At 44.0% G+C, this 72,089-nt stretch overlaps 1 pseudogene; it reads right to left on the reverse strand.

Annotated features, from left to right (window-relative positions):
- Positions 1-43,774: 43,774 nt before the first annotated feature.
- On the reverse strand, positions 43,775-51,529 carry LOC141095872 (kelch-like protein 10; annotated as a pseudogene).
- Positions 51,530-72,089: the final 20,560 nt, after the last annotated feature.

Raw genomic sequence — 72,089 nt, forward strand, 5'->3', positions numbered from 1 at the left:
TGCGTCCTGCTCGCGGCCTTGCAACTTTGTTTATTATGGGTACCTTGTGCTACCCATCCGGGTTCCAGCACCGTCAGCTGGTTCTCGGCAGTGCCTTTGGCCTAGGTGCCTCCTTCTCGGTATCTGAGTTCCAGCAACGTCAGCTGGTCCTTGGTAGTGCTTTGTAGCACAGGTACCTCCTGCTTAGTAACCTTGTTCCAGCACCGTCAGCTGGTCCACGGTTGTGCCATTGGCTCTTGTTCCTTCTGCTGCCCCTCCGGGTTCCAGCACCATCAGCTGGTCCTCGCTAGTTTCATTTGCTCTTGCAGCTTCTGCTACCCATCCGGGTTCCAGCACCGTCAGCTGGTTCTCGGCAGTGCCTTTGGCCTAGGTGCCTCCTTCTCGGAATCCGAGTTCCAGCAATGTCTGCTGGTCCTTGGTAGTGCTTTGTAGCACAGGTATCTCCTGCTTATTTACCGTCTTCGAGCACCGTCAGCTGGTCCATGGTTGTGCCATTGGATCTTGTTCCTTGTGCTGCCCCTCTGGGTTCCAGCACTGTCAGCTGGTCCTCACTAGTTCCATTTGCTCTAGTTCCTTCTGCTACCCATCCGGGTTCCAGTACCGTCAGCTGGTTCTCGGCAGTTCCTCAGCTTTCTTGTACCTTCTGCTACTTTTCCAAGTTCAAGCTTGTGGAAATGGTTTTTGGTTCTCACTCTGGATCTCCCTGACGATGACCCTGAAGACGACGACCCTGAAGACCACACCGAAGAAGACCAAAAAGATGACCCTGAAGAAGATGACCAAGAGGACAAAGAACATGAAGACAACCACCAAGATGCAGAACAACAAGAGACAGAAGATGAAGAAGCAGAAGAACAAAAGGCAGAAGAACCAAAAGCAGAAGAACATTAAGCATAAGACTTAAAATCAGAGCAAAAAATATTATCTAAATTATAAGCAGAAGAAGACTAAGCAGTGTATGGGGGTGAGTCCGTTCCTCCTTGTGGTGCCCCTGGAAAATGCCTGCTGCTGCAGGCCAAACTGAACGCGGACAAATCCTGTTGTAAATCTTTTGTGACAGGCAGAACGGAATGTGTAAGCTTCAAACTTTTATAGATAACAACTACAGGAATGCTTGTCACAAATAAGAATATGATGAAGAAGAAGAATAGGAAGAAGATGAAGGAGTAGAATATGAAGAAGAATAATCATTGAATAAGAAGAATATGAATAATGTACAAAAAAAGAATAATAGGAAGAAGGTGAAGAAGAAGAAGATTAATAAGGTGAAGAAGAAGTTGATGAAAAAGATGCTGCTGCTGCTGAGGATCATGAAGGAGAAAGTGTGGGAGAAGTAAAAAAGAAGGTGAAGAGCATGGAAATAGTGAAACATACATATCTGACAAAATATAAAAGAGGTTAACATAGTCAATATCTTTATAACTCCGAACGTCTTTTAAAAAAAAAAATAATTCCTGCTATTCCATTTGATTGGGCTAAACCTCAATGGCTTTAATGTCTCCTCCACCTCCCACAATACATTCTACATTATTATTAGTTGTTTTTCTTCATGTAGAATTAACCTACAAGGAAAGAAAGGGTTTTTTTAATTCCGATATTTCTGTTCCATTGACTTGAATGGGACTTCCGGGATCAGAATCGGCGATACCCGAAACTTTTTTAAATCGGCCGATCCAATCCGATCCGATATTTTTCAATATCGGGTGGTATCGCTCAACACTATTTAGCATATATCAAAAAAATCAGATGTGATTTTTAAGAATATATGCTCATCTTACTCATGAACAGATTTATTTCTGATCATCTATTTGTGATTGAGATTTGCAATGGGACATATGTTTCATTATGCCTTCCGCTTAATCTTCACAAATGTACTTGCTAGAGTTTGCAAAGAAGGTCAAATGTGACATACGTTTGGTACTGCTGCTGCTGCTGGACTGGTTGCTGCCAGCACTACCGGTGGTGTTCGATCAGCTGTCAGCATCAACCACACACTTATTCATGATATTAGGGTTTTTTCTATTGCCCTAATACATCCTTTGCCTGTGCCATGTTTAGGATTAGCATATATTTTTAACAAAATATAACTTTTGTTTCTAAACTTTGCTTTCAAACTTAACCAATTTTTGGTTTGTCCCACCATTAATAAAAAAAAAATTAATGAGGTTGTGCCATGAGCAAAATACATTTTAAACACTAGATCTTGGAATAATAATAAGTTCCACAATTGGGTGTGTTTAAATAAATCTTCCAGCACGGTTAGATGCAACCACTACAGAGCACGGGCACATTTACAAGATTATCTCAACACAGGAACATTTTTTTTAAACACATCCAATTGTGGAAATTACTATTACTCCAAGATCTATTGATTAAGTGCAACTTTGTGCAATTCCTTTAACCCTAAATAAAGACGTCAGTTTCTAAGTACATGCATGGAAAGTAAATGCGGTAACAGCCAGCACTATTGCTGCAGTGCCTACAATGGTTAAATGTGACTAGTCAAACAGTTGCGAAACCTTAACATCTTATTGTTATTTGTTTAATTTTTAAAAAATAATAACGTTGAACCAAAATTAAAAGCAATTTAATGAAACTAGGTTGAGAAGTTGCTACACGTAGGTTCACGACAGATAAAAAACATACAGCAACAATGGCAGTATGGTTGTGGGGGGTGTATGGTATCTAAAGTAGAAAATTAAACCAGGTATTCCAAAAATAAAATAAAAAGTGACCGATATTTTAAAGGTGAAAAAGATGAAAGTCACTTGCCTTTACAAAATTGGATGGGGACAGAAAATGTAGGTCAAAACACTTCCCACAAGCAAGCGTGTTTCCACTGGGTGTTGTATTCAGGTAGCGTGTGTAGACGTCTAATTTTAGACTAATGGAGCAGTGAAGAGTGTTTGAAAAATTGCCAGGAAACAATGCCAGGCATTTTTTTTGCCGATCCTCCCAAATTGAATTGCAGGTTGTTCTAATTCAGGTGGAACCAGGGATTTCGGGAAACTCAGCTCAAATTCGATCCTCTCCGGATCGGTCCGCTCATCTCTAGTAGCTATATCAACATTAGCTGGGGAATTTTCAGCCTCTATTATACATTTTTTATTTTCAATTGAAACCAAGACACATTTACTGTACTTGTTCAGCATTCTTCTGCCTAAAAAAAGGAAGGCAGAACAGTTATCTGTTTTCTATTAAGTGAATATTCTTCTTTGTAAACTCTTTTTACATCAGCTGCCAAATTATTTAAGAGCTAAAAAAAAGAGAACACATGGTATGATTGAGAAGAAAAAGAAATCATACTGATGTTTTTAAAGGCGTTTAATTATATTCTATGCTTTTTCACATCATCTGAAAAAGGTCGGAAAGGTAATTGGATTAAAGCTTATATGCTTTCCCTTTCTATGCATATGACCAAAGCTCTAAAGTTTAAATGCTTTTTAAATGTAAATATATGTAAAGTTAGCATGACCTTTATTTCATTTAAATATTCCAATAAATGTATGAAAATATATAATTCTGTGAATGTAAATGTGTGTAATAGTAGATGTCACATATAAAACAAAGAAGCACAACAGGATCCTATATAAAATGGCATTTTAAAGATAATGCAACTAAAATCCTTTTGATATATAAATTACTTTAGCCTCCTGATTACAGATTGTCTCATGAAGATATAGCTTCAGTCATCTTTTTTTTACAGTCAGTTTTTGATGGCTTTTTGTTGCATTTTTATAGAAGACAAAATTACCAAAAACAGCAACTCTATCACTTTCATTATTTTTGTTTCAAGACATTCACAATGGGGAATAAATATTGTATAATTTTACTTCTGTAGTTCGGACTTAATGGATGTGACAATACTCTTAGACTTTTTATTTAAAAATGGAAAAGAAAAGGGGTGAATAAAACGTTTATACTTTTAAATTTGTGCATATTTTATATATATTTTTACTTTTAAAAATATATTTTGACACTTTTCAGTCTCCACTGGGGACTTGACTATGCAATAGCAGTATATTGTAAATCTTGAAATTTCCAATGAAGTCCTGTAGATGTGATCTAACTACAGCATCAATGCCAACAAAGAAAAGTGGCAATGGCAAAGAGGCTGCAAAAAGGGTAAGAAATGACTGATTTTCTTGTTTGTTAACACAGCATGCCCATGGATTAAAATACATTGGAAGTGGAATACCTCTTTAAAATAACATGGCAGTGTGTCATTATTTATTCTTTAGGAAAAAAAATAATTACCATAACCAATCATATTAATATATGATCCAGGTATAAAATCCCCAGTAAAAAAAAATATATCAAAAATATCCAAAAATTCATGAACAAAGGGTGAAAGAAGTAAATATAATAGTTAAACATATAGGTGCAATATGTGGAAAATGTCCCATCAATATGGGAGAAAGCAATTCAAAGTGTCATAGTGCAATGCAATGTGCTGATAAAGATAAACAGTGGCAAAGTACAAAAAGTGTACAAATGGGATCAGTACCCGTGGCATGTACCTTTAAGGCCCTTCGAATTCCCGGCACAGCGCACTCCCCATTTGGAGCGCTGAAATGTCATCTCCCGAGATCTTGGTGCCGAGATCTCCATCTGCGCATACGCCACCCCGGCGGCCATTTTCCCACAGTCCACTGCACAAGAAACCATGAAACCGCCGGGGCTCTGGCCTTTCACAAAATGTCGGCAGAGCCCTGGCAGCATCGGAGACACTGCAGCAGCATCGGGTAGCACTGCTCGATACCCAGGCCGCAGCATTGGACACCCCCTGTTATGATTGAGTCACCGTAGGAGGCAAAAAACAGAAATGCTAGCTAAGTCCAGAAAACCAGAGAAGTTGGCAGCTATCGGATTGCAGACCCCTGAACCTATCAACACAACTAGCAGTAGCCGTGGGGGGTTCCTACGATGCCCTAGACCCTTCGATCACAGCCGGAGAATTAAATAGGCCTAAAGAAAGAAAGGGGAAATCTAAACTGCCCCAGAGCAGACCCCAAAGCAATAGGCAGCCCCCAACATATAATGACGGTGAAGCAAGATGAAAATACTAACACAGACAGAAAGATAGACTGAGCAAAGAGGGGCCCATGCTAACTAGATAGAAAAGGACAGGAAGGCTGCTGTCTGCAATCCGTGAAAAACCCTATGAAAATAAGAGCCAACAAACTGACAGTGAAAAAGGCCCTGAAGACGCTAGGCTTCAAAAAGCTATGTCAGCACTCAGGAATATACTGAAGACAGAGCTACAGGGAAAAGGAGATTCAGCTCACCCCAGCAGGGGATGGCAAAATACTGAAAAGCAAGGAAAACAAAAAACAAAACAAAAAGGCTAACAGCCAAAACAGAAAACTTAGCTTTAGGGGAGCAGGAATCAGACTGGTGTCCTAGAAGTCCACAGAGAAATCACCCGCAGGGCAGAAGGGCGTCGGCAGCCTTATATCCAGTCTGTGACTCCACTCAGCCAGTCATCCTCATTAGACTCAGGTGCCTGATAATCAGGCTCATTACCTTCCTTTACCAGAATAGGGAGTTCACCAGACCCCAGTGACGAAGGGGAAAATGAACTCACAACAGTACCTCCCCCTTGAGGAGGGGTCACCGAACCCTCAACCACGCCACCAGGGCGATCAGGGTGAGCCCGATGAAATGCATGCACCAATCTTTTGGCATGAATATCAGAGGCAGAGACCCAGGAATTATCCTCCTGACCATAACCCTTCCACTTAACCAAATACTGGAGTCTCCGTCTAGCCAGACGGGAATCCAGTATTTTCTCTACCTCATATTCCATGTTACCTTCAACCAATACAGGGTCTGGAGGTGCCACCCCAGGAACAACTGGTTCAACAAACCTCTTCAACAAGGACTTATGGAACACATTATGGATTTTAAATGTGACAGGAAGAGCCAAACGAAAAGAGACCGGATTAATAATCTCCAAAATCTTGTAAGGTCCAATAAATCTAGGCTTAAACTTAGGAGAAGCCACCTTCATAGCAATATTTTTTGATGATAACCACACCATATCACCAATCTTAAACTGGGGACCAATGGTCCTATGTCGATTGGAAAACCGCTGGGCCTTTTCCTGGGAGAGAGATAACTTATCCACCACTTGGTCCCAGATCTGGTGCATTCTCTCCACCACAGTGTCAACACCTGGGCAGGCAGAAGGCTCCACCTGCCCTGAAGAAAATCGAGGATGAAACCCAAAGTTACAAAAAAAAGGAGACATCAAAGTGGCAGAACTAGCTCTATTATTTAAAGCAAATTTGGCCAAGGGCAAAAATGAAACCCAATCATCCTGATCAGCGGAAATAAAACATCTCAAATACGACTCCAAGGTCTGGTTTGTTCTCTCTGTCTGCCCATTGGTCTGAGGGTGAAAAGCAGAGGAGAAGGACAACTGAATTCCCAGCTTGGAACAGAAAGTCCTCCAAAATCTAGACACAAACTGAACTCCTCTGTCAGATACAATGTTCTCAGGAATCCCGTGCAAGCGAACCACCTGTTGCAAAAACAGGGGCACCAACTCAGAGGAAGATGGCAACTTAGGGAGTGGTACAAGATGAACCATCTTAGAGAACCTATCACAAATCACCCAAATAACAGTCATTCTTTGAGAGACCGGCATATCAGAGATGAAATCCATTGAAATATGGGTCCATGGCCTCCTGGGGACCGGCAAAGGCATCAACAACCCACTAGAGCAAGAACAAGATTTAGACCGGGAGCAAGTCCCACAGGACTGCACAAAATTCCTGACATCATGAGACAAGGTGGGCCACCAAAAAGAGCGACTCACCAGATCTCTAGTACCAAAAATACCTGGATGACCAGCCAATGCAGAGCAATGAACTTCAGACATCACTCTCTTCTTCCACTGGTCAGGAACATACAACTTTCCACTGGGACAACGCTCAGGTTTGTCCTCCTGGAACTCTTGCAGAGCAAGTCTCAAATCGGGCGAGATGGCAGAAAGAACTACCCCTTCGCCTAAGATGGTAGCAGGCTTGGTCACCACAGGAGAATCAGCAAAGAAACTCCTAGAGAGGGCGTCTGCCTTGACATTCTTAGTTCCAGGAAGAAAAGAGACCACAAAATCAAAACGTGTAAAAAACAAGGCCCACCTAGCCTGTCTAGGGTTCAAGCGTTTAGCCGACTCTAGGTAAATGAAATTCTTGTGGTCAGTGAGGACCACAACTAGATGTTTAGCTCCCTCCAACCAATGTCTCCACTCCTCAAATGCCCATTTCATGGCCAACAGTTCCCGATTCCCCACATCATAGTTACGTTCAGATGGAGAGAACTTTCGGGAAAAGAAAGCACAGGGATTCATTTTAGATGTTACAGGATCCTTTTGGGACAAAACAGCTCCTGCACCAATCTCAGAAGCATCCACCTCTACCTGGAACGGGAGTGAGACATCAGGTTGCCGCAAAACCGGGGCGGAGGTAAATCTTCGCTTCAGCTCCTGAAAGGAAGCAACAGCTTCAGGAGACCAATTCAACACATCAGCACCCTTCTTAGTCAGATCAGTCAATGGCTTGGCAATACTAGAAAATTTTGCTATAAATTTCCGATAAAAATTAGCAAAACCCAAAAACTTCTGGAGGGTCTTCAAAGAAGTGGGCTGAACCCAATCATAAATGGCCTGTACCTTGGCCGGGTCCATTTCAATAGTTGACGGAGACAAAATAAATCCCAAAAATGAAATCCTCTGTAATCCAAAAAGGCATTTCGATCCTTTGACATACAGGGAATTCTCCCTCAAGATCCGGAACACAGTCCGAATATGTTCCACATGAGAATCCCAATCCTTGGAGAAGATCAAAATATCATCCAGATAGATAATCAAAAATTTATCGACAAAGTCTCGGAAAATATTGTTCATGAAGCACTGGAAGACAGAAGGGGCATTAGTGAGCCCAAAAGGCATCACCAGGTACTCAAAATGTCCCTCCGGAGTATTAAACGCCGTCTTCCATTCATCCCCCTGCTTAATGCGGATAAGTTTATACGCCCCCCTGAGGTCAAGCTTGGTACACCAGCAAGCACCTCTAACTCTAGAGAATAGATCCGAAATCAGGGGTAACGGATACTGATATTTAATAGTAATTTTATTGAGGGCACGATAATCAATACAAGGCCTTAAAGAACCATCCTTTTTGGCCACAAAAAAATAAACGGCACCTAAGGGTGAAGAGGATGGTCTAATATGACCCTTCTCCAACGCCTCCTTAATATAGGACCGCATAGCCTCGTGCTCGGGTACAGATAAATTGAAGAGCCGACCCTTGGGAAATTTACACCCCGGGCTTAGTTCAATTGCACAGTCATAACTCCTATGAGGAGGCAAGGACGCAGACTCATTCTCACTAAATACATCATAAAAGTCCGCCAAATAGTCAGGAACATCATGCGACTGAGGAGAGGTGGAAAAAAACGGAGCCTCACTAAAGGCACACCGACAACCCCAACTCACCACAGACACAGATTTCCAATCCAAAACTGGATTATGAATTTGCAACCAGGGAAACCCCAGAACAACGCCATCATGCAGACCATGCAATACCAAAAATCTGCATTTTTCTTGATGGTCTGGGGCGACCCGCATGACCACCTGGGTCCAAAACTGAGGTTTGTTTTTAGCCAAAGGAGTAGCATCAATGCCCCTCAAAGGGATAGGCGTCTGCAGAGGTGTCATCGGAAATCCACAACGTTTAGCAAAATCCAAGTCCATTAGGTTTAGCGCTGCTCCCGAATCCACAAAAGCCTTGCCGGAAAATGTGGACAGGGAGCAGATCAGAGTAATTGCCAGAAGAAACTTAGGTTGAACACCACCAGCAGAAAACGTGTGTGCAAAGCGTTTCTCTCGTTTAGGACAAACAGAAATAATATGCGAGGCATCTCCACAGAAAAAACACAGCTTATTACGCCTTCTGAACTCCTGACGTTGCACCTTAGACAAAACTCTATCACATTGCATAGGTTCAGACGTCTGTTCAACCGGTGGCAACACCTCTTGTGCAATCCTGCGTTCACGTAAACGCCGATCAACCTGAATGGCTAATGACATAGAATCGTCCAGACCAGAGGGAACAGGAAATCCCACCATAGTATCTTTTACGGCTTCTGACAAACCCTTCCGAAAGAGAGCAGCCAAGGCATTATCATTCCAGGTAGTAAGGACCGCCCACTTTCGGAACTTTTGACAGTACAACTCTGCAGAATCTCGACCCTGGTTCAATGCCAACAGGGTCTTTTCAGCCTGATCAATAGCATTAGGTTCGTCATACAACAACCCCAAAGCTTGAAAGAATGCGTTCACATTAGTCAGAATAGGATCATCTGGTTTCAAAGAAAACGCCCAATCCTGGGGATTGCCACGCAGCAAAGAGATGACAATTTTAACCGGCTGTGCGGAGCTCCCTGACGAGTTAGGCTTCAAGGCAAAAAATAATTTACAATTATTTTTGAAACTCAAAAATTTAGATCGATCCCCAAAAAATACATCAGGTGTAGGCATCTTTGGTTCAACAGCATGCGAACGAGCAAGGTAGGCGGAAATTCCCTGCACTTCCGCAGCGAGCTGCTCCACATGATCAGACAATTGCTTTATCTCCATTGAGAGAAAAAAAAATTCCCCCTATGGCCTCAGAGATATAGAGGAAAGAATATACACACACTTTTTTTTTTTTTTTTTTTTTAAACACAATTCTTTCCTGCTATTGAGTACCCTAGGATCTGCGGTATGGCGGGTGATTCTGTTATGATTGAGTCACCGTAGGAGGCAAAAAACAGAAATGCTCGCTAAGTCCAGAAAACCAGAGAAGTTGGCAGCTATCGGATTGCAGACCCCTGAACCTATCAACACAACTAGCAGTAGCCGTGGGGGGTTCCTACGATGCCCTAGACCCCTCGATGACAGCCAGAGAATTAAATAGGCCTAAAGAAAGAAAGGGAAAATCTAAACTGCCCCAGAGCAGACCCCAAAGCAATAGGCAGCCCCCAACATATAATGACGGTGAAGCAAGATGAAAATACTAACACAGACAGAAAGATAGACTGAGCAAAGAGGGGCCCAAGCTAACTAGATAGAAAAGGACAGGAAGGCTGCTGTCTGCAATCCGTGAAAAACCCTATGAAAATAAGAGCCAACAAACTGACAGTGAAAAAGGCCCTGAAGACGCTAGGCTTCAAAAAGCTATGTCAGCACTCAGGAATATACTGAAGACAGAGCTACAGGCAAAAGGAGATTCAGCTCACCCCAGCAGGGGATGGCAGAATACTGAAAAGCAAGGAAAACAAAAAACAAAACAAAAAGGCTAACAGCCAAAACAGAAAACTTAGCTTTAGGGGAGCAGGAATCAGACTGGTGTCCTAGAAGTCCACAGAGAAATCACCCGCAGGGCAGAAGGGTGTCGGCAGCCTTATATCCAGTCTGTGACTCCACTCAGCCAGTCATCCTCATTAAACTCAGGTGCCTGATAATCAGGCTCATTACCTTCCTTTACCAGAATAGGGAGTTCACCAGACCCCAGTGACGAAGGGGAAAATGAACTCACAACAACCCCCGTAGCATCACCGGGCACCTGCAGCACCATCGGACACCCCCTCATCCCAGCCTGCGGCTTGCAGCTACGGTAAAGGTAAGGTATATATGCATTTTAAGATGCACCCACAAAAAGTGTGTCTTATAATCCGAAAAATACGGTATATATTTATAATGTTCCAATGGAATTAGCATGAACTGAGTGTGGGTCAATGCCACAGATCTGCAGAAACTGGGGTAGATTTACTTTGACTCAAAAAACTTAAAAACTGAATGGATGTCTCAAGCTTATCATATAGTATGCATTACTTAATTGAATAGTTGATGAATATTTGATCACTGATGCGCTATATTGCTGAGACCACAGAATTATTAGAAACAATGTCCCTAACCCTTATTTCTTCTATCTGTGGGTGGTTGGAATTGAATGGAACAACATGGTAGGATATGCTCTCTGCCACTTCATTAATTGTCTACAGAACTAATGGAGATAACTAGGTGTTTTACAAATTTTCTGCTTTCGTAAAAAGTATACAAAGATTTTGGCAGGTCTTCCATTTAGCCTGTGTGTTTTGTTTATCATATTAAATGGACTTCATTTCCTATAGCGCTGAAGAGGTTAACTCTTTGTATGCTGGTTACAGACATGCAGCTGCATATCACAGCTGCTCCTGACCAGCTCGTTTTCTCCCTGTATAAAACCTGGCCAGGCCTTCTCATCCCTGCCGGTGAAGGTTTGCTTCCTGACTTGCTGGAGTTGGTGTGCTGATGTTGGAGTTCGCAGTTGCTGCTGGAGATTGTCGCATGCTGTTTTTGGGTGCATGCTTTCTCTATTATCTTATTCCCATCTGGTTAGTACATGCGTATACTTCTCTATATTCCTCCCTATCCTTGGTGAGTGTTTTGTAGGCAAGTTGCTTTGATTATCCCAGTTTGTCTTACGTGTCATATATGCAATGTTTGCATACATCGTAGCTCTTACCTAGCGTTGTTGTATTATTTTGTTTGTAGGTATCTCTGCAGATAGTCTTCACTTCTTTACTTGCTTCTGAGGTTGTCTCTTCAGTTCTCCCAGATGGCTATCTTCTCGGCAAACTCCTGTGATCTCTACAATCTACGTCTACTTCCTGGCTTGGACTTATTCATTGACTTCATATGTGTTGTAAGCATGACAAACTCATCTCTGACTACTTCACACTGCACCACTGCTGCAACTAAGTGTATCATCTCTACAGACAAGTGTGCTTGATCATCACTGCTGTCAGAGACTATTTTTTTTTTTAAATGATTAACCCTTCATTTGCTGTAAGCATACCAAACTCTTCTTTGGACTTGTTCCCATTAGGCTGCCAGAAATCCTTGACATTCCATCAGTTCCTGGGTTTATCTTAACCATTGGTTCTATGTTTTCTGATGTGTCCTGCTACACTTGCCTGCCTGCCATGCAAGACTCGGACGTGTTTCTCACATGTGTGATCCCGGCTAAATTGGCATTTTCACACCACTGACCCATTGTATAGCAACTTGGACATGTATTATATACTATTATGACCATTAAATTATGTGGTAATCATGCCCAGAGGATGCCAAAAAATGTTTTCCTGACTCAAAATTATGGCTTTAAGTGTTTCACTATTGCTTTTCATCCATGGATAGTAATGCTCCTGTTACATACTGATGACAACCTGAAGATCTCTAATATTTATGATCTACTTTGATAAAATTGAAATTAATTTTTTTGGATAAATGAGGTTGTAGAAAAATAAAGAGCCTTGTAAAATCACATTATGTTTACATTAATAATGACATAGACAAAGAATAAAGATATTGTATAGAGAAAACACCTCTTGCTACATAAATTGCTGTGATTCATGATATTGTGTCCTCACATTTCATAGTGACATCAAGCACAATATACAAAAAGACAGGTAATCGAAATCAGCTTTTCATAAGCCGAACTGATCATGTATGAAGGTGTTACTGTTTGTAGTCATGTCATTGGAAATTAAATGGTTTCCTAAAACTGACACTTTGATGGATGACATTCATTTCAATAGGATTTAAACTAAAAGTAAACTACATTTTGCATCAGTTTCTGAATCTGTTACCATTGACTTAGTGGAGGGGAAGGATTTTACAATAGATGTTTACTTCTTTCTGATACAGAATACATTTCATTTTTAGGGGCTGGGGGTTAATTAGTAGTGTTGAGCATTCCGATACCGCAAGTATCGGGTATCGGCCGATACTTGCTGTATCGGAATTCCGATACCGACTTCCGATATTTTTTCAATATCGGAAGTCGGCATCGGAATCGGAAGTTCAAGTTGATTGACAGCCGAAATGACGTCATCATGATGCGCGGTGTGTGCGCATCATGATGCGCCGTCATTTCGGGCCTTCCGGGGGTCTCTGCCGGCCTGCCGGGGGGCTGTGTGGACTGCCCGGGGTCTGTACCGGCCTGCCGGGGGGCTGTGCCGGCCTGCCGGTGGTCTGTGCACCCTGTGGGGGTCTGTACCGGCCTGCCGGGGGGCTGTGCCGGCCTGCCGGTGGTCTGTGCACCCTGTGGGGGTCTGTACCGGCCTGCCGGGGGGCTGTGCCGGCCTGCCGGGGGGCTGTGCTGATGTCCGGGGGTCTGTGCAAGCATCGTCCGATGGGACTACAAGTCCCATCTGGCGATGCCTGCTACCATGACAGTGATTGACACATTAGCCAATGATGGGACAGTAGTAGTCCCATCATCCAGCTAATGTGTTAAATGTTAAAAAAAAAAAAAAAAAAAATACTACATACATACTACATGCATGCTACATACATACTACATGCTACATACATACTACATACATACCACATACATACTACATACATACTACATACATACCACATATATACCACATACATACTACATACATACTACATACATACTACATACATAACACATATATACTACATGCATGCTACATACATACTACATGCTACATATATACTACATACATACTACATACATACATACTACATATATACTACATGCATGCTACATACATACTACATGCTACATACATACTACATATATACTACATGCATGCTACATACATACTACATGCTACATACATACCACATACATACTACATACATACTACATACATACTACATGCATGCTACATACATACTACATATATACTACATGCATGCTACATACATACTACATGCTACATACATACCACATACATACTACATACATACTACATGCATGCTACATACATACTACATATATACTACATGCATGCTACATACATACTACATGCTACATACATACTACATATATACTACATACATACTACATACATACTACATACATACTACATATATACTACATGCATGCTACATACATACTACATACATACTAGATGCATGCTACATACATACTACATGCTACATACATACCACATACATACTACATACATACTACATACATACTACATGCATGCTACATACATACTACATATATACTACATGCATGCTACATACATACTACATGCTACATACATACCACATACATACTACATACATACTACATGCTACATACATACTACATATATACTACATGCATGCTACATACATACTGCATGCTACATGCATGCTACATACATACTACATGCTACATACATACCACATATATACTACATACATACTACATACAATACATTCATACAATACATACATAGACATACAGTACATATAACATAGAGTAACATGCTTACCAATACTTGTCACATTGTTCCCCGAAGCCATTGTCTTTTACGGAATAAATATTAACATAACAAACCACAAAAATACTCACCCACAATCCGAAGCAGTCCACGAGTGTGTCCCACGACGATCTTGGGTAGAGAACTGCAGCATCAGCTGTTGCTGCCGTTCTCTACGGGCTGCAGGAATCCAATGACGGAAGGTAGGTATCCTTCCGCACTGTATTCCTCCGCCACTTAAAAAAAAAAGTCCCTAGTCTCACTTTATGCCATTGCTGTGTGGGAATTTCCCACACAGCAATGGCATAAAGTGAGACTAGGGACTTTTTTTTTTTAAGTGGCGGAGGAATACAGTGCGGAAGGATACCTACCTTCCGTCATTGGATTCCTGCAGCCCGTAGAGAACGGCAGCAACAGCTGATGCTGCAGTTCTCTACCCAAGATCGTCGTGGGACACACTCGTGGACTGCTTCGGATCGTGGGTGAGTATTTTTGTGGTTTGTTATGTTAATATTTATTCCGTAAAAGACAATGGCTTCGGGGAACAATGTGACAAGTATTGGTAAGTATGTTACTCTATGTTATATGTACTGTATGTCTATGTATGTATTGTATGAATGTATTGTATGTAGTATGTATGTAGTATATATGTGGTATGTATGTAGCATGTAGTATGTATGTAGTATGTATGTAGCATGCATGTAGCATGCAGTATGTATGTAGCATGCATGTAGTATATATGTAGTATGTATGTAGCATGTAGTATGTATGTAGTATGTATGTGGTATGTATGTAGCATGTAGTATGTATGTAGCATGCATGTAGTATGTATGTAGTATGTATGTAGTATATATGTAGTATGTATGTAGCATGTAGTATGTATGTAGCATGCATGTAGTATATATGTAGTATGTATGTAGTATGTATGTAGCATGCATGTAGTATGTATGTAGTATGTATGTAGTATGTATGTGGTATGTATGTAGCATGTAGTATGTATGTAGCATGCATGTAGTATATATGTAGTATGTATGTAGCATGTAGTATGTATGTAGCATGCATGTAGTATATATGTAGTATGTATGTAGCATGTAGTATGTATGTAGCATGCATGTAGTATGTATGTAGTATGTATGTATGTGGTATGTATGTAGCATGCAGTATGTATGTAGCATGCATGTAGTATATATGTAGTATATATGTAGCATGTACTGTAGTATGTATGTAGTATGTATGTGGTATGTATGTAGCATGTAGTATGTATGTAGCATGCATGTAGTATGTATGTAGTATGTATGTAGTATATATGTAGTATGTATGTAGCATGTAGTATGTATGTAGTATGTATGTAGCATATATGTAGTATGTATGTAGCATGCAGTATGTATGTAGTATATATGTAGTATGTATGTAGCATGTAGTATATATGTAGTATGCATGTTGCATGCATGTAGTATATATGTAGTATGTATGTAGCATGTAGTATATATGTAGTATGTATGTTGCATGTAGTATATATGTAGTATGCATGTTGCATGCATGTAGTTTATATGTAGTATGTATGTTGCATGTAGTATATATGTAGTATGAATGTAGCATGTACTGTATGTAGTATGCATGTTGTATGTATGTAGCATGTAATTTTTTTTTTTTTTTTTTTTTTTTACATTCAACACATTAGCCGGATGATGGGACTACTACTGTCCCATCATTGGCTAATGTGTCAATCACTGTCATGGTAGCAGGCATCGCCCGATGGGACTTGTAGTCCCATCGGACGATGCCTGCACAGACCCCCGAAGCCTGCACAGCCCCCCGGCAGGCCGGCACAGCCCCCCGGCAGGCCGGCACAGCCCCCCGGAGCCTGCACAGCCCCCCGGCAGGCCGGCACAGCCCCCCCGGCAGGCCGGCACAGCCCACCGGAGCCTGCACAGACCCCCGGCAGGCCGGCACAGACCACCGGAGCCTGCACAGACCCCCTGGCAGGCCGGCACAGCCCCCCGAAAGGCCCGTACAGACCCCAGAGAGGCTGTACAAGGGAAAAACAGGATTTTTCTTATTCCGATACCGGAAGTCCCATAGACTTGAATGGGACTTCCGGTATCGGAATCGGCGATACCGATACTTTTTTTTAAGATCGGCCGATCCATTCCGATCCGATACTTTGAAGTATCGGACGGTATCGCTCAACTCTATTAACTAGTTAAAAAACAGATTGAATATGTTGTATTCAATGTTGTATACAATACAATTGTACAATATAATATGTTGTATTCAAAAGTGTACCTTCTTTTAACATACTAAAACCACCGTGATTTTTTTAACACATTTTATTTTTTTTTGGATGGGGGGGGTAATTTAAAAGCAATCTGGCACAAGTTTTTTGCTAGCTAATCTGAAAGGATCATAATGTCAGAGACCTTGATTACAGCAATGTGACACTTACTGGGCTGCTTGCTGCAGTTTTAATAAACTTTCTGTTTTATCAGCAGGAGATTATCACTAGAGATTTAGTAAGCCTGCTGCCATGTTGTACTTTATATTTACGTGCTCTGATTGCCAGCTTTATGTCTATGCACAGTGTACACATAGAGCTGCTGATCAGGAGTAGTAGCATTTTGGACTCCGCAAGAATCTCTACTACAGAAATGAACATGCTGCAACTCAGAAACCCGCCCCGCAGGTCAGTTTACGCAGCGTTAAAAAGAAGCACAGTGTACATGGGAATTCTATCAATCCCATTAGCTGTGCTTGTAATGTAGAACGCAGCGTTTTGGACTCAACGAAAGTACGCTGCGTCCAAAACGCTACAATTCCTGATCGCGGGCATGTACACTTAAAGTATTATTTACCTTGTGCGCTGTCAAAATAAGAACAGCAGATCATCCGGCAATTGTGAAAGCTCTATAGGCAATTTAAACCATTTGACCATTTGACTTTCAGGGAAAGCTACATGAAAGGATTCCAGTGTCTCATTTGTTGCTTAGGTGAGATTCTTTTATTACAGGAGATACTTATTAACATATTAATTCAGGCATTATCATATTATCAAAGCCTATTAGTTTTACATACATTGGATGTTTTTTATTAATACTTTAAATTAAGAGACAAAAAGTCAACATTTATTTCATAAACCAACCTAATTACCTATGTGATGATATGTATGTATGTACATTCATTAAAATACTTCACATTTACTGTCTTCTCCAACTTGCAGCACCACTCTGTTCTTCTTCCTGCCTATATAACCTACAACTAATATTTGCCAGAAATTCATGCAGCTCCTGTAATCCTGCTGTAAGCCTCTTGGCAGACACCCAGACCAATTTTCTTTCTGTCTCTTCATCAATTCCATTTCTAGATAATGTCACTATTGTGCCAAATTTTATCCACTTCTTAATAGTGTCATCTTCACAGTGTTCCATTGCATATTTAATGCTTTTGGAAATTATTCTACCCTTCTCCTGACTGATAATTTTCAACAACCAGTGTCACATAGTAATTTACTATGAGTGCCAACTACGTATTTGCTAGGGACTGTGGGCGCCTACCTACCAAATCCCCCATACTAGGGGCTCTTGAGTCTATCCCTGACCCTCAGATTACTCCGGAAGGTGGAGACACCGTGGTCATATGCCTAGCAATACTTTTCCTGTATACTAACCCTTACCTGTTCCCTCCCCCACCCAGGGAGTTGTGAGGCCAAAGCATATAGAATAACACTAACCAGACAAACAAGAGAAGACAGACTGGGATAAATGAAAACTACAATCATACAATATACCCTCTCCAACACAGGGAAGAGATAGGAAGGTGAAACCAAATAGGAGATGAAGAGGAAACAAACTCCAAGCAACAATCTCCTGAGCAACTCTCCGTATGCCTATTCCAAACACAAACTTCACCTCCATCTCTTAATCAGGCAGTAAGTACTATCACTGGCAATTCGCAAGTGCCAGTGGAAACCATATATAGCAGAGGGGAGTGGTCAATACTGAACAGCTGAAACAATCCATGTTGGAGAGCTCCAGGAGATCAACTGAACTGATTAACCCTTGCACTGCCAGCAAGGAAAAATACCTGCACTGTTTAATAAGATGGTGAAGCAGTTCTAATCAGTGCAGGAGTTCGTGAAACCAGACGCTGCGATTTTCTGGCCTATGTCTGTCATGACATCCTCATGACAATTAGATCTCTTTGCTTTGTTATAAGCTGTTTACGACCATGACTTTTGCTGTAAAATGCAACTAAGAAAATGTCAGGAAAATCGTACAGAAACAGCTAAACTTTATATGAGGTTAATCAGAATTGCTGTAAAAGATGGCAGCTGTGCACTGACTCATATTTAACATGAGTTTATATTTATATATCTTCTTGGTATGATTTTTTTGAATGAAAAAAACCTGACTTTTTTTTTTCCAGAATCTAAATCATTTATTCTAATAGTGTTTTCAAATAATTTTATTGTTTTTTTAGAAATAAACAGGGTAGGGAAAGGAAGGTAGGAAGGGAGGGAAGGGAGTGGGGAATAAACAACCTTGTACAGGTACGGAAAAAATGTAAAAACTAGAGAACCCACAAATAGGCATAGAATAACATATATCAAATAACAACATAAAAGAAAAAAAAACGACAATCCTTATTATGGGGTAACATTCTTGGAAGGAGATACAGCATCCCAGTACTAAAGCGCCCAAGTTAAAACTTCAAAATATAAATTTCATATCAAAACCTGACATTTTAACTGTGAGTGCAGACTTTTTATATGCACTGTACATTGAAGGAAATAACTGCGCCCTACGCAATGGTCCCTGTGTGAAGCATCAAAGAAAAGGAGCCGTTACATAGGACTCGTATGACGATGGAAATCAGAGAATACCATTAACATATGGATTTTAAAGAACTTAAACATTATTACATAGGTAATTACTGTAAGACAGATTATGAAATACAATTTTGATGGGGCTTCTTTTTTACTACAATGAGAAAGCAACAAAGTACATTAAATAATTTTAAAACCCTTTTTTAATCCTATTATACATCTAATGATTTATGTTGCTTTAATAAATACTGTAATACTTTATGTGCGCCCACTGGTAATTATGAGCCTTATTGTATTCAAAGTAATTGTCTTTTATTTTAATCAGTGACATCTTCCTTATTTCCTGCAAACAGATGGTCTAAGTAATGATGTTATGTCCAATTCTAAAATGATCCCACTGTTGCCTTTCAAAATAGTCTACAGCAAAGATCGCCATCCTTTCCAGCTAGTGAGCCATATTTAGCTAACAACATCACCCAACCTTCTCTGGTTGTCCATTTTGACTATATTTGAAAGAAAGCAGTTATTTTAAGGCTTGGTTCGCATTTATACCGTGCATTCCACTGGACATATATGCCTATATTGCAAAAATCTGCATTCTGACATGCAGAAAAAAAAGTCTACATACCCCTTTTAAAATGCCGCATTTTGTTATTTAAATGTAATCTGTCACACCCTGGGACTTTTTTACCTATTAATTTGGGCATACAGGTAATAGAATGGTTAAAATAGTCATACCTGTATGCCCATATCTGCAGTCTTGAAGTGCAGAAATCAACTTTTATTCTGTTATGGTAATGAGTTTTTCCAGGTCGCCTGCAATCGCGCGATTATACTTCGCTTTTTCCCTTGCTATGGGCATTGGCTTCTGTGCTGGCACCAGTCACTGAAATGACTCGCCGGCGTCTGTGCAGAAGAACAATGATGCCAATGCACATAGTAGGGCGAAAAAAGGTAAGTATAATTACACGATTTCAGGGTGCAAGCAGGATTCTGGGGCAGCAAATATGTCACAGGGTGCTGTGATGCTGCTGGGAGGGGGTGGTATTCAAAAGAAAACTAGAGGCCGAATTTTCTTACAGGCATCACACACCCAGAGCCCAGAAGAAATCATTACCATAACAAAATAAAAGACGATTTTTGCACATCAAGACTACAGATATGGGCATACAGGTATGACTATTTTAACCATTCTGTTAACTGTTTGCCCATTTTAATAAGGCAAAAAAGTCCCATGGGTGATAGATTCCCTTTAAAGACATGCAAAAATTATATATACAACTCAGTTAAAGGGGTTGTCCACTGTTTGAACAACCCATTCTCAATCAGATTATTTGCCCTGTAAAATAGCAACAGTTATCCTCACCTACGATGTGGTGCTGTTCCAGTGATGTCAGCATGCGCTTGCGACATTGTTATGTCACGCGAGCCATACTCCCAATCATCACTGGCTTCGCTCTCCCCGCCTTCAGATGAGCCAGATATGAAAATAATGTCAGAGCTGTGGCTGGCCGCTTACTACCTTTTGATATCTGATATGTCAGAAGGTGGGGAGAGTAAAGCCAGCGCTGATTAGAAGCAGGGCTCTGGTGACAAAACAATGTCATGAGAGCCCTAGCAGAGTGAGTGCCAAGACGACTGGAAGAGCGGCGGCACCAGAGGTGAGTATAAATGTTATTATTTTACAGGGGCAAAATTGATGACTAAGAAAGAGTTGTCTGAGTAGTAGACAACCCCTTTAAAGGAAAGCATTCTTCAGACTCAAAGGGGTAATCCAGTTATACAAGCTACTGTCTTGACTTCTCTGTAACAGGGGACACAGGACACCTGTTCTGAAAAACTGGGGTCCAGACTCCCAGCAGATGGACTTTCATCAGTCAAGCAGTTATCTACCATCATAAAGAAAGGTGATAACTTGTTATAAACAAAATACCCCTTGAACTTACCGCATCTAAGCAGTAGGGGTCAGATCTTTAGCAAAGATGTTTCTAAATGGAGGCTCTTTGAGTCCGATCTATGGCAAATTTATCGTAGTGGACTGCTGCTAGATTCCTGTTTGGAATACTGATGTTCCACATTTGAGACAGAAAATTAGTTTTATTATAAGAATATAATTAAGGAACAGGAACTGGATTCTAAAAAAATCAAACTCATTTAGATTTTCCCAAAATTTGCGGATTCTAGCAAATCCACATTTTTGGAAATCCGATTCTTGCAAATCCAGTAAAGTGGAAGTCATTTTGTTGGATTCATGTGAACTGAATAGAGTTTATTCTATTTATTTTACTCATTCATATAGCGCCATTAATTCCACAGCGCTTTACATACATTATCGGTGTAACAACCCTGCTGGCATCACTGCATGGCCTCCCATCCCCCACACACCAACTTACTCACTGCTCCAGGTCTTGCTCTGATTTCTGTCTGCTGCCAGCTCCATGTGTGCCTCTTGCTTCCTGCCTGCTCTCTGCATGTTTCCTGGCTGTGTGCATAGGGGGCGGCGCCAGAACTCTCTGATTCTTATGGAATCAGGATGCACCTGTCTAATGTGTCCCTGGCCAATTACCAATAGGCCTCTAGGATTTAGGGCAGCTCCACCAGGTGGTAGCTGCCTGAGCAAAGCTTTAACTCAGTTAGTGTCTTGCTACTGAGTAAGCCAGGTCCTGTCTGATTTTTCGCCTTCTCTGGAGGCTTTATTCCTAGTCTCTGTGTCTCTGTACCTTGCCTAGTACTTCCGTCCGCCCTCCAGAAGGCAAAATATCCTGGTCCCTGTACTATAGCTTCTTAACCTGCCTTGTACCTCTCTGTCCACCCTCCAGGAGGCAAAACATCCTGATCCCTGTGCTATCGTTCCTTGCCTGCCTTGCAGGTGTCCTCTCTGCCCACTAGGAGGCAGTGTATCCAGCTCCCTGTGTCTTTGTTCCTATACCTTGTCTTGTACCATTACCTTGTGTGAACTCAGTCCCACCTCTGTCTCTTGGTCTCCTCGTCTGTGGCTACTTTCCCTGCAGTGTCTATCCATGTGTCCTCTCTGTCTTCCTGTGATCCTTACTCTTGTGACTCTGCCTGTGCTCTGTACTCTTGCAGCTCTGCTTATGCTCTGCACTCTTGTACCTCTGCCTGCTCAGTGCTCTTGTGACTCTGCCTGTGCTCCATGTTATGATTCAGTCACTGAGCAGGATAGCCGGGGAATAAGCTAAGCAACCAGGAAACCAGAAAGTTTGGTAACTTAGCGGATTGTAGACCCCTAAACCTAACAACACAACTAGCATTAGCCGTGGGACGGGCCTACGATGCCCTAGACGCCTCGGCACAGCCAAAGAGATAACTAAGCATAAAGCAAAAAAGGGGAAAGCTATACTGCCCTGGAGTAGAACCCTAAAGGATAAGACAGCCCCCAAAAATATATTCCTGGTGAGACAAGATGAGGCACAAACGCAGGCAGAAAATAGACTGAGCAAATGATGGGGCCCAAACTGTCTTGATAGGACAGGACAGGAAAGATACTGTCTGCAATCATGAAAAAACCTAAAAAATTCAACACGTCTGGTATACAAAAATACTGAGGCCACACGACCTCTCCCCCACTAGATTAGCATTCTGGTGTGAACTAGAAGCAAAGCAAAAGATACCAATATAACAGGGGATTAGCAATACTGAACAGACTGACATAAGCTGTGACTAGAGTTGAGCGAAACAGGTCGGTCAGATTAAAAATCGCCGACTTTCGCCAAAGTCGGGATTCGCCGATCGAAACCTGACCCTAGCGTGAGGTTGGCCATGAGGTCGCCGATCAGCGCGCCAAAGTCGCGTTTCAAATGATGCTTTCAGTGCCTTTTCTCACCCAATAATGGAGGACGCACACTGTGGGCAACGCGATGACATGCGTAGCGGCCAGCACCATCTTAGAGAAGGGCATTGAAGTGATTGGTTGACTTTGTGTGGCGTCACAGTGGGTATAAAAGGCTGTGAACGCCAACCGTCATCTTACTTCTGCCGATCTTACAATAGGGAGAGGTGCTGCTGCTGATTCTGAACAAGGAGAGCATTAGGCAGGGAAGAAGAAAAAAAAACTGCTTCTGCTGATCGCGCTTTTCACTGTACAGCTAGTGTGCAGTGAAAGGGGAGGATTTTTGTTGTGTGCAGCAGCGCTGGTGGTGATTAGGCTGCCTTTTAAGGCTACCTGCTAGCTGCATTGTTGTGTGCACACTGCTGTTCAAACTGCTTTTTTCAAAGCACTCCAAATTTTATTATTTTTTCCTGGTGAGTTACTGAGCATTCATTTTTTCACACACCGTCTAGCAGTGTACGCTCCTCACACACTACCGTGTACCGGCTGGTATCACGGACAAATAGAAGCTATCTTGGTGTGACTCTGGAAGAAAAAGCCGAGGAGTTTGTCCATTTTTCCAGACCTACACCTTAGAGTCGTGTCCGTTTTGCAAACAGTTTCGTACATCTGCTGTTTGATAATGGTCAAAACTAGACAGAGACAGCATGTGTCAGTCCGTATACAAATACACGGAGCTTGACAATCTAACATACACACACCGCACAGCGTTGTACGCTCCTCACACACTAACGTGTACCGCCTTCTAGCACGGACAAATAGAAGCTACCTGTGTGTGACTCTGGAAAAAAAAGCCGAGGAGTTTTTCCATTTTTCCATACCTACACCTAAGAGTCCTGTCCGGTTTTTCAAACAGTTTCGTATATCTGCTGTTTGATTACGTTCAAAACTAGACAGAGACAGCGTGTGTCAGTCCGTATAAAAATACACGGAGCTTGACAATTTTACATACACACATCGTATAGAGCTGTCCGATTCTCCAACAGTATTGTATATCTGCCGTTCGCATTACAGTCACTTTTATACCTAGTCAGCGTGTGTGTGACACTCCGTAAATACATATACGGAGATTGTTAGTTGCACAAAAATGGTATACAGCTGTACACTTCTGATACACTTCCGTATATACAGCTGTACACTTCTGATACACTTCCGTATATCTGCTTGTTGGATTACGGTCAAATACATACAGTGAGAGCGTCTGTGGCTAATATACAGTAAAATATATGTTGATTTAATTTGTTTAATACACCTTACACAGCTGGACGCTCCTCATACAGTACCATCTCTCTGTTGGCTGTTGGTATTTTTGGTACATTTTCCCAAACATGAGGAAGTATGGTGGAAGAGGCCACGGACGTGGGCAGGGGGGCGCAGCTGGTACTGATGGTTGTGGTGCATCGGCTGGTTCTGGCAAAAGACAATAGCAGCTAAGGCAGGAGGTGTTGAGCCTGCGTCATCCTCTGGCCCAAGAAGGCCTGTAAGGTTGCCTTTTCTTGGAGTAGGAAAACCGCTTTTAAAGCCGGAACATCAGGAACAGGTTTTGGCGTACATTGCCGAAACAGCCACCAGCTCTATTGCCTCCTCTTCTGAACAGTCGAAACCTGCAAGCAAGGAGTCATCAGTGCAGGGTTCTGGTCATAAAAAAACCCTTTCCTTGTGTCTTTCACCTCTACCAAAAGTTAAGGATGCGGCAGCCCACACTTCAGATTACTCTATGGAGCTCTTTTCACATACCATGCCTGGGTTATCCAGTCAAATACTGAATTCCCCAGTCCAAGATGAATCTTACTTGGAGTGCACTGATGCACAGCCACTGCTAGATGATTCTGCTGGTACATTGACTCACAGCACTATTGCTGGCAGTCTATTGAGCCAGAATCTGACTCTGATGAAACCCAGGTGCCCCTTCCCGCATGCTATACCACCTTACACACTGACACAGAGGATGGTAAAGAGGAAGGTGCAGATGACTTTGAAGAGGAGGTGATGGATGACCCAGTTCTGGACCCGGATTGGCATCCATTGGGGGAGGAGGGTGGCACTGGCAAAAGTTCAGATAAGGAGAAGGATCCATAGCAGGCATTGACATCGCAGCAGCAGTTATCTAGCAGGCCCGTAGCTGTCCTAAAATGTGGAACAAAAACTAAAAGAGATGCAGGACAGCTTGACCAGACGGTCAACTTAGCCTAGCGTGCAAGGCCAGAAAATGTTTACCATAGTAGGAAGAGTGCAGTGTGGCACTTCTTTGTCTAAAATCCTACTGATGAGGCAAAGGTTACCTGTAAGAAGTGCGGAAGGACCTTTAGCCGAGGTAAACAACTCAGAAATTTGAATGCTTAGACACTTAATCAACATGCACTTGCAAGCGTGGACGGACTACAAAACCTCAGGTAGCACATGTGCACCTGCTCCGCCTGAAGGTAGCCAGCAATGCTCTATCGCTACCCCCACTGTAAGACCACCGCCACCATTAAGCACACCACCAACACTAAATGTGGAGGTGTCGTCGCAAGGCCAAAGCACTCAGGGAATCACAATGGCTTTGCAACACAACACTGAATCTAGGCCATCACCACCAATACCATCACCAACCCCCTCTCACTCCATCCGCTCCACCACTACTTCCCCCATATGCAGCTCTCCAGTCCTGCCCTCCCTACCAGACACTCTGAGTAGGACAAGAATGTACTCATCCTCTCATCCGTGTACACTGTGTTTGAACGCCTACATTGCCAAAATAATCTCATTAGAGTTGATGCCCTACCATTTGGTTGAAAGTGAAGCTTTCTGCGACCTCATGGCCTATGCTGTCCCACACTATGACCTACTCAGTCGGCACTTCTTTTCTCGAAATCCATCCCTGCCCTCCACCGGCATGTGAAAGACCTCATTGTCCATGCACTAAAACAGTCAGTAAGTGGAAAGGTGCACCTCACAACAGATGCATGGACCAGTAGGCATGGCCAAGGCCATTACGTGTCCATCACTGCGCACTGGGTTAATGTGGTGGATGCAGGCTCCACTGGGGACAGCGGTGGTGGGACAGTGCTGCTAGCCCACGGTATAGGAAACAATTGGCTGTAGGCTTTCGCTCCAACTCCTCCATGTCTATCAGCAAAAGTTAGTCCACAGAGCACAGTCGCATGAGCACTACATCCACAGCTGGCAGTGTTGCACACGTGGTGTTTCAAACAGCTAGTGGTAAGCGTCAGCAGGCTGTGTTAAAGATGATGTTTTTGGGCGACAACAGACACACCGCGGAGGTACTGGCCGGCTACTTGCAGCGACAAACAGAGTCATGGCTGGGCAGTCTACATCTTGAGGCAGGCAAGGTAGTCAGTGATAACGGCCGTAATTTTGTGGCAGCCATAGCCTGTGCAAAACTCGCACACATACCTTGCCTGGCTCACACTTTGAACCTGGTGGTGCAGTGCTTCCTTAATAATTATCCGGAGTTAACATCCCTGCTCCATAAGGTGCGAAGACTGTGCTCATACATCCGTCGCTCAGCCGTACACTCCAGTCGTATGCAGAAGCTGCAGCGATTTCTCCACCTCCCCAAGCACCGCCTAATCATAGATGTTGCAACAAGGAGGAACTCCACCCTGCACATGGTTGAGAGGCTGTGCGAACAGAGGCAGGCTGTAATGCATTTGTGGGAGGATACACGGGCAGGCAGTTTGAGGGAAGACATGGAATTGTCGGGTGTGCAGTGCTCAAAGCTGAAAGACCTCTGTAAAGTCCTTCAGTGTTTTGAGGAATGCACACGGCTGGTAAGCGCAGATGAAGCCATCATAAGCATGAGCATCCCACTTATGTGTCTGCTCATGCAAAGTTTGGCGCACATTAAGGATCAGGCGTCTGCAGCGGAGGAGGAGGGAAGCCTTGATGACAGTCAGCCATTGTCCTGGAGGAGGTGGAGGAAGAAGAGTAAGAAGATGCGGATGAGAGGGATGATTATTTTGGGCAGGAGGATGTTTCTCAGGGGGCAAGAGAAAATGTTGGTGTTCCAAGGTCAGGTACAATGTTTGTGCGTGACTGTAGGGATGTGGATTTGCCAGAAACTGGTCCTCCACCCACCACGGGCAGTGCATCATTGACACCTGGAACATTGGCCCACATGTGCGATTATGCCTTGCGGACCTAAAAAGGGACCCTCGCATTGCCAAAATGATGAGGGATGATGACTACTGGCTGGCCAGCATCCTCGATCCACGCTACAAAGGCAAATTACACAACATCATGCCACAGGAGAACCTAGAGATAATATTGGCAAACAAAGAAGCAAATCTGGTAAACCATTTGTTTGAGGCTTTCCCAGCACACAGCAGAGGTGCTGGTTCTCCCACGAGCCGTAGTGGGCACAATGGAAGAGGTGTTCTTGGTGCACACAGCAGAAGTGTCGTTGGAGACCGGGGATTAATGACCATGTTGTGGAATGATTTCTCAAGTACCGCTCACACGACTGCTAATACTGCATCGATTAAAAGTGACAGGAGGCAGCAGTTGTCAACTATGGTTACAAACTACTTTTCCTCCCATATCGATGTTCACCCTCACAGGTCATTCCCCTTTGACTATTGGGCCTCTAAACTGGACGCCTGGCCTGAATTGGCACAATATGCCTTACAGGAGCTCGCTTGCCCAGCTGCTAGTGTGTTATCTGAAAGTCTTCAGTGCTGCTGGATCAATCCTGACAGAAAAAAGGACCCGTCTGTTGACCCAAAATGTTGATGATTTAACCTTCATTAAAATGAACCATGCATGGGTTTCAAAGGATTTTGTCACACCATCCCCTGATGACACATAGGTTATCAGAAAAGTGCCTCGGTTTTTTCCTCCTCTTCCTCGGACTTGCCCAATTACGCCCTTTGCAGCAGCTGAATGTCCAGCCAACACATCCACATATGCCAATTTTTAAACCTCCCTAACTGGGCTGCCCACCCCTCCCCTAATGGCTGGGGTCAAGACCTGGCACACCCGGGCAAGTGCCGTTGCTCTGAACAGGTGCATGGGCCCACTGATGGCCGACGGCAATGGCACAGGGCCCCTCATAGCACAATACAGTGTCTCAGACGGTGGGAGGACCCACTTGCCATCAGACACACCAGCGTACTATAAGGGGCTCTGTGCCAGTACCGTCGACCATGATTGTTCCCCCCCTGCTTGGTCATGGCCACAGCACTTGCAAGTTGCAATCCTTACCTCTCCCTGCTCCACCGCTGTGTAGTCTGTGCAGTTATATCCTTCACAGGGACGGCCACTAGAAATTTGGTGTATTGATCAATGATGGTTAAGATGTAGCTATGGCCTGTCCTGCTGGCCTCTACCTTCAGATGATCAATGGCTACCATTTGAAATAGACGTCAACTTACAAGCGGATGCAGTGGTGGTTTATGATCACCTTTCACAGTTGTGATAGTTACAGACGTGTGACTTTCCTGCCACCATTTTTCAATGTCTCCTCTCATGCCAATCCAATAGAATCGCCTACGGCCTGTGGCTTCTGTCTTTTGCACTCCAAAATGACCAGACACATCATGATAGGCAGTGAGGACCATGGGTACATCTCTCCCTGTGATCACAATTTGATGGACACGAGTAATGGTGATGTGATCCACGCTTCTGAGATAAAGCAATCCTTTCTTCACAAAGAACCTTTTTCGCTTTCTCCACAGACACACTAATTGAGGGTCTGCATCGCCTCTGCAACATCTACAGGGAAGTTTTCCAGCGATGAGTAATTCCAAAATTTCTGCTAACACTCGACTTTGCGTCTATACTTGTATCCATGTAGTTTCCAGTAGCGGAGATTCTGGACTGGCTTACTGAGATTGAAATATATACGAAGATTTAAAAGTACCACAACACTGTATACTGGTGTACGCTATGAATACCTTTCCCTTTTTCTACTTTTTTAATTCTGGTGTAATACATAGTGAGCCTGTGAGTGTCTGTGTCTGACTCCGGAAGTACAGACGGAAATTTAACCCTAGACTGGACACACCTGGTATGTGCTGATACAGTACTGTTGTGAGCTCATCTGTTCATTCATCTTTTGTGTCCAAGGATCTCCCTTTTCTGGTGAAGGAAGGTAGTGAGGCTGATTTAGATGAAAGAAACCAAACACCTGATCAGGTGGATGGTGACTGGGTAACGGGAACTTCAGACTGGATATAAGGCAGCCGACGCCCTTCTGAGTCGCTGGTGATTTCTCTGCTGGATTCTTGGAGACCAGTCTGATTCCTGCTTCCCAAAGATAAGTTTTTGCTCTGCTATTGAACTTATTAGTTTTGGTTTAGTTTACTTTGTTTTTTGGAGTTCAGCTATCCCCGGCCGGGGGTGTGCTGGATTCTTTTTCCTTGATCAGTGTTCTCTTTTGCTCTGCTTCCAGAATATTCTGAGTGCTGATATAGGGTTTGAAGTCTAGTGACTTCAGGGTCCTTTTTGCTTATCAGTTGTGTTGGTAATATTTTTAGCAGGGTTTTCTCGGATTGCAGACAGCAGCTTTTCTGTCCTGTCCTTTTTAGTTAGCTTGGGCCCCATTGTTTGCTCAACCTATCTTTCTATCTGTGTTAGTGTTTTCATCTTGCTTCACCGTGATTATATGTTGGGGGCTGCCTATTGCTTTGGGGTCTGCTCTGTGCTCTGGGGCAGTCAGTTTTTCCCTTTTCTCTCTTTAGGCTTATGTAGATCTCCGGCTGTGACGAGGCATCTAGGATCACCGTAGGAACACTCCACGGCTACTGCTAGTTGTGTGATAGGATTAGGGGTTTGCAATCCGCTAGTTTCCAACCTCTCTGATTTTCTGGGCTGAGCCTGTGTTTTGTTTTTTCCTCCTCAGTGACTCAATCATAACACAGTACCTTGTTTCAAAAATTTGTATTAAGGTATCATCTGTAGGATAACCAACTGTGGGGGGACCCTCTTCTTGCCGCAGACAAACATGAGACTGAGACAGAGTTTGTATTGAACAGGTCCATTTTTAGTGCCCATCCTTCTGTCGACAACAGCAATTCACCACAGCCGTTTCACATTTCTCTGTACACATGCCCCGGTACCTTCACTTCTTTGTAGCTATAATTGTGGTGTCCTCTGTGGCTCTTCCACTGTGGCTGGCCTAGGCCCAACCACCACAGCGCTGCACCAGTCTGAGCACACCATTCGTATGATAGCCCCAGGCCGTCTTCGTCTGTGGCTACCGTCCTCTGGGTAACCCTCCATGACTGCCTCTACTGTCAGTCCTCTCTGGAGCCTTTCCACTGTCTCTATTTCCTCAGCAGAACTTCCTCTTTACTGTGCTCCCTTCGCTGACTGACTCTTCCAGAACCTTCCCTCAGCCTTTTATGCTTCCAGTTCTGGTAACTCCGCCCACCATCACCTAACAGTTTCTCTGACCAATGGCAGTTATTCAGTCCCACTCCTACACTCTCCACTGCCCTCCAATGGGCAAGCTAAAACACTGCACCCTTTCTCTTTATCTTAGCGGTTTCACACCTACACTGCGCTACACCTCTGCTTCTCACTACAGGCTGGTTTGTCTGTCAGTCCACCTTCCCTACACCATTCATAGTGAGTGAGTGTGTGTGGGTTATGCCTTCTATATATACGGTGAATCGGAGAAACAAATTTTTACACTATACTCGATACAGCTTGTATCTTGTTATACAGTACCTTTGTTCGACATTTAGCATTACGGTCAAATCCATACTGTGTAAGCGTCTGAGAATGACTACGGAGATTTCAATTGTACCCTAAAAAATATATACTTGCTATCTTGTTATCCAGGACCTTTTTTACAACATTTTTTATTATGGTCAAAACCAAACTGAGTGAGCGTCTGAGGGTGACTACGGAAATATATACCGATATTTTCAATTTGGCCAACAATGTATACAGCAGAACGCTTCTGATATAGTGACCTTTTTAGCTATTTAAATTCTGGTGTAATCCATAATGAGCTTGTAAACGTCTGTCTGTTACTCCGGCAATATATTTGAAACTTTAAGATTACCCCAACACTGTATACAGCTGTACGCTTGTGTTACATAACCCATTTACAGCTTTTCATATTCTTGTGTAATGCATGCTGGGCCTGAGAGCGTTTGTGTCTGCCTCCTGAAATGTATATGGAGAATCAGAATGTTTACACTATACTATATATACCTTGTATCTGGTGATACTGTACCCTTTTTCAACTTGTTATTGTCATGATCCAGGACGGGGTTTCGCTTTGGCCCATCATGGTCAGACTGGGGATTGTTTCTGCCTCTCTCTGGCAGAGGGCGGCTATTTAATGCTCACTGGACCTAGGTCCGGTGTCAGTTATACTCCTGCCCTCGGCTGAGTTAGTTGACCTCTTGTATACATGGGACTTGTGCCTGATAACTTGTTGCTTGTTTGGTTTTGATCCAGTTCTGTCCCTGTTACGAGTTCTGCCTGTCCCTCTTGTACCGCACCGCTCTCTCGTGTTTGACTCTCTGCTTGTGACTTGACTATTCTCTGCTCGTCCCTTTGGTACCGCACCGCCCTCTCGTGTATGACCTCTGCTTGTCTGACCTGCGTTTTCCTCTCGTCTACTAAAGTATTCCTGCAGTAGGTACATTACATCATCTGCAGTAGTAGGACTCTAAGCCCCGCCCCCTGCAGTCACATGATCGTAGGTCCTGGTACTCCTTACTATTTTCCGTGCCTCAGGTCCTGTCTGCTTAAACCTTCACTACCGTATTGGGCACCGTGCTCTCCCGCAGTTTGGGTAAGTCACCCTGCTCAGCCGTGGCAGTTGCTGACGCTGACAGGATCCTGACATTATAACTGACCTTTTCAGTTTTTTTTTTCCTCTGAAAAGAAAAAAAAAAGTGTGTGTTATCCTCATGGATCCTATGCATGCTCTTTCTGAGCAGCTAAAGCACTTGACTCAGATGTCTCAGAGACTCCTGGGGGAACAACTAGCCCTGGCTCAGTCTCAGCAGCTGATCGCTGACACTGTGCAGGGGGTTTTATCATCAGGGGCTTGGGAGGTTACAGTAATTTTCCCTTTTTTCTGGAGATAGAAGGGAATTCAAAGTGTTCAAGAAGGGCTGTAAGCTTTTTTTTTCATTGAGACCACACTCTTCGGGGGATGAAAGTCAGAGAGTAGGGGTCATTATGTCTCTGTTAAGGGGAGCTCTCCAGGCTTGGACTTTCTCCATTCCTACCACTGCCCCTGAGCGTATGACTGTGGATACATTTTTTGAGGCCTTGGGGCATATTTATGATGAGCCAGATCGGATGCGTATGGCTGAGGACAGGGTGATGAGTGTGTGTCAGGGAAGCACTCAGCTGAGTGGTTCTGCTCAGAGTTCAGACGCTGGGCTGCTGAGGTTTGCTGGAATGATGCCGCCCTCCAGGGTTTGTTCCGTAGAGGCCTTTCTGAACATCTGAAAGATGCCTTGGCTCTCCACCCTCCGCCTGATTCCCTGGAGTTGGCTATGACACAAGCCGTCCGAATGGATCGCAGGCTACAGGCCAGGGGAGTTATGCAGGTTGAAACCCCATTATTTTCTCAAGGAAGGGGAGCCAGTCTTACATTGGAAACCATGGAGATGGGAACCATTGACTTCAAGGAGAAAGGAAAGAGACAACGGCGCTTGGGAAAGTGCTGTTTTTACTGTGGGGATTCCGGACATTGGAAAAAGGATTGCCCTTCTTGTCCACCAACCTGCAAGCGACTGAGCCCGGGTGATTGTCGTGGAGGTCACCCAGGCTCTCAGGTACCCTTTCCTCCATTTTCTAAAATATTGTAACAAGTGGAACTTTGTTGTGAGAGTGTCTCCACAACCACTTCTGCTTTCGTGGATTGTGGATCGTCGTTGAAGTTTATTGACTCTGACTTGGTGTCCAGGTGTAAGTTAGGGACAGTTAGGTTGGAGACTCCTATTCACGTTGTTGCCATTGACAAAACACCACTGGCTAAGAATGATGTCATATTTCGTACAGAAGAGTTTCTCCTTAAAGTGAGTTCCTTGCACCAGGAACATATTTCATGTTTTGTTATGGACAACCTGCCTGCGGGACTGGTGTTGGGGTTCCCCTGGTTACAATTACATAATCCTGTGATTAATTGGGACTCTCGGGACATTGTTAAATGGGGTCCCTATTGTTCGGAAAAATATCTTGTTACTGTGTCTGTGTCGTCCGTGGGTCTGGAAGGTATTCCGGAGTACCTAAAAGATTATACGGACGTTTTCTCAAAAAAAGAGGCTGAGGTTTTACCACCACACCGCCCATCTGATTGTGCCATTAACCTGGTTCCAGGTGCTAAATTGCCTAAGGCCCGCTTGTATAACCTTTCAGGTCCAGAACGGGCTGCGATGAAGGTATACATTTCTGAGAGTCTCCGTAAGGGACACATTTGTCCTTCTGTTTCTCCCGTGGCGGTGGGGTTCTTTTTCGTAAAGATAAAAGATGGTGACTTACGCCCATGCCTCGATTTTCGAGAGTTAAATAAGATAGCTGTGAGAAATACGTATCCACAACCACTTATTCCTGATTTATACAACCAGTTGTCCGGAGCTAAGTGGTTTTCAAAATTAGATCTACGGGGAGCGTATAACCTTATCCGAGTCCGGGAAGGAGATGAGTGGAAAACTGCTTTTCTCAATACTGAAGGGTTATTTGAAAATTTGGTCATGCCTTTCGGTCTGACCAATGCTCCAGCGGTCTTCCAAAATTTCATAAATCACATGTTCTCTGATTTCATTGGACGTTTTATGGTGGTGTATTTGGATGACATTGATCTACTCTCCTGATAAACAGGCTCACATTGGTCATATTCGAGCAGTTCTCCAAAGGCTTTGGGAGAACTGTCTCTTTGCTAAACTAGAGAAATGTTTATTTTTTGTTCAGGAACTGTCTTTTCTGGGGTTCATTGTGTCTACTGAAGGGTATCGCATGGATCCTAATAAGGTGCAGGCCATTGTCGAGTGGGTTCAACCTTGTGATTTGAAGGCTCTGCAGGGTTTCCTAGGATTCGCCAATTACTATCTCAAATCTATGAGGGGTTCTCACAGGTGGTTAAACCCCTCACAGACATGACTCAAAAGGGGGCCGATATCAAGAATTGGTCAGCCGCAGCGATAGCGGCATTTCAGTTTTTAGAAAAATGTTTCATGTCTGCTCCGGTTCTTATTCAACCGGACTCGTCTGAACCATTTATTGTTGACGTGGACGCCTCAGATGTGGGGGTGGGGGTGGTATTGTCCCAGGGACCCGCCACTTTGACCAATTTGAGACCTTGCGCCTTTTTCTCGAAGAAATTCTCCCCTGCGGAGAGAAACTATGATGTTGGGAATCGAGAACTTCTGGCCATAAAGTTGGCCTTTGAAGAATGGAGGCATTTTTTAGAGGGGGCTGTCCATCCTATAACCGTAATTACGGACCACAAAAACCTAGCTTACATTGAGTCAGCTAAAAGGTTGACTCCCAGGCAGGCTAGATAGTCACTTTTTTTTCCCGATTCAACTTCTCGATCACTTTTCGGCCAGGATCCAAAAATGTCAGAGCTGATGCCTTGTCACGCAGTCTAGATCCGGTGTCCCCCCCAAACCTCCATCCTCCATTCTTCAGCCTGGGGTGGTGTGGCAGGTGTTTCTAATATGTTGGAACATCAGATTTTGGAAAAAATTCTTGGACTTTTGTGCGCTGCCAGATAAATTCACCAATCCAGTTTATGAGAAAGATTAATCCATTTATTTCCCAACGCGTTTCGAAATGTATACCATTTCTTCTTCAGGGAATGACATATATGATCAGAAATGGTATACATTTCGAAACGCGTTGGAAAATAAATGGATTAATCTTTCTCATAAACTGGATTGGTGAATTTATCTGGCAGCGCACAAAAGTCCAAGAATTTTTTCCAAAATCTGATGTTTCAAGCGGTCGCAGAGTTGACCTTTGGACGTGCAGCAAGCAGACTACTGATCCCACATGCCTGAACCTCTCCTGAAAAGGGTGAGTAAATTCTAATTTATTTCTCCAGAAATAACCCGGATAAGACCCTATTGCGCTCTTTTGTTCCTTTAGTTTGAATTAATATATTGGAACGGGAGATTCGGGAAGCCCAGTCTCTTGCACCTCCGGCTAAGCCGGTGGATAAACTTTTTGTGCCAGCTCAGTTTCATCTCAAGGTCCTCCGGGAGTTCCATGACTCAGTTGGACATCCAGGGATCTCGGCTACCCGGAAGCCCATTGCTAGAGTGTTCTGGTGGTCTTCTTTAGCCTCTGATGTTGGGGAATATGTGTCTGCATGTGATGTTTGTGCCCGTGCAAAAACCCCCCATAACCGGCCGGCTGGGGAATTGGTACCACTGCCAATTCCTGAGAGACCATGGACTCATTTGTCCATGGATTTCATAAGTTGTCCCACTCTCAGGAAAAGGCCCAACGGTTTTCCCACTGGCATAGGACCATTGGTCCCTGGTTTAAAGTGGGTGATATGGTTTGGTTGTCCTCAAAAAAAAATTCCCATGAAGGTTGCATCTCCAAAATTCAAGCCAAGGTTTATTGGACCTTATAAGATTTTGGAAATCCTTAACCCCGTTTCTTTTCGTTTGGCTCTTCCAGTTACGTTTAAGATTCATAACGTCTTTCATAAATCTTTGTTGAAAAGGTTTGTGGATCCCGACAGACTGTCTCACATAGGTTCCTCAAACTCCCCACTTTGTTGGAGAGTATGCGGCCAAAAAGGGGATATTCTGCATGTCTTTTGGGGATACCCAATGACAAAATTGTTATGGTCTCAAATCTCTTCATCTATAATCAACAAAATAATTGGAAAGCCTTTCAACCTTACTCCCTGCATTGCCCTGCTTTCATTGAATTTGGACAAAATAGATCATTCTCTGAGAACTATTTTCAATCATATATGTCTCGTCACGAAGGACACCATAGCATACCATTGGAAATCCAATTTTTTGCCTAGTTCTAATGACATAATTAAACTGATCAATCAACATAGATCACATGAGCTACAATTCGCTCTTCATAATGATCACTTCAACAAATTCTTTAAGAAATGGACTGTATGGGATAATGTCTTCCATCCCCTGTTAGTTTGAGTTTGGTAGGATTTTTATTTAACAAAGTGGTCCCTCAACTTGATTTGTGACATACCGTTTATTGTACTTTATCCATTAATTCGATCGCTATGTTTGTGCTTGCACTTGATTTTGTATGATCTAACGTCTGTTGCGTCAATTAATGACTCGATGTTATTGTCTTGTTTTGTTTTGTTGTGAAAAAGAATAAAACTTTGGAAAAGAAAAGGTTTGTGAAGCCAGTCGTTCCCATGGCAGCGCCCTCTGACCCTGTACTTGTTAAGGGTAATTTGTAGTATGAGGTAGAGAAGATATTGGATTCTCGTCTGGCTAGATGTAGACTTCAGTACTTGGTCAAGTGGAAGGGTTATGGCCAGGAGTATAATTCTTGGGTCTCTGCTTCTGACATCAATGCCATGAGTTTGATTTGTGTCTTTCACCGGGCCCATCCTGATCGGCCTGGTGGCGTGGATGAGGGTTCGGTGACCCCTCCTCAAGGGGGGGGTACTGTTGTGAACTCCCTTGCTCGTATTTCTGAGCCGAAGCTTCCTCTGCTCCCTCTGGTGGTTACTGAGAGTAGTGGAGCTGGCCAGGTGGATGGAGGTTCTCCACCTGACGATGATAATTGGGAATCTGGGATTGCTGGATGGAGCATATAATGGTGCTGGCTGCTCTTGAAGGTTGCTGGTGATTTTTTCCTCAGTGTGCATTTGGAGCTCTTTTGTCCCCTGCCTGATCTGCATGGTTCAGCTAAGTAATTCTTTTGCTAATCCTTTGCATCTAATCTGGTTGTGTCTTCTTCTTGCTTTCTGTTTTGCTGCTAGGGTTCAGCGTGCTCCCTGCTGGGGGCAGCGCTGAGCCCTGCTTCATATGTTGCAGCTTGTTCAGTCCCCTGTTATGTTAGTATCTTTTTGCTTTGCTTCCAGTTAATACCAGAGTGCTGATCTAGTGGGGGTGAGATCGTGTGACCTCAAGCTTTTTGCATATCAGAATTGTTGGACTTTTTCAGGGTTTTGTGCATGATTGCAGACAGTATCTTTTCTGTCCTGTCTAGACAGCTTGGGCCCCACCATTTGCTCAGTCTGTTCTCTGCCTGTGTTTGTGTCTCATCTTGTCTCATCGACAATATTTGTTTGGGGGCTGTCTATTCCTTTAGGGATCTGCTCCCGGGCAGTTTAGATGTCATCTTTCTGTCTTTAGACTTAGTTAGTCCTCCAGCTGTGATGAAGCGTCTAGGGCATCGTAGGAACGCTCCATGGCTACTGCTAGTTGTGCGGATAGGATCAGGGGTCTGCAATCCGCTTAGTTACCAACCTCTCTGATCTTCTGGTGGCTTAGCCTGTTCCTGTCATCCTCCTCAGTGACCCATTCATAACACGTGTCTGCCTGCCCTGTGTCTCAGCTGTGCCTGCCTGCCCCATGTCTCAGCCTTACCTGCCTGCCCTGTGTCTCAGTCGTGCCTGCCTGTCCTGTGTCTCAGCCGTGCCTGCCTGCCCTGTATCTCAGCCATGCCTGCCTGCCCTGTGTCTCAGTCATGCCTGCCAGCCTGGGTACCAGCCGTGCTGCTGTGCTCACCTGCCTGCCTGTCAGTCGCACCTGTCCAAGTGTCCAGTCCCCCAGTGGGATCAGCAACCACAGTCAGGCACCACCCTGGAGTGGCACCTGGCAGCTACCTGCCGCAGAAGCCTGGCCTCACCATCAGAGGCTCTAGCGAAGACCGAGGTAGCTGCATTAGTTACGCCCCTTCCAGGGTAGTCTGGTTTGTGGCACAGTGGGGCCACAACCCCTTCGCTCGTGCCAACCAGCCAAGGTGCCAGCATGACAATCGGAACTGTCCCCGATGGGGCTCACAGTCTAAATTCCCTATCTATACGTCTTTGGAATGTAGGAGGAAACCGGAGTACACGGGGAGAACATACAAACTCCTTGCAGATGTTGTCCTTGGTGGGATTTGAACCCAGGACCCCAACGCTGCAGGGCTAACCACTGAGCCACCATGCTGCCCGTAAAAAGCAATACAAAATCATACTCCTCTAGCACCTTCCCGTCAGCTTTCACTCGCTTACTAGGCCCCCATTTGACTTTGGTTCAGGTATCATCTTCATGTTTCATTAAAACTAGGCCTTGGCACACTTTTGATGCATGGCAACGCTTTGACATCATAATATCTTGCATTCTGGTCTAACAGGGATCAACGAGTGGGGGGCTACACTGGCAATGACACATAAATTAGCCATTCATGTGTCATTCATCAACTGAAGATGATTTTTTTATTGTTTCTTAACCTCTTCCCAGCCCATCCGTTTATTATGCTTAGCAGTCAGGAGATCTCAGAACAAAATAAATGGATTTTTAAAGGCAACAGCATCCTAGTTTCTTCCTATCTTTCCTTTCCATTTTTTTTTCACTGAAGAGATATTCATGCTTCCAAGCCAGTAAAACACTAGGAAAGTCACATGTTTTTACTCAAGTTTATCACTAAGCAACAGATCCATGAGACATGGACGCAAAAGGGAAGCAAATCCGGAGCCTTAACATATGCATCCTTGTGTCACTCATCTCCATAGACTTAAATGGCTGAGTCCTATCCATAAATTGGACGATAGGACGTGATCTGCGTCTCACAGATCTTTCTTGTTGATCTGTGATTCTATTGGATGTGTAAATACATCCATTTTTAGTTACTATCACACATATATATGAGTGTTACCATCCAAAGAAACAGAACAATTTTATTCTCAGTTTTCTTAGGATCCCAATTGCTTTGAAGATGTGTCAATTTGTTTCTGATTCAGTTTTTTTCAGTGAAGTGGGTAGACTATTTGAAGTTTTTATCCATTGAGTCTTAAGAATGTATCAGTTAAAAATGGATGAAACTAGGATGGAAAGCTGAAGTACAGAGTCTTCCTAGTTCATCTAAGTCTCACGGATTCCCATAGACTTTCTCACAGATCCCCATAGACTTTAATGGCCAAATCTGATCCACAAAACAGATGAGAATAGGAAATGTTCTGCGTTCCACAGATATGATCTGTTTTTAATACTAATATGTGTATTGTGGGGATGTGACTCGCTCAGGTGCAGCGGGAGACAATCAGGAGACCGGTTCTTCCAAAGTTCATGAGGTTTATTTCTGTCATAAACCATAAAACAGCGTATCACCAAAAATAGCCTCTAGCTTAGGCAAACAAAACATAAACCTTCGTGGTTGCAGACTCAGACCGCGAGTCTCAGCACATGCTGGGAGGTGTAGTCCTCCCCACATACAGCTCCCTGGTTCAGGAGCAGGTCACATTATAAGGCTGTAGCCACACCCACGTTCCCAGCAGCTGACTGGTCACATGACTGTGACCTCACCACAGGTCCTTCAAACAAAAACAATAACAATATCTGGTATGCTTTACTTCTGCCTTACATTATGGAGATAAGCCATTTATGAGACACATATCTCCCATCAATTACACGACCCTTAGCCCTGCCACATACCTCCCCCCTCTGCCTAAAGCCGTGGGGCTTGGCACTTTCACCTACCAGGCAAGGGATTCTGGAGAGGGCATCGGCATTCCCATGTAGCTTCCCGGCCCTATGCTCTACATGGAAACTGAAGTCTTGTAGGGCTAAGAACCAGCGGGTGACCCTAGCATTCTTGCCCTTGGTTTCCCTCATCCACCTGAGTGGGGCATGGTCGGATATTAACCTAAACTTCCATCCCACCAGGTAGTACCGTAATGTGTCCACTGCCCATTTTATGACCAAACACTCCTTCTCTACAACTGAGTAATTTCTCTCACAAGAAGTCAACTTCCTACTCAAGTAGAGAACAGGATGCTCCTCCCCACGTATCTCTTGGGAAAGGACAGCTCCTACCCCGACATCTGAGGCATCTGTCTGGAGGACAAATTCACGTTTAAAGTCTGGGGCCACAAAAACGGGCTGCTTACAAAGAGCTCCCTTCATTTCTTGGAAGGCTGACTCTGCTTCTTCGGACCAGCTGACCATCACTGACTTTGTCCCTTTAAGCAGATCAGTTAGAGGTGCAGCCATTGTGGCGAAGTTTGGGATAAACCTCCTGTAATATCCCACAATCCCCAGGAAGGCTTTAACTTGCTTCTTTGACAGAGGTCTCGGCCATGTTTGAATTGCCACCACTTTATTGATTTGGGGTTTGATCTCGCCACGCCCCACTACATATCCGAGGTACTTGGCTTCTTCTCTCCCCAAGGCCCACTTCTTCGGGTTTATTGTAAACCCCGCCTCTCTTAGAGCGTCAAACACTGCTTGGACCTTTTCCATGTGAGTCTCCCAGTCCGGGGTAAAGATGACGATACCATCCAGGTATGCGGCAGCGTATAGCTTATGAGGTGCAAGGATTCTATCCATCACCCTCTGGAAGGTTGCTGGAGCTCCCTGTAGACCAAACGGCATCCGGACATACTGGAAGCACCCGTCTGGTGTGGAGAATGCCGTCTTCTCCTTGGCTTCCTGTGCCATGGGGATCTGCCAATATCCCTTGGTCAGATCCAAAGTGGTTATGTACCTGGCAGGTCCAAGTCTCTCGATGAGCTCATCAACGCGTGGCATGGGATAAGCGTCGAACTTGGAGACCTCATTCAGCTTCCGGTAATCATTGCAGAACCTCCATTCACCATCAGGTTTTGGGACCAGGACAATCGGGCTCGACCAGCCGCTTTTGCATTCCTCAATGACCCCGAGCTTCAACATACGCTGCACCTCCTTGGAGATTACCTCTCGCCGGGCCTCAGGAATACGATATGGTTTCACGTTCACCCGCACATGTGGCTCGGTCAGAATTTCGTGCTCCACCACCTTCGTGCACCCCGGCAACTCTGAGAACAGGTCGCGGTTTTTCTGGAGTAACTCCCGGCACTGCTGCTTCTGGGCCTTCGATAGAGTCTCCGCTATGGTAACGGCTCCAACCTCCCCTTCTAGGTTGCCCAGCAAGCACGGAGTTACCGCTGGCTCTCTATCTTGCCACGGCTTGATAAGGTTAACATGGTAAACCTGGTATGGCTTCCGTCTTCCGGGTTGGTGGATCTTGTAGTTTACGTCTCCCAGTTTCTCCACCACCTCATATGGCCCTTGCCACTTGGCCAAGAACTTACTTTCCACCGTCGGGATTAGCACGAGAACTCGGTCTCCCGGATTGAACTGCCTCACTCTGGCTGACCGGTTGTAGACCCTGGCCTGAGCCTCTTGTGCCTGGCGGAGATGTTCTTTAACAATGGGCATCACCTTCGCAACCCTCTGCTGCATCAGTGCCACATGCTCAATGACGCTTCTGTGGGGCGTGACTTCGGCTTCCCAGGTTTCCTTGGCTATATCTAGGAGACCTCGCGGATGCCGGCCGTACAGAAGCTCGAAGGGGGAGAACCCTGTGGAGGCCTGGGGAACTTCACGGATAGAAAACAGTAAATACGGTAAGAGACAATCCCAGTCTCTACCATCTTCCTCTATGACTTTTCTCAGCATGCTCTTCAGGGTCTTGTTAAACCTCTCAACAAGGCCATCTGACTGTGGATGGTACACTGAAGTCCTCAGCTGGGAAATTTGCAAGACTCTGCACAATTCTCTCATCACCTTGCTCATAAAAGGTGTCCCCTGGTCGGTCAGGATCTCCTTCGGCAAACCTGTCCGGGAAAATACATGGACCAGCTCACGGGCTATACTCTTCGCAGAGGAGTTTCTCAGGGGAATGGCCTCAGGATAGCGTGTGGCATAGTCCAGGATGACTAATATATACTGATGGCCCCGAGCTGATTTAACTAAGGGACCGACCAAGTCCATGGCAATTCTCTCAAATGGCACCTCAACAATGGGCAGTGGCACAAGAGGGTTCCGAAAATGAGATGTGGGGGCAGTTAACTGACATGTCGGGCAGGACCTGCAATAGTTTACTATTTCCCGGTGACACCCAGGCCAATAGAACCTCTGTACAATCCGTTCCTGGGTTTTTTCCACCCCCAGGTGTCCCCCCAAGATGTGTGAATGGGCCATGTCCAACACTTTTCGTCTATAGGGGCCTGGTACTATTAACTGCTCTGCCACCTCCTCCCTTATTTTCGTGACCCGGTACAACAATTCCCCACTCAACATAAAATGGGGAAACCTTGTGTCTGCTCCCGGCTCTTGTGCAACCCCATTAATGACGGTGACATTGTTAAAGGCTTCCCTTAGTGTGGGGTCCCTATGTTGGGCAGTCCCAAAATTCTCCCCGGCCACCCCTAACTTCGGGATGTCAGGTACAGGGGACCCTTCCTCTTCATCCCCAACAAGGACACATAAAGGGAACTCGTCTGCCTCTGGTGGTGGCGATACCTCAGTGGGGTGGATTGGTTCCCTGCTCTTGCTAGCACACTCAGAACCCATCCCCCACAGATCCCAAAACAGACAGAAATCCCGGCCAATAATTATGGGATGCAACAAGTCTCGAACAACGCCAACTTCATGCGACTCGGTGCCATGCGCCGTTTCAATCTTCACCCTAGCCATAGGGTAGCCCTTTGCATCGCCATGTATGCACCGAACACCAATCTTTTTACCTGGGAGTATGTTTAGAGGAAAACTGGCCCTCACAAGGGTCACCAAGCTCCCGGAGTCCAGAAGAGCCATTACTGCTCGACCGTTCACCTTCACGGGACACGCTTGTGGCCCCTTGTTAGGTAGCGAGTTCACACTGCAAGCTGGATATGCGTAGTATGAACTACGGCGTCCCATGCTGCAGTCCATCTGCTGCCGTTGTTCCTGCTGGCTCTGCTGGAACTGCTGCCGCTGCTCCTGCTGGCTTTGCTGGATCTGCTGTAACAACAGCTTGTTGGTTTCCTGCTGCAGTGCCTGGGACTGGACCAGGTGTTTCATGAGGTCCTCCATGATTCCAGGCAATGCTTGTTGCCCCGCTGCAAACTTCACCCAGGACATGCAGCAACTGTCTCAAGTCTCTTCTGGGACCGCTGCCCGCACGTGTACCACCAATTGTGGGGATGTGACTCGCTCAGGTGCAGCGGGAGACAATCAGGAGACCGGTTCTTCCAAAGTTCATGAGGTTTATTTCTGTCATAAACCATAAAACAGCGTATCACCAAAAATAGCCTCTAGCTTAGGCAAACAAAACATAAACCTTCGTGGTTGCAGACTCAGACCGCGAGTCTCAGCACATGCTGGGAGGTGTAGTCCTCCCCACATACAGCTCCCTGGTTCAGGAGCAGGTCACATTATAAGGCTGTAGCCACACCCACGTTCCCAGCAGCTGACTGGTCACATGACTGTGACCTCACCACAGGTCCTTCAAACAAAAACAATAACAATATCTGGTATGCTTTACTTCTGCCTTACATTATGGAGATAAGCCATTTATGAGACACATATCTCCCATCAATTACACGACCCTTAGCCCTGCCACAGTATGGATCAATGAAATTCTTTGGATCTAGGTGCTGTCAGAGAACAAAAATCGGACAGCTCTAGGAGATGTCACATGCATGGATGCATCCTCATGCTAATACTGCTGCATGCCCCCAGGCTAAAATGTAGCAGTCATCCCATTTATCCATCTCACATGTTTGTGTTTAACATTATCCGGATAATGAGCTGCAGTAGAAATACTATTTCAGTTAAGTTTGTTGAACTTTTATTATTTGCTGGTCTGGTGGACAATGCTTGCTTGTTTTGTATGAAACTGTGTTAAAAATAACACATCATACATGGTGGTAAACTCGAAGAGGAGGACGCTTTAACCTCATTTCTGGAGTCGATGGCTCGAAAGGCTGCAAAGTCTCGGACGTTGATGAGGCCAGGGACCACACAACAACTTAAGGCGCTGCGGTAGATATTCATACCATGGACATCAAACCACTCATTTGCTGTTTCATCATAGCATTCAACATTGAATATGGTGGTAAATCCATTGAATCCACCTATAACAAAAAGACGGTCATCTATTACTTCTATTCCAAAGTTGATACGTGGTGTGTACATGCCTGGCAACCCATTCCAAGTGTTGTCAACAGGGTTGTAAGCCTCTGCACTTCTTAGACAATTTGTTCCATCATAACCTCCTACCTGAAAAATAAAATAAAAATAATTTGATTTGACTATTTCGGCTTTTTCTGGTTATTGTGGGGTCTTATTCTACAATGCCACATTTTTATGTATTTAGAATAGGCTATACACACTATTCTGAAACGGCCTTCTATGAGCCCTGACCTAAATCCTAGTGAGCATCTTTGGAAAGAGTTTGCAAATTTAAAAGTGCTATTTTTTTACCTACTGCTTTGTTTGCACCATCTTTGAGTAAAATGTTACATATTACATTCAATAAACTTTAAAATGTTGCATGTTAGTCTTTAATCATGCAAAAACAAACAAAAGAAATACTGATGAATTAGCTGAAAACATCTGGAAAATGAAAATCATGCTCACATTGTCAAATAAGTAAATGAGAGGACTGCAGAAGCTGATGTAAAGATTAAAGTAAACCTGTCAGTAGGATTTTGCTAAGTAAACTACAGACACTGTCAGGTTGCCACTGTTATTCTGTTTAAAATGATACCTGGGGTGAAGGAATTTGTCTTGTGCTTCTTGTGAAAATAGTGTTTTCAGCTAATGATATGCCCAAGCTCCAGGGTGGGACTATAGGTCTTATCTTGCTGCTCTTAGCCAGAGAAACCAAGGAAAGACCTGACCACAGGCCCACAATGAAGTACAGTTTGTCTCTCTCTGTGTCTCTGTGAAGAACATGTTTGTGCTGCAGGGTGGCCTGTGGGCAGGTAGGTAGATGCTACTAAGCTGGCACTACCGCCGTGCCAATTTGACAGAAAACAAAGCTTCATCAGGATGGCACCCATGGCACCAGTGCAGTAGCATCCATTGGAATGTGATAGATGGTACTGCACAAGTGCCGGCACCTTTTGAATTGTCAAGCGCTGTGGAATATGCTGGCACTATATAAATAAATTTTATTATTATTAAAAAAAAATTAGGCTCCATCAACATGGCGCCGACAATGCTACTGCGCAGGCATATTATCCCCCGTATCAAGCAGTTATACTGTTTACCCTGCATCCCTTTTTTCCCTGTTATCTCCCTTAGAGCATCTCCCATGCTCTGTGCCTCTGTCACTGCATCCAAGTACTTGTGTTACACATTTTTCAGCATTTCAGTATTTTTGCTCAATAATTGTGATTTCTTTTGTGCCATCATGCAAATTTTAGTGCCAAAAGTCGTACAAATGGTTCAAGACAGGAAAAAAGCTCATTGTTAACTTTGCACCAAATTCATTAATCGTATAGGCCCTTCTGATGGATTTGGCACCAAAAACGACTAATACCACAAGATAAAAACGAAAAGTGACTTAAAAAATGCTAATGATGAATTGAGGCCATTGTTTTCAAAGGAGAAATATGTTCTAGAATTATAAAATCAAATTCTGATTGATGAATTGGTTAGCTTGTACATTTTTGGGATTTGCCTCATGTCCATTTATAACAGGTTTTAAATATAAAGACCTCCATACCACATATACTTTATCTCCATAGGCGGCAACTCCCACTCCACAGCGTCGGCTCCTCATTGAAGAAATTGTACTCCACTGCATGGTATCAAGGCTGTACATCTCAGCAGTGAACAAGCACTGGTTCCCATTGAATCCTCCGCATATATAGATCTGTGAAAAAAATAATAGACATAAATACACATAAATTTTATACATACAATTTTTCATACATAAAGAACAAGGAGCTACCAAAATGTAGTTGCACCTCAAAAGAATAGTAGAGTTAGGCTATGTGCCCACGTTGCAGAAATGCAACTCCCAGTTGCAGGTAAAACGCATGCAGAATTCACATGCATTCACAAGTGTTTTGCAAGCATTTTTAGCTTGCAGAGTGCTAGCGCTTTTCCAAGCGATTTAAAGCATCGCTTGGAAAAGTGATTGACAGGTTGGTCACACTTGTCAAGTATAGTGCTTGACAAGTGTGACCAACTTTTTACTATTGGTGCTGCCTATGCAGCATCTGTAGTAAAAGATAGAATGTTAAAAAAATTAAAAAAATAAAAAATAGGGATATACTTACCCTCTGTCAGCCCCCGGAGTCCTCCCGGCCCTCACTGGCGATGGCGGCAACTTTCCGTTCCCAGGGATGTATTGCACAGATGACCTCTGATAACGTAACGGTCTCGGGGGCTGAGAGAGGGTAAGTATATCCTGATTTTTTTATTTTAATTCTATTTTTTACAGGGATATGGTACTCAGGGCATGGAGGAGAGTCTCCTCTCCTCCAGACCCTGGGTACCATCCGCACATGAAGCGCTCACTTCACGCATGGTGGGCATAGCCACATGCGTAAAGTGAGCATTTCAATGCAATCCTATGGCGGCGGAATCGCCGCGATTCCGCAGAATTAATGGACATGCTGCAGATTTTACCACTATGCGATTCTGCAGCGGAAAAATCAGAAACATGGGCACAGCAATTGTGGAATCCCATAGGATTGCATAGGAATGCATTTTTTAAGCATTTCCACTGCGGCAAAAACAGGGCAGAAACACTTAAAAAATGCAACGAGGGCACACAGCCTTAGCCTGTCTGTTGATCCATGCTGCCCAAGCCATAGACTGTTGTATCAGAGCCAGGCTGCATAATTATTATTATTATTTATTATTATAGCGCCATTTATTCCATGGCGCTTTACATATGATAGGTCAGGTTTAAAATATTAACCAATCTAGGTGATTGACAGGTGTCTCCCAAGGTACACGTATGGGAGAGACCTATCAGTTAACTAAAACAGTGAAGAGAGCAGTGGTCGGACCAGTCTCGTCTCTGCGGGCTGGATCTTTGAATTCTGTTTTCTCTGAAATGCTGGAGCTTTTCAGAGTAAAATGTGCACCGCTGAGTGTTTGTGTGTATGTGTGTGACATTAATAGGGCAGTATTTGCATTAAAGAACTCAATAGGGGCTCAATACAGTCCTAGCAGGCCTCCAAGTGTCATACGTGTTATTTTCAAGCAATTAGATATTTTGCAATATTGAGATTCAAGGCGAATTTAAAAATCTAACCTTTTGGGAAAATTTAGAATAAGCTGTCAAATTTGAATTTCACATGATCCTCTTATCTCTAGTTAAGATGAATATCTCCTTACCTTATCATTAAGTGTGGCGGCACTTGCATCACTTCTTTGCTCATTCATAGATGCAATCAAACTCCATTGGTTGGTTTCTGGCTCGTATCGTTCAGCAGTGTTTAGAAAATGGCCATCAAAGCCTCCCATTGCATAGATGTTTTCATCCAGAATTGTGACACTGACATAACATCTCTTTGAATGCATCGGTGCTACTTGCTTCCATGTTTTCTCGACTGGGTTAAAACGGTTTACATTGTTAAAGTACTCCACACTATCAAATCCACCAATAAGGTACACATAGCCCTTTAAGTATGCTGTTCCATGATAAGCTCTTGGACTTTGCTCTTCACATGTAAGATTGATCCATTTGTCAGCACGAGCATCATATGATTCCATGGCATTGGTTGGTCCATCTCCACCTCAACCACCAATGGCAAATAAGATTGCATAAGGAAGACGGGGTGTGCTCATAATGTTTGAGGAGCCATTAGCATTGAGGTTATACATGGCTTTGATAGCATTAGTTAGAATAGGTTTGCACATTTCATTGTCTCTTATATAGATGTTGGATTTAACATTGTTGCCATAATATTCGGCGGTCATGAAGGCAAAGCGAACCTGGAAAGAAATTTAATGGTTAATGTTGTTTAAAAAAGCTGTTAATAAATCAGTAACACAAGAAACTTTGTAACATTTTGTCAAACAAATATGCCTTTTTCTCCACCTATTAGCCTTGTGTAATACCCTCTGCCTCCTGAACTTATAACTCACGCAGAAAAAATCTGTCTCAATCGAAAGATTGTCAGTTCATCAAGGGATCAGAATACAGCGGTCAATTAAGTCTATTGAGGGGAGAGAGGGAGAAAGGGTGTGGAACAGAATGAAAGAAAGAGGTGCTGCTTCTTTGTAGTAAGCGTTTTATCCCCCCCCTTGTAATGCATTCACAGATACACTGCTCTCCACTGCTATATAATGTCCTCGATGATGCTGCAGCTTCTGTCTACATTCTACAAAGTGATAGGGAACATGAATCCCTATTGTCTCTCCTGTCACCATGTACCATGTATAGGAGACATCATAGCAGCTAGTGTAATCCCACTAGCTCATAGACAACTGGAATTTACAGAAGGGAAAACTTGTGAAAATTCAGGATAAAAATCAAATAATAGCCAGAAATAATATTTTTTTTCTGATATACACACACATGAAAGCTTATTTTGACGTCAGCTGAGAAGACAGGTGTGCTTTAAAAAAAAGAGAACCAGTTGTATCTCGAAAAACAATAAAAAGTATGATAAAGGCATCGACAACAATGTGAAATCAAACACATCTACTGTTCTATGCAAAAATTTGTTCAATATATTTCTATCTTTCTATTTAAGCCCGAATGTGAACACAAAGCATCGATGTAGGTGGCATAGTGCTTAGTAAAGAAACATTCAACAGCACATTTTTCTTCTTCTGAACCAATGATCAGACCTTCACTGATATCAGCTACATGTTTCAATCAGCTTTTGTTCAGAATACTTTTAACTCTAAGTGAGGACTTCATGACCAAAATTCAGCATTACCTCTGGAAGAAGAACTGAGATATACTGTTGCCGGCTTGCTGGGTTATGATTGATCCACTTTATGATAGCTTCAAATGCAGCTTCCTCCTGTTTAACATTAAGTTCATCTTTCTCTAAAAGACCTTTCAATTCGGTAGGTGACAGTTCAAGAAATTCATCTGAGGTCTTCATTATATTTTCAAAGTTATGCAAGATGTAAGCATATGCCTTCTGGTGAAGCTTGGGGCAATAGTAATACTCGGTAAACTTGTAGATACCAAGACTATTTTTTGGGCACAGTTGGTTTATCATGAAATCAGAGCAAAGTTGAAGAAGACCTAGAATGTTGAAGTAATCTGCCGCAATGAAGAGATTTTCCACATTGTCGACATTGATTGGGACAGTCCATGTGTAGGCATACTCTAGAACCAATTTCATTATCTCTGGAGAGAAGCCAGGAATGTCATATACCTTCTCTTCACTGTTCTTCCAGTGATTTGTGAACAATGCTCTGCAATTAGAAATAAGGTAGAGATAAAAGCATGATCTAGGTGAGAATTGCATTTACCTACAAGAAATTATTAATTGGAATGATATAGATTAAAAGTTAAAACCTTGATTTTAGGTGAATTGAATTTGCATCAAATTTTAGCAAACAATTGCCCAAATCCAGATATTCAGAGTTCTCTTTGGGTCAATCCAGCAAAATGTTGTCTGTCCAGCCACCATTTTTTAAATCATAAATAACCAGGAAGAGGTTAAAAAATATACACACCCGGCCCTTACATATCCTGACGCACAGCCTTTATCTTTTCCAGTCGTCATTAGATCATCTTTGGAGTCTTCTAGGGCTGTACTATCTTTAACATTTTCCACAAACATCATCTTCAGCAAGTTCTGTGGTGACTAGGCCCCGTAATGTCATCATCAGACAGGGCTGGGTACAGAGGTCGCGCTACATATTTTTCAGAGGAGTAAAAATACTCCTCCCAATATTTTTGAGGAGTATTTTTCACCACGGAGGAGTACGCAATTTGTATGAATTAAAATTGATGCTACACACGCTGAGATGCACAGAGAGAGCGCGCCGCGATGATGTCAGTCGCGTGGGTCACGTGTCCGTACGGCCGCTGCTGCACGCTACCACCCGCTGAGAGACAAGCACAGAGGGCGCGCCGCGATGACGTGAGTCGCTCCGCAACATCTGATACTACCCTTTCCCCAGTTCCGCCCAACTCGCTGCCACTGTAGCTTAGAACGATGCGTCCCGTGGATGTATCGTACTAATCTGAAGGCGTTTTTTCGCCTGCCTGAGCGTCATAGACGCCCAGACAGGCATTAATGTGACCTCTGAAGACACCTTATAAAAGGGATTTAAATCCCTTGCAACTTTGGAAGGGGGAACATTCCGCAAACGCGGATTTTGCTGATTTTTCCATATTGTGGAGATGAATCGGGAATCGGAACAGAACCGGGACCAGAAATTGGGGGCGTTAAGGAGATAAAATGCCCAGGACAGAAATCAGTCTATTCCAGAAGATTCCAGAACATCACCCACTGCTAGAAGGGAGATCCCCGGGGGTCGTACAGGGACACAACATGCCTTGTGCGCCCCCTGCAGGCCGGGCTGGAAGCACAGTGAGGGGAGCAGGCAGCACGGAGGCCTGTGGCCGGTCACCGCGGCCCACACTCCATTACAGCCGACAGGAGCATGGACGAGCAGCACACAGCCCTCCCCACAGTCCCCGAGGGCTGAGGACCCGGCACTCACCGCCCACCCGGTACATATTCGCCGCCATCTTTCGCTCTCCCGCACACAATAATTCGGGGCACCGAGTGTGTTTCCGGTGCCCGTGGTGGGGGCGGGGATACTTCCGGGAAGAAGAAGAAGGAGAGGGAAGGACTGAGCGCAAGTGCAGCTGCAATGTAGACGGCCTGTCACTGAGCGCAAGTGCAGCTGCAATGTAGACGGCCTGTCACTGAGCGCAAGTGCAGCTCTGATACTGCCCTTTCCCCAGCTCCGTCCAACTCGCTGCCAATGTAGGTTAGCACTAATCTGAAGGCGTTTTTTCGCCTGCCTGTGCGTCATAGACGCCCAGACAGGCGTTAATGCGACCTCTGGCTGGGTAAGTATATATTTTTTATTCCTTTTTTTAACCTATTTTCATTATGTTTTTGTGCCTGGAGAAAACCCAGAGCATAATAATTCTCATTCCATTCGCATAGCTTAAATTTCACACAAATAAAATTTCCTGAACAAATTCAAGCAAAGCTACAAATTTTACATTTTTGCCAAATTCGCCCATCTCTAGTTAAAGGGGTCTTCTAGAATTTCTGGCCTTTCCTTATGATGTAAATGTTTAGGGATTATTAGGTCACACTTAAGTCTGAAAGCATTCTAGATCGATTTGACCCTCTTAATGTACATGAAAGGGGCCGTGAGTTCTGTTATTTAGTGAGGGTCTCATATTGATTAAATATTTAATTCTGGAAAATCCCTTGAATATCCATACAATTCAAGTTGACAGCCAATTGTGAGCATTTTCATAAATTTAAATTTCCCTTTGAGCATCGTAAACACTGACCTAAAGTATGGACTGCAGTCACATAGGATGTTCTTATGAGCATTGAACTCTACACCATCAACTTTGATAACAATGTCACACAACTTGCCCTCCATTCTAAGCTCATTAAAAATGGTGTAAGCCACAGGGATCATTTTGTCTTCCAGGTAGTTGGTGTAAAAGCTTTCCTCAGAATCCATTGATAATATATGGTGGCCTTTCCTGTCACTGCATCTTCTAATTTCCAAGCTGTTTAGCTAAAAATATCAGAATCTGATGGTCTTTTGTGACATCACAAAAGGTGCTTTTTACTACCAGCTTGTCCTAGACGAGGAGCCTCAATTTCCTACCTCCTCTCACCACCAAAACCGTACATAACAACACGTTTTTTCAGTCTCTCACACCACCTTCAACTGCCAGTTATTTTCCAATCAGAAAAACAAGTTGTAATGCCAAACTAATGCAGAAGAGGGCAGCATATTACTACAAGTTGTAATACCAAAACAATGCAGGAGAGGGCAGCATAATAAGTAATTTACCTCTTCCCAAGGCAAAACAGAAAACCGTTGACACAAATGCAATCATATATTAGTAATGGTTTTTCTGGTCACTACACCGGCACCATTTGAATTGTAAAGCGCTGCAGAATATGCTGGCGCTATATAAATAAAGATTATTATTACTATTAGAAAAAAAATTAGGCTCCATCAACATGGCGCCGGCAATGCTACTGCGCAGGCACTGCCCCTGTCATCTTCATAAATCCTAATTTTTTTTTCTCTGCCACGGAGCACGATAGATGCTACGGACAGGCGAAGTCGCTGGCACCATTTTGTTTGAAAAAAAAAATTTTCTTAAACAAAACTGTATCTGTAAATAAAAAGAAAATATGAATATTATCCCCCGTATCAAGCAGTTATACTGTTTCCCCTGCATCCACTTTTTCCCTGTTATCTCCCTGAGAGGAGTTTATTACTGTTAATTAAGTAAATAACAGTTAACCCCTACTCCGTGCCTCTGTGTCACTGCATCCAAGTACTTGTGTTACACATTTTTCAATATGCCAGTATTTTTGCTCAATAATTGTGATTTATTTTGTGCCATCATGCAAATTTTAGTGCCAAAAGACGTACAAATGGTTCAAGACAGGAAGAAAGCTCATTGTTAACTTTGCACCAAACTCATTAATCGTATAGGCCCTTCTGATGGATTTGGCATCAAAAACGGTAATACCACAAGACAAAAATGAAAAGTGTCTTAAAAAATGCTAATCATGAACCGAGGCCATTGTTTTCAAAGGGAGAAATATGTTCTAGAATTATACAATTCTGATTGATGAATTGGTTAGCTTGCACATTTTTGGGATTTGCCTCGTGTCCATTAATAACAGGTTTTAAATATAAAGACCTCCATACCACATATACTTTATCTCCATAGGCAGCAACTCCCACTCCACTACGTTGGCTCCTCATTGGAGAAATTGTAGTCCACTGCATGGTACCAAGGCTGTACATCTCAGCAGTGAACAAGCACTCATTCCCATTGAATCCTCCGCATATATAGATCTGTGAAAAAAATAATAGACATAAATACACATAAATTTTATACATACAATTTTTCATACATAAAGAAGAAGAAGCTACCAAAATGTACCTGCACCTCAAAAGAATAGTAGATTTAGGCTATGTGCCCACGTTGCAGAAATGCAACTCCCAGCCGCGGGAAAAACGCTTGCGGAATTCACACGCGGTTTCCCGCAAAATTTACTGTAAATGTATTCCATGTAGTGTGCCATTTACCGTACATGCAATGTATGGATGGCTGCTATTTTCCTTGGTGATCACTAGAGTTGAGCGACTTTTGGTTTTTTAGGGTCGCGTTTCGTTTCGTGAAACCCGACTTTTCCAAAAGTCGGGTCGAGCAAGATCGTCCGATTATAGGGAAAAGTCGGGGTCGTCCCGAAACACGAAACCCAATGTAAGTCAATGGGGAATAAAAGTCGGCAGTGAGAGGAGGACAGGAAACACACCTACAGTGCCCATTTGAATGCCAAAAGCATCAATTCTTCTTACTTAAGCTTGTCAACCTTAATTAACTTCATAATACAAGTTACGCACTGAAAAATGGGGGTTATTTGGCTAAAGTTGTGGGGGGGGGGCTGGCTGCAGGTTTTCATGTGCCCTGGGCGAAAGAGCGCCCCTTTAACACATACCACAACTCATCATGCTCCGAAACGGCAGAGAAATAGCGGTATAGTACAATGAAAAATACCTCACTTTTTACATCTCATGACGAGGCCCATCTATTTCTCCATACAGAATCATTGGTCCCATATAATGTTTGAAACAGTATATGATGAGCTCCACATAATGCTACAGTATATGTTGGTCCCCATGGATGAAGCTCCACTGTCTTATGGGCCCAAATAATGCTCCAAACATAATGGGCCCCATTTCTAATGCTCTAGTGTATAATGGGCCCTGTAAATGCTGCTCCAGTGTCTGATGTCCACCTTTGGAATGTTCCAGTGTATGGTGGGCCCCATCTATCATTCTCCAGAGTATAGTGTTCCCCAAAAATTGCTGTCCCAACATTGAAAACAATCAAATAAGTCTCCACGCTAGGGAATCCCTGTACTTGTCTGGATTCCTCGTCGTCCCCATCTTCCATCTCACTGCACAGTATTTCAACTTTGCAAGTGCTGTGATCCTGAGCAAGCAGGGGGGCCCACTCGTTGGTGACGGCACTGGCACAGGGCCCCTGATAGTACGGTGGTGTGTCTGATGGCAGGTGGGCCGAACCTGCACTTTCATCTGCAGCTTCCTCTTTGTCACCGTGTAAGATGGAACTGTATATGGGAAGGGTAACCTGAGTTTCATCAGGGTCAGATTCAGGTCGTGTAGCGTGCGAGGGGAATGTAGTGGTCTGGGTCAATGTACCAGCAGATTCATCGAGCAGTGGCTGGGCATCAGTGCACTTGTGTCGCCCCCAAGAGTACGGTCGCCACAGTGGCATTACCTTCTTCCTAGGGAGTGTGATGTCATGCTTGGGAGCAACGAATGATCTCTCTAGCAGGTTAACTGATTGGGCGGCGTTATTCCCACGAGTCATGACCCTCCAAACAGCGTTCATGAAGGCAAAGTGTTTGTTTTACGTGGGCAGTATGGTTGCAAAGCTGAACCTTAAAGGAATGTCCAGAAGGGCACCACCAGGAGTGGAGCCTACGGTTAAATTCGACTCCACCTGGGAAACCTCAACCATGCCAGCTACAGAACAGATGCACACATTGCAAGCTTAATTCCGTTAACGAACGAGACTCCGTCATGCCCCGCGGCCCGAGTCCGGCTTACTAGAGGGACACGTGAGGCTCTGGCACATGAGATTGGCCAATAACTGGTGTGTCATGCCCTTACATGTCCGTGGCTGCATGTGCGCTACACTGAAAAGGCCAGTGTTTGTCGCTTACAGGTGCAGATAACCCGCTGAACAACGTTAGTGATGGGGATCACTGATTACAATTATTACCCGCGAACAATGATTTCCCAGTAAGTGCAGGTCAACCGCAGTTCCGGAATTAGGCCTAACCGTCATTCCTGAAAAAATGAAAAACTTACGTGTGCAAACCACAGGTGCTGTAGCTTGCTTAACAGCTCGCCAGCAGTTCTCACGCCCAGTATGGATTACACGTGATTACACAAAGGTGAGAAAGGGTACCGTATCCCCAGATAACATGTATGGATAGCGTACACATTCAAAATATATGTCTATACATCAGGAGGCAGGCTCAGACGGTGTTAGGCCCAGTATGGATTGCACGTGATTGCACAAAGGTTAGAAAGGGTACCGTTTCCCTGGATAACATGTATGGGTAGCGTACACATTCAAAATATATGTCTATACATCAGGAGGCAGGCTCAGACGGTGTTAGGCCCAGTATGGATTGCACATGATTGCACAAAGGTTAGAAAGGGTACCGTATCCCCAGATAACATGTATGGATAGCGTACACATTCAAAATAAATGTCTATACATCAGGAGGCAGGCTCAGACGGTGTTAGGCCCAGTATGGATTGCACGTGATTGCACAAAGGTTAGAAAGGGTACCGTATCCCCAGATAACATGTATGGATAGCGTACACATTCAAAATATATGTCTATACATCAGGAGGCAGGCTCAGACGGTGTTAGGCCCAGTATGGATTGCACGTGATTGCACAAAGGTTAGAAAGGGTACTGTTTCCCCGGATAACATGTATGGATAGCGTACACATTCAAAATATATGTCTATACATCAGGAGGCAGGCTCAGACGGTGTTAGGCCCAGTATGGATTGCACGTGATTGCACAAAGGTTAGAAAGGGTACCGATTCCCCGGATAACATGTATGGATAGCGTACACATTCAAAATATATGTCTATACATCAGGAGGCAGGCTCAGACGGTGTTAGGCCCAGTATGGATTGCACGTGATTGCACAAAGGTTAGAAAGGGTACCGTATCCCCAGATAACATGTATGGATAGCGTACACATTCAAAATATATGTCTATACATCAGGAGGCAGGCTCAGACGGTGTTAGGCCCAGTATGGATTGCACGTGATTGCACAAAGGTTAGAAAGGGTACCGTATCCCCAGATAACATGTATGGATAGCGTACACATTCAAAATATATGTCTATACATCAGGAGGCAGGCTCAGACGGTGTTAGGCCCAGTATGCATTGCACGTGATTGCACAAAGGTTAGAAAGGGTACCGTATCCCCAGATAACATGTATGGATAGCGTACACATTCAAAATATATGTCTATACATCAGGAGGCAGGCTCAGATGGTGTTAGGCCCAGTATGGATTGCACGTGATTGCACAAAGGTTAGAAAGGGTACCGTATCCCCAGATAACATGTATGGATAGCGTACACATTCAAAATATATGTCTATACATCAGGAGGCAGGCTCAGACGGTGTCAGGCACAGTATGGATTTGACGGCCCAGACTACACAGCGGAGGAGCAGGGAGAGGTAAAGATTGCAAATGCTGGGGCCCTGCCCAAGCAAGGGGGGCCCACTCGTGGGCGTCGGTACTGGCACTGGGCCCCTCATAGTACGGCGGTGTGTCTGACGGCGGGTGTGCACCACCACCGTCAGAGACACTTGATTGCACTATGAAGGACCCTGTACCAGTGCCCGCGCCCAAGAGTCGGCCTACCCACCTGTCCAGGGCAACGGCACTCGCACGGTGTCGTGCGCTAGGTGGTGACCCCGGCCATGGGGGGGGGGGAGGCAGCACAGTTAGGGAGTTTTAGAAAGTGGCATATGTTGATGTTGGACATTCAGCTGATGCAAAAGGTGAAATAGGTCAAGTCCCAGGAAGAGGTGGACCAAAGCAAGCCATTTTTCTGTCACCCTATGTGTCATCAGGGGAAGGTGGGACAAAATCCTTGGAAACCCACGCATGGTTCATTTTAATGAAGGTTAGATCATCCACATTTTGGGTTGACAGACGGGTCCTTTTTTCTGTCAGGATTGATCCAGCTGCACTGAAGACTCTTTCCGATAGCACACTTGCAGCTGGGCAAGCGAGCTCCTGTAAGGCATATTGGGCCAATTCAGGCCAGGTGTCCAGTTTAGCGGCCCAATAGTCAAAGGGGAATGACCTGTGTGGGAGAACATCGATATGGGAGGAAAAGTAGTTTGTAACCATAGTTGACAACTGCTGTCTCCTGTCACTTTCCATCGATGCAGTATTACCAGTTGTGTGAGCGGTACTTGAAAAATCAGTCCACAACATTGTCATGAAACCCCTGTCTCCAACGCCACTTCTGCTGTGTGCACCACGAACACCTCTGCCAAGCTGCCCCCGGCCCGTACGGCTCGTGTGAGAACCATCACCGCTGCTGTGTGCTGGGAATGCCTCAAGCAACCGATTTACCAGAGTTGCTTGTTTATTAGCCAATATTAGGTCAAGGTTCTCCTGTGGCATGATGTTTTGTAATTTGCCTTTATAGCGTGGATCCAGGATGCTGGCCAACCAGTAGTCGTCATCGTTCATCATTTTGGCAATGCGTGGGTCCCTTTTTTGGATCTGCAAGGCATAATCTGACATGTGGGCCAATGTTCCCGGTGTCAATGATGCACTGCGAGTGCTGGTTGGAGGAGCACTTTCTGGCAAATCCACATCCCTCCAGTCACGCACAAACCCTGTACCAGACCTTGCCACGCCAACATTTTCACTTGCCCCACGAGATGCATCCTCCTCCCCTAAGTAATCATCCCCATCATCCTCCTCCTCCTCTTCTTCTTCCTCCACCTCGTCCAGGAGAGGTCCCTGAGCAGACAATGGCTGAATGTCATCAAGGATTCCCTCCTCCTCTTCCTCCTCATCAACATTGGCTGCAGACGCCTGCTCCTTAAGGTGCGTCAAAGTTTGCATGAGCAGACGCATAAGTGGGATGCTCATGCTTAGGATGGCGTCGTCTGCGCTTACCAGCCGTGTGCATTCCTCAAAACACTGAAGGACTTTACAGAGGTCTTTCAGCTTCGACCACTGCACACCTGTCAACTCCATGTCTGCTCTCAAAGTGCCTGGCCGTGTATCCTCCCACAAATGCATTATGGCCTGCCTCTGCTCGCACAGCTGCTCCACCATGTGCAGGGTGGAGTTCCACCTTGTTGCAATGTCGATAATGAGGCGGTGGTTGGGAAGGTGGAGCAATCACTGCAGCTTCTGCATACGAACGGAGTGTACAGGTGACCGGCGGATGTGCACGCACAGTCTTCGCACCTTCTGGAGCAGGGCTGTTAACTCCGGATAATTTTTGAGGAAGCACTGCACCACCAGGTTCAAGGTGTGAGCCAAGCAAGGTATATGGCTGAGTTTTGAAAGGGCTATGGCTGCCACAAAATTACGGCCGTTATCACTAACTACCTTGCCTGCCTCGAGATGTACACTGCCCAGCCATGACTCAGTTTGTCGCTTCAAGTACTCGGCCAGCACCTCGGCGGTGTGTCTGTTGCCCAAGCACATCATCTGCAACACAGCCTGCTGACGCTTTCCACTAGCTGCTCGATAGGGGGACACATCGTGTGCAACAGTGGCAGCTGCAGATGGAATGCTCGTACGACTGCGCTCTGTGGACGAGCTTTCGCTTCTGGAGGAGGAGGAGGGTCGAACGCCTACAGCCAACTGTTTCCTATACCGTGGGCTAGGCAGCACTGTGCCACCACCGCTGTCCCCTGTGGACCCTGCATCCACCACATTAACCCAGTGCGCAGTGATGGACACGTAACGGCCCTGGCCATGCCGACTGGACCATGCATCAGTTGTGAGGTGCACCTTTCCGCTCACTGACTGCTTGAGTGCATGGACAATGCGGTCTTTCACATGATGGTGGAGGGCTGGGATGGCTTTGCGAAAGAAGAAGTGGCGACTGGGTAGGTCATAGCGTGGTACTGCATAGGCCATGAGTTTGTGGAAAGCTGTGCTTTCCACCAACCGAAAGGGCATCATCTCAAACGAGATTAGTTTGGCAATGTGGGCGTTCAAACCCAGTGTACGTGGATGAGAGACTGAGTACTTTCTTGACCTACTCATAGTGTCTGGGAGGGTGAGCTGGACTTGAGAGCTGCATATGGTGGAAGTAGCGGTGGACAGGGCGGACTGAGAGAGGGTTGATGATGGTGATGGAGTTGGTGTTCTTTCTGATGGCCTAGAATCAGTCTTTCGTTGATATAACAGTGGGATTCCCTGACTGCTGTGGCCTTGCAACGACACCTCAACATTTGCTGCTGTGCTAACCGGTGGGCTTACAGTGGGGGAAACAATGTAGCGTTGCTGACTACCTTCGTTGTGATCAGTTGCACATGTGGCACTTGAGGTTTGGTGTTGTGTCCACGCTTGCAAGTGCATGCTGGTTAAATGTCTAAGCATGCAACTTTTATTCAAATTTTTCAGATTTTTCCCTCGGCTAAAGGTCTTTGTGCACTTCTTACAGATAACCTTGGCCTGATCATGAGGATTTTGGTCAAAAAAGTGCCACACTGCACTCTTCCTACTTTGGCAGACATTTTGCGGCCTAGCACGCTGTGATCTTTTGACCCTCTGGACAAGCTGTCCAGCAACTCTTTTGATGTTTCGAACCTGTCTTTGGAGTGCTCCGGGCCTGCCAAATAACAGCTGTTGCGATGTCGATGTCTGCTGTGGATGCTCCTCATCTGAGCTATTGGAAGCAGCACCCTCTTCCCCCAATGGATGCCAATCTGGGTCAACAACTGGGTCATCCATCACCTCCTCTTCTATGTCATGTGCACCTTCCTCTGTGTCACCGTGTATGGTGGTATAGTGTGCGGGAAGGGGCACCTGAGTCTCATCAGGGTCAGAATCTGGCTCTGTACACTGCGAGGACAATGTAGTGCTCTGAGTGAATGTACCAGCAGAATCATCCATCAGCGGCTGTGCATCAGTGAACTCCATGTCAGATTCATCTTGGCCTGGGTAATTCACCATTTGACTTGATAATCCAGGCATGGTATGTGAAAACAGCTCCATGGAGTAATCAGTAGTATGGCCTGCGTCATCCTTCAATCTTGGTTGGGGTGAAGGACACAAGGAAAGGTGTGGTTCATGAACATGAGCCTCCAATGACGACTCAGTGCTTTTACTTTTTACAACTGAAGAAGAGGAGGCGATAGAGCTGGAGGCTGAGTCAGCAATGTAAGACAAAACTTTTTCCTGATGCTCTGGCTTTAAAAGCGGTTTGCCAACTCCTAGAAAACTAAGCGTTCGAGGCCTTATGTAGCCAGACGATGACGCAGGCTCAACACCTCCTGCATTCGGTCCTATTTTGCTCTTGCCACTACCATCATATCCACCACCAACACCATCATTACCAGCTGCCAACCCCCGCCCAATTCCACGGCCTCTTCCACCAGCCTTCCTCATTTTTGGTAGAAATGTAGACAAAATCCAACAAACTATATAGTAATGTAAAACAAGGTACAAGGTGTCTATAGGACAGGGGAGATTTTGAATTTCTGCAGACACTTGTGGACACTGGACACTTTTGGATTGTGTGAGGCCCACTGATATCTGAGCGCTATGTCACAGGCTCGATGGCACAGCTGTGACAAAAGTGACGAGAGGATAAGGGAGATTTTGAATTTCTGCAGACACTTGTGGACACTGGACACTTTTGGATTGTGTGAGGCCCAATGAATATCTGAGCGCTATGTGACAGGCTCGATGGCACAGCTGTGACCAAAGTGACTAGAGGATAAGGGAGATTTTGAATTTCTGCACACACTTGTGGACACTGGACACTTTTGGATTGTGTGAGGCCCAATGAATATCTGAGCGCTATGTGACAAGCTCGATGGCACAGCTGTGACCAAAGTGACTAGAGGATAAGGGAGATTTTGAATTTCTGCACACACTTGTGGACACTGGACACTTTTGGATTGTGTGAGGCCCAATGAATATCTGAGCGCTATGTGACAGGCTCGATGGCACAGCTGTGACCAAAGTGACTAGAGAATAAGGGAGATTTTGAATTTCTGCACACACTTGTGGACACTGGACACTTTTGGATTGTGTGAGGCCCAATGAATATCTGAGCGCTATGTGACAGGCTCGATGGCACAGCTGTGACCAAAGTGACTAGAGGATAAGGGAGATTTTGAATTTCTGCAGACACTTGTGGACACTGGACACTTTTGGATTGTGTGAGACCCACTGATAACTGAGCGCTATGTCACAGGCTCGATGGCACAGCTGTGACAAAAGTGACGAGAGGATAAAGGAGATTTTGAATTTCTGCACACACTTGTGGACACTGGACACTTTTGGATTGTGTGAGACCCAATGAATATCTGAGCGCTATGTGACAGGCTCGATGGCACAGCTGTGACCAAAGTGACTAGAGGATAAGGGAGATTTTGAATTTCTGCACACACTTGTGGACACTGGACACTTTTGGATTGTGTGAGACCCAATGAATATCTGAGCGCTATGTGACAGGCTCGATGGCACAGCTGTGACCAAAGTGACTAGAGGATAAGGGAGATTTTGAATTTCTGCACACACTTGTGGACACTGGACACTTTTGGATTGTGTGAGGCCCAATGAATATCTGAGCACTATGTGACAGGCTCGATGGCACAGCTGTGACCAAAGTGACTAGAGGATAAGGGAGATTTTGAATTTCTGCAGACACTTGTGGACACTGGACACTTTTGGATTGTGTGAGACCCACTGATAACTGAGCGCTATGTCACAGGCTCGATGGCACAGCTGTGACAAAAGTGACGAGAGGATAAAGGAGATTTTGAATTTCTGCACACACTTGTGGACACTGGACACTTTTGGATTGTGTGAGACCCAATGAATATCTGAGCGCTATGTGACAGGCTCGATGGCACAGCTGTGACCAAAGTGACTAGAGAATAAGGGAGATTTTGAATTTCTGCACACACTTGTGGACACTGGACACTTTTGGATTGTGTGAGGCCCAATGAATATCTGAGCGCTATGTGACAGGCTCGATGGCACAGCTGTGACCAAAGTGACTAGAGGATAAGGGAGATTTTGAATTTCTGCACACACTTGTGGACACTGGACACTTTTGGATTGTGTGAGGCCCAATGAATATCTGAGCGCTATGTGACAGGCTCGATGGCACAGCTGTGACCAAAGTGACTAGAGGATAAGGGAGATTTTGAATTTCTGCACACACTTGTGGACACTGGACACTTTTGGATTGTGTGAGGGCCACTGATATCTGAGCGCTATGTCACAGGCTCGATGGCACAGCTGTGACAAAAGTGACGAGAGGATAAGGGAGATTTTGAATTTCTGCAGACACTTGTGGACACTGGACACTTTTGGATTGTGTGAGGCCCACTGATATCTGAGCGCTATGTCACAGGCTCGATGGCACAGCTGTGACAAAAGTGACTAGAGGATAAGGGAGATTGGATTGCTTTTAAAAAAGCAGTTTGCAGAGCAGTGGGTAAACAGCAATGCCAGCCTGTCAGGAAGCCTTAAAAGGCAGCCCAACAACCAACACCACTGATACACCACAATATAGCCTCCCCTTGCACTGCACACACAGTGACTGGTGTGTTGTGCAGGCCAAATCGCTAGCAGCAGAAGCAGTTTTTTTTTCTTCTCAGCAGGACAAAAAAAAAAAATTGGGATTGCTTTTAAAAAAGCAGTTTGCGGAGCAGTGGGTAAACAGCAATGCAGGAATGTCAGGAAGCCTTAGAAGGCAGCCCAACAACCAACACCACTGATACACCACTATATAGCCTCCCCTTGCACTGCACACACAGTGACTGGTGTGTTGTGCAGGCCAAATCGCTAGCAGCAGAAGCAGTTTTTTGGTCTTCTTCCCTGCCTAACGCTCTCCCTACAGAATCAGCAGCAACCTCTCCCTATACTGAGATCGGCAGAAGTAAGATGGCGGTCGGCATGCACGCCCTTTTATACCCCCTGTGACGCCCACCAAAGCAAGCCAATCACTTGCATGCCCTTCTGAAAGATGGTGGTGACCCCTGCCTATGTCATCACGTTGCCCACAGTGTCCGTGGATCCTGATTGGCTGAAAAAGAGCGCAAAACAAACTTTTGAAACGCGACTTTGGCGCGTAAGTCGCCGACCTCGTGGCCGACCTCATCCTAGGGTCGGGTTTCGTTTCATGAAACCCGACTTTGCCAAAAGTCGGCGACTTTTGAAATTTTTCGACCCGTTTCGCTCAACTCTAGTGATCACAGCTTTGCGCCTTGGTTTTCATAGCTCCAGGAAAAAACACATTTTTTTTAATTTAAAAAAACCTTCACAGTTGCAGATGTAACAGTTTCATCCCAAAAAGTTTGTAAATTTGATTTGTTTCATCAAGGAGTGTCGTAATCTTTTATCTTCAGGAGCACACTGCTCCTCCACCACCTTCTGAAGATTGATCCAGCAGTCCAGCAGGCTTCAGAGGAGTGCTCACAGGCTCTAAAGTTAAGTGCCTGCACTCCTAACCTAACCTATGGACCAGACCAGTAACCTATGTCTACGGTGTAAATTGATTTTAAGAGCACTTTACAATTTTAATCATTTATGAACTTGAGACAACATCCTTAAATCCTAAATTCTAAAGCTCATCTTCACATTGGCAGGCGTTATGAGCTGAAAAGAACTTAGAGGACCCTATTAATTTTCAGTTTTAAAATAAGTAATATCTAGTAAAACCTCTGCGGTGTGTTTTTACGTTTTATAACATGATGTGAATGAATTGTTTGTTCCTATATTCTTTTTAATGCCATCTGCTTTATGCACATTATTATTATTATTTTTTTTTTTTACTGACGTGGCTGTATGAAGCCTTGTTCTTTGAGGGAGAAATTGTCACTTTTGTGTTTGTGTTTTGAGATGCATAGAAATTCCTGTTACTTTTCTTTCCAGCGCAAATACATAAATAAGCTATTTTCTGGTATGTTTTCTTTGTTTCATTTTTTACTGTCAGTGTTCACATTTAGCATAAAATAATGTGTTGCATGCATTTTTCAACCTATTTCAATCAACTGGATACCTAATTTTGTATTTTTTTATGCACTATATATGTACTAAAATGTATTTTACATATACACTAGCTGAAGAGCCAGGCGTTGCCTGGGCATTGTAACCAACTGTGGTTAGTTATAACAAATTATAATGATTATATTGCACATAAAAACATTTCACATCATATATTCAACACTACAGATTTGCAACACAAATTAACTAAATATTTACCCAAGTATTGATAGTATTTTGTTTTCAACTCATTCAAGTGCCTTTTAATAAACAACATTTTTGTTTTTTCCTTTCAGTGCAAAGATGAACAGATTTTTGGCAGTTCCATCTCTTGAACAGACCGCGTAAAGTTGGCCATGAGAAAAGCATGGAGATTGCAAATCGATCCCTACTACTTTCAAGGACTGTCCTTGAGCATTGTTAATGGACATTGCAAATAGCAGTTCAACTGGAAACTGGAGGCGTTTAAAATCAAAAAACAAATCAGATGGAATGAGTGGAATTCTTGGAATGAAAATGTCCTCTCCTTTGGCACATCCTGTTTCTGAGCTGTGTATCTAACCCTATCCTGTGTGATAATGTCTGCTGAGCTGTGTACCTAATCCTCTCCTGTGTGATACTTTCTGCTGAGCTGTGTATCTAATCCTATCGTGTGTTACTGACTGCTCAGCCGTGTATCTAATCCTATCCTGTGTGATACTGACTGCTGAGCAGTGTATCTAATCCTATCCTGTTTGATACCGTCTGCTGAGCTGTATCTAACCCTATCCTGTGGGATACTGACTGCTGAGCCGTGTACCTAATCCTATCATGTGTGTTACTGACTGCTCAGCTGTGTATCTAATCCTATCCTGTGTGTTAGTGACTGCTCAGCCATGTATCTAATCCTATTCTGTGTGATACTGTCTGCTGAGTCATGTATCTAATACTATTCTGTGTGATACTGTGTGCTGAGCTGTGTATCTAATCCTATCCTGGGTGATACTGTCTGTTGAGCTGTGTATCTATGACTATCCTGCCCGTCATCATCTACTATGGCAGCCAGCATCCACTTGAGTACAACCTCCTGATGAACTGTACCATCTATGGGGAAACGCGTCGGGATGCACCTGAGTCAGGATAAGTCCTACCTTGGGGGAATATGTGTGGCACATTTTTTTGCTATATCGCTTGTCTATCTATTGACCATGGGACTGTTTTGGTGCTATCTGTCAGCATATGAGGGGTTTGGAAGACATCTGATATGAGAACTCTTATAACTATATTGAATTGCCTAATAACTGAGGAATTCTGCTGACATTTTTTGCTTAATACATGTCTCATTGCTTATTTGAAAAATTCTGTGCCATAAGGCCATTAATGAATTATGTACAGTGGGGAAAAAAAGTATTTAGTCAGTCAGCAATAGTGCAAGTTCCACCACTTAAAAAGATGAGAGGCATCTGTAATTTACATCATAGGTAGACCTCAACTATGGGAGACAAACTGAGAAAAAAAAAATCCAGAAAATCACATTGTCTGTTTTTTTTTTCATTTTATTTGCATATTATGGTGGAAAATAAGTATTTGGTCAGAAACAAAATTTCATCTCAATACTTTGTGATATATCCTTTGTTGGCAATGACAGAGGTCAAACGTTTTCTGTAAGTCTTCACAAGGTTGCCACACACTGTTGTTGGTATGTTGGCCCATTCCTCCATGCAGATCTCCTCTAGAGCAGTGATGTTTTTGGCTTTTCGCTTGGCAACACGGACTTTCAACTCCCTCCAAAGGTTTTCTATAGGGTTGAGATCTGGAGACTGGCTAGGCCACTCCAGGACCTTGAAATGCTTCTTACGAAGCCACTCCTTCGTTGCCCTGGCGGTGTGCTTTGGATCATTGTCATGTTGAAAGACCCAGCCACGTTTCATCTTCAATGCCCTTGCTGATGGAAGGAGGTTTGCACTCAAAATCTCACGATACATGGCCCCATTCATTCTTTCATGTACCCGGATCAGTCGTCCTGGCCCCTTTGCAGAGAAACAGCCCCAAAGCATGATGTTTCCACCACCATGCTTTACAGTAGGTATGGTGTTTGATGGATGCAGCTCAGTATTCTTTTTCCTCCAAACACGACAAGTTGTGTTTCTACCAAACAGTTCCAGTTTGGTTTCATCAGACCATAGGACATTCTCCCAAAACTCCTCTGGATCATCCAAATGCTCTCTAGCAAACTTCAGACGGCCCGGACATGTACAGGCTTAAGCAGTGGGACACGTCTGGCACTGCAGGATCTGAGTCCATGGTGGCGTAGTGTGTTACTTATGGTAGGCCTTGTTACATTGGTCCCAGCTCTCTGCAGTTCATTCACTAGGTCCCCCCGCGTGGTTCTGGGATTTTTGCTCACCGTTTTTGTGATCATTCTGACCCCACGGGGTGGGATTTTGCGTGGAGCACCAGATCGAGGGAGATTATCAGTGGTCTTGTATGTCTTCCATTTTCTAATTATTGCTCCCACAGTTGATTTCTTCACTCCAAGCTGGTTGGCTATTGCAGATTCAGTCTTCCCAGCCTGGTGCAGGGCTACAATTTTGTTTCTGGTGTCCTTTGACAGCTCTTTGGTCTTCACCATAGTGGAGTTTGGAGTCAGACTGTTTGAGGGTGTGCACAGGTGTCTTATTATACTGATAACAAGTTTAAACAGGTGCCATTACTACAGGTAATGAGTGGAGGAAAGAGAAGACTCTTAAAGAAGAAGTTACAGGTCTGTGAGAGCCAGAAATCTTGATTGCTTGTTTCTGACCAAATACTTATTTTCCACCATAATATGCAAATAAAATTAAAAAAAACCAGACAATGTGATTTTCTGGATTTTTTTTTCTCAGTTTGTCTCCCATAGTTGAGGTCTACCTATGATGTAAATTACAGACGCCTCTCATCTTTTTAAGTGGTGGAACTTGCACTATTGCTGACTGACTAAATACTTTTTTTCCCCACTGTATGTGCCTATTAGATTCTAAATATATACATTACTGTGATTGAGCAGTTCCTCTGATTTGTTGGAAGGAAAATGGTCATATACTTTGGTTTATGCTACACCTATTGGGTCCCTATCTAGTTTCAAGGCTCACTTCACCTCTGCCCTTTTTGGACATTGCTTTCCCATCTTTCTTGCTAGGGTGAAATAGGGGAGTGAGGGAAAGCCTACGTTGAGTGGGGGCGCCAAAATTTTCCTATTAGGCTACTTTCACACTTGCTTTGTTTTGCAGCACGTTTTTCCCGCAAAAAAACGCATGGAAAAAACGCATAGAAATGCTGCGTTTTTTTCAAACATTTTTATGAGCATGCGTTTGTATGCGTTTTTAGTGCGTTTTTACCGCGTTTGCGGTTTTTCCAACATTAGTGGGCCCCTCACACTAACCCAAACCATGACTTTACTAACCCTAACCCTAACCCTTAAACAAACCATACCCTAACCCTAACCCTTAACCAAACCATACCCTAACCCTAACCCTAACCCTGACCCTAACCCTAACCCTTAACCAAACCATACTAACCCTAACCCTTAACCAAACCCTACTAACCCTAACCCAAACCCTAACCCTAAACCCTAACTAATACCTAAACCCTAACCCTTAACCAAACCATACTAACCCAAACCCTAACCCTAAACCCCCTTAACTAACCCTAACTCTAACCCAAACCCCTAATTTCCATTGTCTAACCAATGGTCAACAAAAAAACGCATGCGCAAAAAAATGCATAAATGAGCATGCCAATGCGCACATATGCGCACCCATAGACTTATAATGGGTGTCTTGCTGTAAAAAAACGCATTGCGCGTGCATGCATTTTTTGAGGCAAGTCGGACGCCCAAAAAATGCAACAGGATGCATTTTGTGCGCCCGAGCGCACACCACAAAAAAACGCATGTGCGTAAAAACGCATACAAACGCATGTGTATGCGCACATAAGCGCATCCCATGCAAAATATAAGGGAAAAAGCGCATGCGTTTTTTAGCGCTAAAATACAGCGCAAAATAACGCAAGTGTGAAACCAGCCTTAGGGTGCCAACCTCCACGGCTAGGCAGGAAAAAAGCTTAGTTTTATTGTAGGGTATCCTGTAGGTTAGGGTTTTTTATCCTATGGTATTTTTTCATATATACCAGTTTTTCACTGGGTTGGTGTGTTTTTTTATTGAGATTAACCCCTTTCTGCCATCAGACGTACTATCCCGTCCATGGGACCCGGGCCCCTATGCCCATGGATGGGATAGTACGTCTAGTGCGACCAGTGGCGCCCACGTGGTGAGCGACGCTGATCGCGGCCGGGTGTCAGCTGATTATCACAGCTGACACCCGGCACTATGTGTCAGGGGCAGTCACGGACCGCCCCTGACACGTTAACTCCTTGCACACTGTGATCAAACACGATCGCGGTGTACCGGGGGTTAAAGGGAAGCATCGGCAGGGAGGGGGGCTCCCTCCGTGCTTCCCTGAGCCCCCCACGGCAGCGCAATGTGCAGCGCTGCTGCGGGGGGCTTTTTCCCTGCAGGTCTCCGGATCCAATATGGTGACGGGGACCTTCGGGGGCCTGCAGGGAGCTGCCTTCCTCAGTGCCTGCAAAGGTGTAAAAATAATTTTAAAAAAATCGCTAAATAAATTTTAAAAAAAATATTCCCTAATAAATTCATTTTTTGGAAATAATAAAAAAAAACTATCAAAGTACACATATTTGGTATTGCCGCATCCATACCGACCTGCCCTATAAAACTGTCCCATTAGTTAACCCCTGTAGTGAACCCCTTAAAAAAATTAAAATGAAAAACGAAGCAAAAAAATTATGATTTATTATCATGCCGCCGAACAAAAAGTGCAATAACGCGCAATCAAAAAGACATATATAAATATTCATGGCACTGCTGAAAACATCATCTTGTCCCGCAAAAAACGAGCTGCCACACAGCATCATCAGAGAAAAAATAAAAAGTTATAGCTTGCAGAATAAAGCAATGCAAAAATAATTATTTTTTATATAAAATTGTTTTTATTGCATAAAAGCGCCAAAACATAAAAAAATGACATAAATGAGGTATCGTTGTAACTGTACTGACCTGAGGAATAAAACCGCTTTATCAATTTTACCACACGCGGAACGGTGTAAATGCACCCCCCAAAAGAAATTCATGAAAAGCTGGTTTTTGTTCATTCTGCCTCCCAAAAATTGGAATAAAAAGCGATCAAAAAAGTCACGTGCCCGAAAATGGTACATATAAAAACATCAACTCGTCCCACAAAAAATAAGACCTCACATGACTCAGTGGGTCAAAATACTGAAAAATTATAGCTCTCAATATGTGGTGATGCAAAAACTATTTTTACAATAAAAAGCGTCTTTTAGCGTGTGACAGCTGCCAAAATTAAAAACCGCCATAAATAGTAAATCAAACCCCCCGTTATCACCCCCTTAGTTAGGGAAAAATACTAAAATTAAAAGAAAATGTATTTATTTCCATTTTCCCATTAAGGTTAGGGCTAGGGCTAGGGATAGGGTTAGGACTAGGGTTAGGGCTAGGGTTAGGGCTAGGGTTAGGGTTAGGGCTAGGGCTAGGGTTAGGGCTGAGATTAGGGTTAGGGGTGTGTTGGGGTTAGGGTTGGAATTAGAATTTGGGGGTTTCCACTGTTTGGGCACATCAGGTGCTCTCCAAATGCAACATGGCGTATGATCTCAATTCCAGCCAATTCTGCGTTGAAAAAGTCAAATGGTGCTCCTTCCCTTCCAAGCTCTGCCATGCGCCCAAACAGTATTTTACCCCCACATATGGGGTATCAGCCTACTCAGGACAAATTGAAAAACAACTTTTGGGTTCCTATTTCACCTGTTGCCCTTAGGAAAATAAAAAATTGGGGGCAAAAATATCATTTTTGTGGGAAAAAAATATGATTTTTTTTATTTTCACGCTCGGGCGTTATAAACTTCTGTGAAGCCCTTGGGGGTTCAAAGTGCTCACCACACATCTAGATAAGTTCCTTAGGGGGTCTAGCTTCCAAAATGGTGTCATTTGTGGGGGGTTTCCACTGTTTAGGTACATTAGGGGCTCTCCAAAGGCAACATGACACCCGCAGAGCATTCCATCAAAGTCTGCATTCCAAAACGTCACTACTTCCCTTCCGAGCCCTGACGTGGGCCCATACAGTAATTTTCTCCCACATATGGGGTATCAGGGTACTCAGGACAAATTGGTCAAAATAAAAAAATGGGGACTAAATGATCATGTTTGTGGAAAAAATACGATTTTTTTATTTTCACGCCCGGGTGTTATAAACTTCTGTGAAGCACTGGGGGAGTTCAAAGTGCTCACCACGCATCTAGATAAGTTCCTTAGGGGGTCTAGTTCAAAAAATGGGGTCACTTGTGGGGGGATTCCACTGTTTAGGTACATCAGGGGCTTTCCAAACGCGACATGGTGTCTGATCTCAATTCCAGCCAAAAAAGTCAAAAGGTTCTGCTTCCCTTCCAAGCTCTGTCATGCGCCCAAATAGTTGTTTACACCCACATATGGGGTATCAGCGTACTCAGGACAAATTGCACAATAACTTTTAGGGTCCTTTTACCCTTGGGAAAATAAAAATTGGGGGTGAAAAGATCATTTTTGTGGAAAAAATATGATTTTTTAATTGTACGGCTGTACGTTATAAACTTCTGAGAAGCCCTTGTGGGTTCAAAGTTCTCACCACATATCTAGATAAGTTCCTTGGGGGGTCTAGTTTCCAAAATGGGGTCACTTGTGGGGGGTTTCCACTGTTTAGGTACATCAGGGGCTCTCCAAACGTGACATGGCGTCCGATCAGAATTCCAGCCAATTTTGCATTGAAAAGTCAAAATGCGCTCCTTCCCTTCTGAGCTCTGCCATGCGCCTAAACAGTGGATTCCCCTCACATATCAGGTATCAGCGTACTCAGGACAAATTGCACAATAACTTTTCAAGTCCAATTTCTCCTTTCACCCTTGGTAAAATAAAAAAAATTGAACCTGAAATATTTTTTTTGTGAAAAAAAGTTAAATGTTCATTTTTTTTAAATATTCAAAAAAATTCCTGTGAAGCACCTGCAGGGTTAATAAACTTCTTGAATCTGGTTTTGAGCACCTTGAGGGGTGAAGTTTTTAGAATGGTGTCACTTTTGGGTATTTTCTATCATATAGACCCCTCAAAGTGGCTTCAAATGTGATGTTGTCCGTAAAAATAAAATGGTGTTGCTAAAATGAGAAATCGCTGGTCAACTTTTAACCCTTATAACTTCCAAACAAAAAAAAATTTGGTTCCAAAATTGTGCTGATGTAAAGTAAACATGTGGGAAATGTTACGTTTTAAGTTTTTTGTGTGCCGTATCTCTGTGATTTAAGGGCATAAAAATTCAAAGTTGGAAAATTGCGAAATTTTCAAAATTTTCGCCAAATTTCCATTTTTTTCACAAATAAATGCAAGTTATATGAATGAAATTTTATCACTAACATGAAGTACAATATGTCATGAGAATCACCGGGATCCATGGAAGCGATTCAGAGTTATTACCTCATAAAGAGACAGTGGTCAGAATTGTAAAAATTGGCCAGGTCATGAACGTGCAAACCACCCTTGGGGGTGAAGGGGTTAATAAATTTGAATTTTATAGGGAAATATATGTTCACTTGATACTGACTGCTGAGCTGTGTATCTAATCCTATCCTGTGTGATACCGACTGCTGAACCGTGTATCTAATCCTATCCTGTGTGATACTGACTGCTGAGCAGTGTATATAATCCTATCCTGTGTGATACCGTCTGTTGAGCCGTGTATCTAACCCTATGCTGTGTGATACTGACTGCTGAGCCATGTACCTAATCCTATCATGTGTGTTACTGACTGCTCAGCCATGTATCTAATCCTATCCTGTGTGATACTGACTGCTGAGCCGTGTATCTAATCCTATCCTGTGTGATACTGACTGCTGAGCCGTGTATCTAATACTATTCTGTGTGATACTGCCTGCTGAGACGTTTATCTAATACTATTCAGTGTGATACTGTGTGCTGAGCTGTGTATCTAATCCTATCCTGTGTGATACTGACTGCTGAGCTGTGTCATGTCCGCCATGTCTGTCATGTCTGTTTTGTCTCAAGAACTCCTGGAGCGATGTGCATGCGCATATCTTGTCTGCAATCCTGCTTGTAACCTAGAGTAGTGTG

This window comes from Dendrobates tinctorius, unplaced genomic scaffold, assembly GCF_039654945.1.
Source record: "Dendrobates tinctorius isolate UK_male_01 unplaced genomic scaffold, ASM3965494v1 ptg000070l, whole genome shotgun sequence".
Taxonomy (NCBI): domain Eukaryota; kingdom Metazoa; phylum Chordata; class Amphibia; order Anura; family Dendrobatidae; genus Dendrobates; species Dendrobates tinctorius.